The sequence below is a fragment of the Vitis vinifera genome, chromosome 18 (genome assembly GCF_030704535.1).
Source record: "Vitis vinifera cultivar Pinot Noir 40024 chromosome 18, ASM3070453v1".
In the NCBI taxonomy this organism is placed as follows: Eukaryota; Viridiplantae; Streptophyta; class Magnoliopsida; order Vitales; family Vitaceae; genus Vitis; species Vitis vinifera.
In genome coordinates this window covers 32,343,801-32,415,889 of record NC_081822.1, presented here as the reverse complement: position 1 = coordinate 32,415,889, position 72,089 = coordinate 32,343,801, and the positions used below count along the sequence as shown (strand labels likewise).

The window sequence follows — 72,089 nt, the reverse complement described above, 5'->3', positions numbered from 1 at the left end:
GAATCGACATCTTGTTGAGACAGCTCGTACTCTCCTCCTCCATAGTCACGTTCCTTTTCGCTTTTGGGGGGACGCTGTTCTTACCGCTTGTTATTTGATTAATCATATGCCCTCCTCTGTCTTACACGATCAGATTCCTCACTCCCTTCTTTTCCCTGACCAACCACTTTATTTCCTTCCTCCTCGTGTCTTTGGTTGTACTTGCTTTGTTCATATTCTCACTCCTGGACAGGACAAGCTTTCCGCTAAAGCCATGAAGTGCCTCTTCTTGGGATATTCCAGACTTCAGAAGGGTTATCGTTGTTATTCCCTTGAGACTCATCGGTACTTTATCTCCGCTGATGTCACCTTCTTTGAGGACTCACCATTCTTTTCCACCACTTCTGAGTCTCTTCCTGTTTCTGAAGTCTTACCCATTCCCATTGTCTCCCCACCTGATGCTATGCCCCCTCGACCACTTCAGGTTTATCATCGTCGCCCTCGTGTCGTTGCTCCTCTCCCTTTTCCTGAGGCACCTGCTGACTCACTTCCTATCCCTTCGGCTTCACCTGCCCCGGCTCTGCCTTCTCCTAATGACTTACCCATTGCTGTTCGGAAAGGTACTCGCTCTACTCGTAATCCTCATCCTATTTATAATTTTTTGAGTTATCATCGATTATCTTCACCCTATTCTGCCTTTATTTCTGCTATATCCTCTGTTTCTCTTCCAAAGAGCACCCAAGAAGCTCTTTCCCATCCAGGCTGGCGACAGGCAATGGTGGATGAAATGACTGCTCTGCACTCTAATGGCACTTGGGATCTTGTTGTTTTACCCTCTGGTAAATCTACAGTTGGTTGTCGTTGGGTCTATGCAGTTAAGGTTGGTCCTGATGGTCAGGTTGATCGCCTTAAGGCCCGCTTAGTTGCTAAAGGCTATACTCAAGTTTATGGTTCTGATTATGGTGACACATTCTCCCCTGTTGCCAAGATTGCTTCTGTCCGCTTGCTTCTCTCCATGGCTGCTATGTGTTCTTGGCCTCTTTATCAGTTGGATATTAAAAATGCCTTCCTTCATGGTGATCTTGCTGAGGAAGTTTATATGGAGCAACCTCCTGGTTTTGTTGCTCAGGGTGAGTCTGGTTTAGTGTGCAGGTTACGCCGTTCTCTATATGGCTTGAAACAATCTCCTCGAGCATGGTTTAGCCGTTTTAGTTCTGTTGTTCAAGAGTTTGGCATGCTTCGTAGTACAGCAGACCATTCAGTTTTTTATCATCATAACTCCTTGGGGCAGTGTATTTATCTGGTTGTTTATGTGGACGACATCGTCATTACAGGCAGTGATCAGGATGGTATTCAGAAACTAAAGCAACATCTTTTTACCCACTTTCAGACCAAAGACTTGGGGAAACTCAAGTATTTCTTGGGAATTGAGATAGCTCAATCCAGTTCTGGTGTGGTCCTTTCCCAAAGGAAGTATGCTTTAGACATCCTGGAAGAAACCGGTATGTTAGACTGTAAACCGGTAGACACACCTATGGATCCGAATGTCAAACTTGTACTAGGACAGGGGGAGCCTTTAGGAGACCCCGGGAGATATCGACGGCTCGTAGGTAAATTGAACTATCTCACCATTACTCGTCCAGACATTTCCTTTCCTGTGAGTGTTGTTAGTCAATTCCTACAGTCACCATGTGATAGCCATTGGGATGCCGTAATCCGTATCCTTCGATATATCAAAAGTACACCAGGCCAAGGTGTATTGTACGAGAACAGAGGTCATACTCAAGTTGTTGGTTACACAGATGCAGATTGGGCTGGCTCACCCACAGATAGACGTTCCACTTCAGGGTACTGTGTTTTTATTGGAGGTAATCTAATATCTTGGAAGAGTAAGAAACAAGATGTAGTGGTCAGATCTAGCGCTGAAGCCGAGTATCGAGCTATGGCTTTGGCAACATGTGAACTCATATGGTTGAGACATCTTCTTCAGGAGTTGAGATTTGGAAAGGATGAACAGATGAAACTCATCTGTGATAACCAGGCCGCATTACATATTGCATCCAATCCAGTCTTTCATGAAAGGACCAAGCATATTGAAGTTGACTGTCATTTCATTAGAGAGAAGATCGCATCAGGATGTGTTGCTACAAGTTTTGTCAATTCAAATGATCAACTAGCAGACATCTTCACTAAATCTCTCAGAGGTCCTAGGATTAAATATATTTGTAACAAGCTTGGTGCATATGACGTATATGCTCCAGCTTGAGGGGGAGTGTTGAATATAATGTATGTATAGTATACTATCTTTCCTTATTAATATAGGTCACATGTATGGTAGTTAGGACTCCTAGCCTTGTATATATATATCTCTCAATTGTAAGTAGAAATACAATGAATGAGAATAAGGTTTTTCTCCTCTCTCTCTCTCTCTCTCAACAATAACTTAATATACTTAGGTTTTGAAGATGTGGATCCTTCTTCCATCTTAGTGGTTCTAGTTGGAATAGATGAGCATCATGCATTAGAGGGTTAGGGTTTAAATTTTGAAATTTTGGGTGTTATAAAATGATTGAAGAATTAGAGAGAATAATATAACATTTAGCTTATGCTTTATGGTTACAAAAAATTTGGACTTGGATTGTATCTACAGATCCATCAAATCCCATTTTAATTTCCACAAATTCATCCATAAAGACTCCATTTATTCAAAACAAAAATTCATTTTTAAAACTTCTGAAAGTTGCTACCGAATAAAATAGGCAGCATTGTCTTTTAGAAAGTAAACTTTTCATTACTTAATTGATCTAAGAATGATTTAAATGTAGAACTTTGAGAATTCATTTTGTTTTAGGAGTAGTCGAAAATTTTTTTTTAAAATCATTAAAACACATGGGAATCGAGAACCACTAGAAAGCACCTAAAGACAAGTGTATGTGTGAGTACGCGCGCACTAGAATTAGGCGATCGAATGTATGAATTCTGACTTATTGTATGAACTAAACTTGCAGCCAGTTAAGTGGTTTATTGTGTCCTATTTTGATTTCAAATCCCAATATCGAAAGACTCCTAAATAACGGTTTAAATAAAACCAATATAAGATCAACTATTTAAATGTTATATGTATATCAAATCATAGAGAAAAAGTGTTCTAAACATAAGCTAATTGTAATCTAACACATGGAACAAATTTAAAGTTGTATAGATGATTAATTATGCCCAAATTAAACGCTAAAATAAATGCCTAAAGAGCCTTAAGTGAGTATCCAACTAAATCATACAATTTCCTATTTAAGTAACATGCATGTATGAGAATTATGAAATGTGAATTCCCAAGAATTAACTAAACAAAAATACATAAAATCAAATCCTCATAAATTAAAATAAAAATGATGCTTTCAAAGCCAATTATCATAGGATTATCAAACGGCTTTATTAGGTAAAAACTTAGGTTAAATCAAATCTAAATTCCATTCTAAACCATGAAACAAAAAAGATCATTCACACATAGACCTAAACAATGGATTCTAGCAACACTCATGTGTGGCCTAGTTTGTCCACACCCAATCCTAATCTAGAATAATTAAAACCAAACAAAGTTCATAAAACAAAAGGAGCAAAACCAAGATTAAAATTCAGCAAACTTACCCCAACCTTCCTCCATAGCTGATAAGGTATTTTCATTGAAATTTCAGCTCCCATCTTCCATTAAAGCCACCAAGTTCAGCCACATTTCCTTTGAATTTTAACCATACATTCAGCTCTATATTATGCTTCATAAATCACCATATATACAACCATGTTCAGCTTGTTTCTTCACTTGAGTTTCAGCACAATTCAGCCATGAAAATACCCACAAAACTTCACTTGAATTTCAACCTGGCTGCCACTTTCCTTCTTGCACTGAGCTGCTGGAAATCCACTTCATGGATGATTTAAGGATGGTTGCAAGCTTTTATCTATCCCCAAACCATAATCTGATGCATTCTCCACTCAGATTCCAATCTAGTTATTCTCTATGTCACCAATGATGGGAGAACTGATGTTGTGGTCAATTGATGATAGTGCTTTAATTTGGTCAATCCGGATTTGTTATCGATTTGTGCGTGGTGCTGGTGCGCTCTGTAACAGACATGAATCAGTGTGATGATGGCCTGCTAATGAATGAGGTGCTGGCGGTGATGAAACCGACTGATACACCCGATTATGCACCAAAGCGATTCCAAAACATCATAATATTATTCAAACGCTCAGTTCTCTAATTTGCCTGTACAAGATTATCATATAACCCTGCATCACAGTGTGTCATAAAGAGCAGTGTATGCTTTGAAATTTGTTGCCGACTTTGTTCATTGACTGATAGAATGAAACAACCCAGGGCTTCCAGATGATGTAACAGTCTGCTGCTCCATTACTTCGTGAATTGCTGTACAATCTGATTCATCCATCTTGTCAACTGATTCTTCTTTTACTTCACATACCAATCACCGTTTGGCTTATGAATTCTATCGCAGTTGTATTTCAAGCATTGCGAGACCAGTGTATAAAGCCGTTCCATGATGCTGTCTCTTCAGCCTTTGAATTCTACTACGCAGCTCTGTCCTTCATTCACTAGATTTTGCGGTTTTTGAACCCATCATTGTCACGTTTTCCTTCCTGGATGATAGTGCAGCGACGACGGGTAGAGCAGAAGTGGAATTGGACTTGGCCATGAAAGAGTACTAGGGTTTTGGAATCTTTGAGAGAGTTTTCAGAAGCCGTTGAGGTGGAAGCCTACAGCAGCGTCGATCTCCATGAATAGAAATGCAAACTTCAATGGCATTCTCTGATGCTAGTGATGAATTCTCCTGCAACGATGAACTTTCATTCTCCTGTGGTGATAAACTCTCAAATGTTGGTGATCTTTCCTCAAATCCATATGAAGCTTCCAAAGAAAAATCCTTGCTCCCATTTCTTGATTTTCCCTTAATCCTCTTAACCTCCCTAGCTAACAACCCTCACCAACCACCTTCACCTCTCTCTTTCTTTCCCTTCTCGTTGAAAGATTCCCCTTAGAGATGAAAGCTCCCCACCTCCAGAAAGGCCTCCCCCTCCTCTCTCTATCTGTGGTGAACTCTGCTCCTCCAAAAATGCCAAAAAAAGTCCTCTCTGTCGGTGATGAACTCTCTCTTTTATCAGCATGATTCTCTGGAACTCCAACTGTCACTCATCCTCAGGCGTGGTGTGCATGCTCCCTGAACAGAAAGATTCCTCTTCTGGATACTTCTCCAAAACAGGCCTAACCAAATGCACGGCGGTTGAAAAACATGACTGGCAGTAGCTTCCTTGCATGGCCTGTGGTGATGCTTCCCTAAAAGATGAAAACCGAAAACTTCTTGAAAAGTCTTCATGATTGAGAACTGAAGCCTTTTCTTCCATCCAATGCTCTCCACGTGATCTCCTCATGACCTCATAAAGAATCCATGCATCCATTAAAAAGGTGATCACATGTGAAAGAAAAAAACACAAAACTAAAGTTGGTGCACCAGCCATACAAAATTAAAAACAACTACGTAAATAAATAAATAAAATATGTCAACCAAAAATTAAAGTTCAAATTCATGAAACTAAGATCAAAATATTAGTCACATGCAATTAAACATCAACAATGTCAATTTCATGCTAATCAAGATCAAATCTTAGAACCATGCAATAGAAAAACAAACCTAAACCTAAATGCATTAGAAATCGAATAAAACTTAAACAAAAATCCTAAATAAAAAAGAAAAAAAAAAAAAAGGTCACTGAGCAAGCACACTAAAGATCCCTAAAAAGCCCTCTAAGGTATCTCCAAAGAAAATCCAAAGGTAGTGACCAAAAGAGTTGCAGTGGACCACCGAAAAGAGCTTAAAAATAACTCAAAAAAGGACCACAAGATCATAAACAAGTAATAGAAGATGAATGAGAGCAGACCTGGGCATCACGTGTCAAAAGGACAAAATGGAGAGTCTACAAATATGTCCTTATTCGGTAGAGATCACGTGTGTAATGAATGAATCACGGATACGTGAGTAATGAATGAACTGAAGTGAATTATACCGAAGAATAGAAAAAACCCCAAAATTTTGTCCTCGAACATGACATAACAAACTCAAAATCATTCGGAGTCACATACTGGAGCAATGAAACTCTGGATGAGGAGAAACGGGGAAATCTATACACTAATAAAAACTGACAAAGAATGACTCTGAAAGCCAAACTAAAAAAATAACTCTAAAAACTAAGTTGGTCTATAGGAAAACCTGATCCCTGAAAACTAACAAGAATGACTCGGAATGCCAAACTAAAAAGATAGCTCTAAACACAAAAAAGGTATACAAGAAAACCCAATCACTAAAAAAAACCGATAAAAAATGACTCTAATAGCCAAACCAAAGAGACAACTATAAAAACAAAGTGACTCAAAAAGCTAATCTAAGATAAATGACTCTGAAAGCTAACGAATCGGCCATGAAGGAGGAAGTGATACATAAACCCCTAATTAATCATATGATCTATACTCTGAATGATGACACTGAATGTCTCTGCTCTGAAAGCTGGTAAATCAACTATGAAGGAGTTGGATTGAATGCCCATAGATGTCCAACCCATGGTGGTGAAAATCTAAATCGAATACCCATAGATATCAAATCCATTGTGGTGAGAATATGATCGAATGCCTATACACGTCAACTCAATGGTGGTGAGAATCTGAATCACATGTCCATAAATGTCAAATCTATGATGGTGAAAATCTAATTGAATGCCCATAGATGTCAAAGCTATAGTGGTGAAAATCTGAATGGAAGGGGAATTCCTTAAACAACTCAACAATTGGGGAATTACTTAAACAACTCAACAAAAAGGGGATGCCCCTGAACAAACTAATGAATATTGTCCATAGATGTCAAATTTATGGTGGTGAAAATCTGAATCCATGGGGGGTGCCCTAAACAACTCAATGAAAGGGGGAATGCCCTAAATAACTCAATGAAAATGGAATGTCCCAAATAACTAAATGAAAGGGGAATGCCTTAAACAAAAAGGGGGATATGCCCCGGTATAGAAACTGATGCAAAGTCACCAAGAAAATGCTCCACTAGAATAGGTACCATATCTCAAAATACTCCACTGGGGACTCTAATTAGTGAAAATGTCCAACCTCGAAGAAACTGCTCTCCTGGAGACTGACCTCAACAAAAGAAAGGGGAATATGCCCCAGTATAACAACTGATGCATAGTCACAAGGATAACAAAACGATACAAACCTGTCATCTCTGTCTCCAAGGATGGAATAATCAAACAACTCAAGGTACATGCACATCAACCAATCGGGCTAGCTCAAGGAAACTCCACTAAGGATAAGAAATGATCATGCTAAACTACTCCACTAGAAGTATGAATGACAACCTATCTTGCTATGGTGACTTCCCATAAAAATCCTGATGATATCTAAAAATGTGAACCTAAGTCGATGGCCTAGGAAAGGCTCCACTAGGAAACTAAGGTAAATAGACTGTCAAAACGATGATCTACATCATGAATTGAAGTGAATAAGATAACCAAGTAAAGAATCTCGATCAAAAAACTACACCCTAGTATAAAAACTCTCAAGTAACAACAAGCAAACCAAGTAACTAGGATATCATTAAAGGATCCTATAAATCCTAAGAGAAGATATGCCCCAATATGTGATGGCGACTAATAAGAGACAGAATGTCAAGACACGAAATACTCTAGGATATGCTCAATGATAATGCAATGGAAAAATCTAACCTCAATCAATCATCAAATGCTCAAATAAGACCATGCATCACAAAAAATGTGCAAATAAAGACAACAAAGTGACGAACAAAACAAATGTTGAAAAGAACTATAAGTCTAAAATGCAAGCAGGTTAAGACACGACATATCCATTGTCAATATGAGGACACCATCTCAAATACATCATCAATCTAATAGGCCCTACCATCATGGAAGATACTGAACCTAATATCCAAAAGTATGCGAACACTCAACCAGAAAACTCAAAACTAGCCTACATCCTTTCCTCTGATCAAGAGAGTGGGATAAGGTCCTATAGAATGATAAAAAAATGTAGACTCGAGGTGAAATATAAGTAGAGCTCTAGCAAATGAGATGGATGTAGGTATAGTGGTGTCAAAAGTAGAACGTATGGGTGTGTAACACAAGTAAATCAGCATCGAACCAAGTGAGCCGAGAAGACTGATCCCAAAATATCATCATCTTTATAATCCATCAGAAGCAACATTCATAAACAAGAGGTCAAGTCTCAACGTAAAAAATCAGCGAGGTGCCTATGCCCCAGTATGAATACATCATCTCGAAATAGGGGAGCTTTGAATAGAAAAAACACCTCCAAAATCATTCACGGATGAGAGAAATATGACCCCACGGGGAGAAGATGCAACATGGTCAAACTCATGTAAGATAACCTCTTGAAAATATACATCTGGTATAATTGTCATCTTAAAATTCATCACTAATGAATGAGCTATGCCCCAATATAAGCTTATACCTCCGAAGGTCATGTCTCAATGTAACTCCAAGGTCAATAGTCGATGAGAGGGCTATGCCCTAGTGTAGGGCAATCTTAGAAATGACTAAAATCCACTATGAACCCTCACAAGTGCACGCCCTGATACAATCATCTCAAAAATCAATCAATACCAATGAGAAGTCTATGCTCCAGTGTAGTCAAATCAAAGAAAATCACCTAGTCATATCTCGCACTCCAATGTGAAAGCAAAATCGGATCATCTCTGAAATAATGACTGTGCCTAAAAAATCCATTATCAATCTAAGAGTATGCCTTTGTGTAGAGTACATAAGATGAAATATGTCAAACACATCTCATACTCCAATGTGAAAAGAATGCTTGATCTCTTCTGAAGAATGGCTATAACTCATAAATCCATCATCATCAGAGAGGAAAATACCCCAGTGTAAGCACATCAAACAAAATCTCCTATCCAAGTCTCATACTCCGATACGAAGGGAAGTCTGAAAACCTCTAAAGAATGTATATGACTCATAATCCGTCATCGACTGAGAGAAATAAGCCTTGTATAAGGCTCACCATATCAAACCATCCAACCACATCTCAGACTCAAATGTGAAAGAAATGTCCAACTATCTCCAAAGAATGGTTATGACTCAACGTAAACTATCACGTCAAAAATCCATCATCGTTTGAGAAGGTATGCCCCTGTGTAAACATACCGAATCAATCAACACCAATGAGGGGGTATGTCCAAACATAGTCATATCAAATGAAAGCATCCATCTCATACTCCCATATGAAGGGGGTTTCTAATCTTCTCTAAAGAATGAGCACCTCTCGATGTAAACCATTACCTCAAAAATCCATCACTGGCTGAAAACAGTATGCCCTAATGTAATACATCGGACAAAGTGGCTACATATACAACAAAACTCTCTAAGGTGGCTATGCCCTAGTGTGAGGTCATGCCATATCTCATGATCCATCATAATCCGACCAATCTCTAATCAATCTCAAGTATCGCTCATGTGTGAACTATCAAACACAATGTATGATCTCGTAGCCTCAAGGTGGACTTAAGACACGGGACGTAACGTAGGCTAGGGTGATAAGGTGAAGAAATGAAGGGAAACTAGGCTCAAATACCCAATGATCAAACCCATACCCTCGTGTATCAAAATGCAATATGTGCAGAAAATCTCATAAACCGTGAACCTAAGGACGTCCAACATGGATGTATAAGTGAGGAATAAAGATATTTAATGTGAATGTATCGATGATGAAATGGAAGAAAGAAATAGCATCAAGTTGCAAAGGAATAGCGATGATGTAATAGAAATATCAAATACAGGATGTGGATCGATATGAATGAAAAACGATGAAGACAAGGTGAATGAAATAGTGTGAAGAACAATGGGTCGAAAAGAAATCAAACGAGCACTGATCTACTCAAATCAAGACGAATGATTAAATCACCATTTGATGAAATGATAAAATAGACAATAATCCAGAGTCCCTAGGAAAAGGTCATTCGTCTCTCTCACGCACAAACTGTACAAGATAAACCCCAAGAGGTGAGGGATTAGAGAGCTCACATACGAATTCTCATCAATAAGTTAACTCAACAAAACAATCCTTAATGACTACCACATGCTTAATGGAGTAAGACAATACATACATATATACACCCGTGTTTTTTTTTTTTGCGCATAATCTGAATATCAATAGATGGGGGCTCCAATGACAATACACAATGACATGAATAACGTTTTTTTTTTTTTTGCGCATAAGTTGAATATTAATAAATGGGCTCCAATAAGAATACATAATGACATGGATAACCTTTTTTTTTTCTTTTTGTGCGCATCATTTGAATATCAATACATGAGCTCCAATAAGAATACATAATGACATGGATAACTCTCAAACAATGATGTACACTCTCACTAATAAGATAACCTTTTCAACTAAGGATCTCTGGACATTGGGATGTAAGTGGTGATATGACTATACTCCATGCAATGAAATGTGAAAGATCGAAACTCGAGGAATGAAAAGAAACGAAGTAAATCAAATGATAAGGAAGTCAACAAAATGGAACGAAGGATACAAATAGTGGGAATAATGAAACATGGATATCATGAGGATAACAAAATAGTCAATAAAGTATGTCAGTAAGTCCAAGGCACCTGAAACACCCGCACACAGCATATGTACATCAAAGGGCCCCTATCCCGGTGTAAAGGTGAGCAAGACTATAAGAAAGAAAAAGGCAAAGATGCTCATGAGAGGCTCAAAAGGCTAGCAACAGTCCAAATGTCAATAACGGTGATAAGGTATAAGCTGACCGAAATGATGGCAACCCATCTTGCAACCACGATTCCAAACATTGTGCTCTCAAACTATCACATGATCAACACTAAAGATCAATGTCCATCCAATGTAACTATGTCAACCCTCTAAATCATATAAAACAAATCTCACTTTAAATGCACCGTAGTAGTCTAAAAAATAACCCTCTCAACAGCAAGACTATAAGAAAGAAAACGACAAAGATGCTCATAAGAGGCTCAAAAGGCTAGCAACGGTCCAAATGTCAATAAAGGTGATAAGGTATAAGCTGACCGAAATGATGGCCACTCATCTTGCAACCACGATTCCAAACATTGTGCTCTCAAACTATCACATGATCAACACTAAAGATCAATGTCCATCCAATGTAATTGTGTCAACCCTCTAAATCATATAAAACAAATCTCACTTTAAATGCACCGTAGTAGTCTAAAAAATAACCCTCTCAACAATAGAATAGTGAATAATGTCATCCAGTAAACATCAGTTACTGATCATCCCCTCATAATGTCAACCCCTATAACCATGCCAATCCTCTGCTGTCATGTGTAAAAAGCTCAATCTGAATGCTCGGCAATGATCTCAAAGATGGTCCTCTCAATGGCAGAATAGACAATGATCTCATCAACCACAACCTCTCATCACAATCTAACTGTCATCATGGAAGATCAACCTCTATAGTCAAGCCAACCTCCTGAAATCATGCATAAGGGTCTAATCTGGATGCTCCATAATGATCTCAAAGATGATCCTCTCACCCAAATGGTAATCCGTGATCTCATAAAGTGATCTAAGTACTCTCGTCATAATCCACTGATCATCCCCTCATCGTGCAAAGCTCATCTCCAGTCTAGTCTCCTCAAACACTACCTGGTCGAGTCAGAAAATGGATAAAAGGAAAGGGTAATGGTGCTATACAAGGATATATTGGGATGGGAAGGTTAAGTGATAATGGCGTGAGGGGTGATGCTACATAAGGCTCAAAATAGGTGGGCACACAAGAATAGAAGATGTGAAAAATGGGTAGGTACTACTCTAATCATAAGATTGATGAGTCACAATCTTAAATTTTTTGGGTCTGACTTCTGGTCTAAGGTCAAAAAGCTCAATGTCATCCATGATAGGTCAGACCTCAAGATCACAATATGCAAGTGAAGAAATGACTCAGGTCTAAAAGTCTAACACAACACACGATGTGTGGTCCTGTGATGATAATCAAAATCTGGATATGTGACAGAGAACCCAAAGTCACAAAAGTGTCCACTGTGAGATGGCTACAAATGTGATTAAACAATTTCTATCAATAATCCAAAAAATGAGTGAGGTGTGAAGAATCCATGCATATCCATTAAAAAGGTGATCACATGTGAAAGAAAAAAACACAAAACTAAAGTTAGTGCACCAGCCATACAAAACTAAAAAGGACTATGTAAATAAAATAATTTTATGTCGACCAAAAATTAAAGTTCAAATTCATGAAACTAAGATCAAAATATTAGTCACATGCAATCAAACATCCAAAATGTCAATTTCATGCTAATTAAGATCAAATCCTAGAACCATGGAATAGAAAAACAAGCCTAAACCTAAATGCATTAGAAATCGAATAAAACTTAAATAAAAATTATAAACTAAAAAAAAAATGTCACTAAGCAAGCACACTAGGGATCTTTAAAAAGTCCCCCAAGATATCTCCAAAGAAAATCCAAAGGTAGTGATCGAAAGAGTTGTAGTGGACCACCGAAAAGAGCTTAAAAATAACTCAAAAAATGACCATAAGATCATAAACAAGTAACAGAAGATGAATGAGGGCAGACTTGGACATCACGTGCCAAGATGACAAAATAGAGGGTCTTCAAATATGTCCTTCTTCAATAGAAATCACGAGTATAATGAATGAATCACGGATATGTGAATAATGAATGAAATGAAGTGAACTATACCGAAGAATAGAAAAGACCCGAAAATTTTGTCCTGGGACATGACATAACAAACTCAAAATCAATCCGAGTCACATTCTAGAGCAGTGAAACTTTGGATGAGGAGAAATGGGGAAATCTGAACACTAAAAAAAACTAACAAAGAATGACTCTGAAAGACAAGCTAAAAAGATAGCTCTAAAAACTAAGTGGGTTTATAGGAAAACCTGATCCTATAAAACTAATAAAAATGACTATGGAGGCTAAACCGAAAAGATAGCTCTAGAAACAAAAAGGGTATACAAGAAAACCCAATCATTAAGAAAAAACTGATAAAGAATGACTATGATAGTCAAACCGAAGAGACAACTCTAAAAACTAAGTGACTCAGAAAGCTAATCTAAGAGAAATGGCTCTGAAAGCTAAGGAATCGGCTAGGAAAGAGGAAGTGATACACAAACCCCTGATCAATCGTATGATTTGTACTCTGAATGATGACACTAAATGCCTTTATTTTGAAAACTGGTAAATCAACCATGAAGGAGAATGCCCATATATGTCAAATCTATGGTGGTGAGAATTTGAATCGAATATCCATAGATGTCCAATCTATGAGGGAAAATCAGAATCGAATACCCATAGATATCAAATCCATGGTGGTGAGAATATGGTCAAATGCCCATAGATATCAAATCTATGGTAGCAAGAATTTGATGGAAAGCCCATAGACGTCAAATCTATGGTGGTAAGAATCTGAATCGAATGCCCATAGATGTCAAATCTATGGTGGTGAAAATCTAATCGAATGCCCATATATGTCAGATCTATAGTGGTGAAAATCTAATTGAATGCCCATAGATGTCAAATCTATGGTGGTGAAAATCTGAATAGAAGAGGGATGTCTTAAACAACTCAACGAATGGGGGATTCCCTAAAAAAATCAACAAAAAGGAGATGCCATAGATGTCAAATATATGGTGGAAATAATCTAAATCAAAGGGAGGTGCTTTAAACAACTCAATGAAAGGGGAATGCCTTAAACAAAAAGGGGGATATGCCTCAGTATAGCAACTGATGCAAGTCACTAGGAAAATGCTCCACTAGAATAGGTACTATCTCAAAATACTCCACTAGGAACTCTGATCAATGAAAATGTCCAACCTCAAAGAAAACGCTCTCTTGGTGACTGACCTCAACAAAAAAAAGGGGAATATGCCCCAGTAGAAAAACCGATGCATAGTCAAGTGGATAACCAAATGATACAAACCTGTCATCTCTGTCTACAAGGATGAAATGATCAAACAACTCAAGGTACATGGACATCAACCAATCGTGCAAGCTCAAGGAAACTCCACCAAGAATCAGAAATGATCATGCTAAACTACTCCATTGGAAGTATGGATGAAAACCAATCTCGCTGACGTGACTCCCATAAAAATCCTGATGATATCTAAAAATGCAAACCTAAGTCGATGGCCTAGGAAAGGCTCTATTGGGAAACTAAAGCAAATCGACTGTCAAAACAATGATCTACATCATGAACTAAAGTGACTACGATAACCTAGCAAAGAATCTCGATAAAAAAACTATACCCTAGTATAAAAACTCTCAAGTAACAACAACCAAACCAAGTAACTAGGATATCGATAGAGGATCCCATAAATCCTAAGAGGAGATATGCCCCAGTATGTGATGGCGACCGATAAGTGACAGAATGTCAAGACATGAGACACTTTAGGATATGCTCAATGATAATGCAATGGAAAAGTCTAACCTAAATCATCAAATGCTCAAATAGGATCATGCATCACAAAAATTGTGCTAATAAAGGCAAACCAAAATGATGAACAAAAGAAATGCCGAAAAAAACTATAAGTCTACAACGCAAGCAGGTCAAGACACAACATATCAACTATCAATATGAAGACACCATCTCAAATACATCATCAATCTAATAGGCCCTACCATCATGGAAGATATTGAACCTAATGTCCAAAAGTATGCGACCACTCAACCAGAAAACTCAAAACTGGCCTACATCCTTCCGATCAAGAGAGTAGGATAAGATCCTATAGAATGATAAAAAAAGGTAGACTCAAAGTGAAATATCAGTAGGATCTAGCAAAATGAGATGGATGTAGGTATAGTGGTGTCAAAAGAAGAACGTACGGGTGTGTAACAGAGGTAAATGGATATCCACATCGAACCAGGTGAGCTGAGGAGACTAATCCCAAAATATCATCATCTCTATAATCCATCGAAGGCAACATTCATAAACAAGAGGTCAAGTCTCAACGTAAAAAATCAGAGAAGTGGCTATGTATGAATACATCATATCAAAATGGGGAAGCTTCGAACAAAAAAAACACCTCCAAAATCAATCACGGATGAGAGAAATATGACCCCATAGGGAGGAAGATGCAAAATGGTCAAACTCATGTAAGATAACCTCTGGAAAGTGTACATATGGTATAACTGTCATCTCAAAATCCATCACTAATGAATGGGTTATGCCCCAGTATAAGCTTATACCGCCGAACTCTGACATGGTCATGTCTCAATGTAACTCCAAGGTCAATAGCCAATGAGAGGGCTATGCTCTAGTGTAGGGCAATCTCTGAAATGACTAAAATCCACCATGAACCCTCACATGTGTATGCCCTGATCAAATAATCTCAAAAATCAATCAATACCAAAGAGAAGTCCATGCTCCAGTGTAGCCACATCAAAGAAAATCACCGAGTCATATCTCGTACTCCAATGTGAAAGGAAAATCCAATCATCTCCAAAAGAATGACTATGCCTCAAAAATCCATCATCAATCTAAGAGGAGTATGCTTTTGTGTAAAGTACATCAGATGAAACATGTCAAACACATCACACACTCCAATGTGAAAAGAAAGCTCGATCTCCTTTTAAGAATGGCTATAACTCATAAATCCATCATCATCTGAGAGGAATATGCCCCAGTGTAAGCACATCAAACGAAATCTCCTATCCAAGTCTCATACTCCAATACAAAGGGAAGTCTGATCACCTCTAAAGACTATATATGACTCAAAATCTGTCATCAACTGAGAGAAGTACGCCCATGTATAAGCCTCACCATATCAAACCATCCAACCATATCTCATACTCAAATGTGAAAGAAATGTCCAACTACCTCCAAAGAATGGCTATGACTCAATGTAAATTATCACCTCAAAAATCCATCATCGTTTGAAGAGATAAAGCCCCTGTGTAAACATATCGAATCAATCAACACCAAGGAGGGGGTATGTCCCAACATAGTCATATCAAATGAAATCATCCATCTCATACTCCAATATGAAGGAGGTGTCTAATCATCCCTAACGAATAAGCATCTCTCGATGTACATTGTCATCTAAAAAATCCATAACTTGCTAAAAAGAATATGTCCTAGTGTAATACATCAAACAAAGTGGCTACATATCCAACAAAACTCTCAAAGGTGGTTGTGCCCCAATGTGAGGTCATGTAATATCTCATGATCCATCATAATCCAAGCAATCTCTCATCAATCTCAAGTATCACTCATGTGTGAACTATCAAACACAATGAAGGGGTATGTCCCAGAATAGTCATATCAAATGAAATCATCCATCTCATACTCACATATGAAGGGGGTGTCTAATCTCCTCTAAAGAATGAGCACCTCTCGATGTAAACTGTCACCTCAAAAATCTATCACTGGCTGAAAATAGTATGCCCCAATGTAATACATCGGACAAAGCGGCTACATATCCAACAAAACTCTCTAAGGTGGCTATGCCCCAATGTGAGGTCATGCCATATTTCATGATTCATCATAATATGAACAATCTCTAATCAATCTCAAGTATCGCTCATGTGTGAACTATCAAACACAATGTATGATCTCGTAGCCTCAAGGTGGACTTAAGACACGGGACGTAACGTAGGCTAGGGTGATAAGGTGAAGAAATGAAGGGAAACTAGGCTCAAATACCCAATGATCAAACCCATACCCTCGTGTATCAAAATGCAATATGTGCAGAAAATCTCATAAACCGTGAACCTAAAGACGTCCAACATGGATGTATAAGTGAGGAATAAAGATATCTAATGTGAATGTATCGATGATGAAATGGAAGAAAGAAATAGCATCAAGCTGCAAAGGAATAACGATGATGTAATAGAAATATCAAATACAGGATGTGGATCGATATGAATGAAAAACAATGAAGACAAGGTGAATGAAATAGAGTGTGAAGAACAATGGGTCGAAAAGAAATCAAACAAGCACTGATCTGCTCAAATCAAGACATGGAGAATGATCAAATCACCAATGGATGAAATGATAAAAGAGACAATAATCCAGAGTCCCTAGGAAAAGGTCATTCGTCTCTCTCACGCACAAAGTGTACAAGACAAACCCCAAAAGGTGAGGGATTAGAGAGCTCACATACGAACTCTCATCAATAAATGAACTCAACAAAACAATCCTTAATGACTACCACATGCTCAATGGAGTAAGACAATACATACATATATACACCCGTGCCTTTTTTTTTGGCGCATAATCTCAATACCAATATATGGGCTCCAATGAGAATACATAATGACATGGTAACATTTTATGTTTTTTTTTTTTTTTTTTTTTGCGCATAATCTGAATATCAATAGATGGGCTCCAATGATAATACACAATGATTTGAATAACGTTTTTTTTTTTTTTTTGCGCATAAGTTGAATATTAATACATGGGCTCCAATGAGAATACATAATGACATGGATAACCTTTTCTTTTTGTGCACATCATTTGAATATCAATACATGAACTCCAATAAGAATACATAATGACATGGATAACTCTCAAACAATGATGTACACTCTCACTAATAAGACAACCTTTTCAACCAAGGATCTCTGGACCAATGTCCATAGGATGGGATGTAAGTGGTGATATGACTACACTCCATGCAATGAAATGTGAAAGATCGGTACTCGAGGAATGAAAAGAAACGAAGTAAATCAAATGATAAGGAAGTCAACAAAATGGAACGAAGGATACAAATAGTGGGAATAATGAAACGTGGATATCATGAGGATAACAAAATAGTGAAGAAAGTATGTCAGTAAGTCCAAGGCTCCTGAAACTCCCGAACAAAGCATATGTACATCAAAGGGCCCCTATCCCGGTGTAAAGGTGAGCAAGGCTATAAGAAAGAAAAAGGCCAAGATGCTCATGAGAGGCTCAAAAGGCTAGCAACGGTCCAAATGTCAATAAAGGTGATAAGGTATAAGTTGACAGAAATGATGGCCACCCATCCTGTAACCATGATTCCAAACATTGTGCTCTCAAACTATCACATGATCAACACTAAAGATCAATGTCCATCCAATGTAACTGTGTCAACCGTCTAAATCACATAAAACAAATATCACTTTAAATGCACCATAGTAGTCTAAAAAATGACACTCTCAACAGTAGAATAGTCAATAATGTCTTCCTGTAAACATCAGTTACTGATCATCCCCTCACAATGTCGACCCCTATAACCATGCCAATCCTCTGCTGTCATGTGTAAAAGCTCAATCTGAATGCTCGGCAATGATCTCAAAGATGGTCCTCTCAATGGCAGAATAGACAATGATCTCATCAACCACAACCTCTCAACACAATCCAACTGTCATCATGGAAGATCAACCTCTATAGTCAAGCCAACCTCCTGAAATCACGCATAAGGGTCTAATCTGGATGCTCCATAATGATCTCAAAGATGATCCTCTCACCTAAATGGTAATCGGTGATCTCATAAAGTGATCTAAGTACTCTCGTCATAATCCACTGATCATCCCCTCATCGTGCAAAGCTCATCTCCAGTCTAGTCTCCCCAAACACTACCTGGTCGAGTCAGAAAATGGATAAAAGGAAAGGGTAATGGTGCTATACAAGGATATACAGGGATGGAAAGGTCAAGTGATAATGGTGTGAGGGGTGATGCGACATAAGGCTCAGAATAGGTGCGCACATAAGAATAGAAGATGTGAAAAATGGGTAGGTACTACTCTAATCATAAGATAGATGAGTCACAATCTTGAATTTTTTGGGTCCGACTTCTGGTCTAAGGTCAAAAAGCTCAATGTCCTCCATGATGGGTCAGACCTCAAGATCACAATATGCAAATGAAGAAATGGCTCAGGTCTAAAAGTCTAACACAACACACGATGTGTGGTCCTGTGATGATAATCAAAATCTGGATGTATGATAGAGAGCCTAGAGTCACAAAAGTGTCCACTGTGAGATGGCTACAAATGTGATTAAACAATTTCTATCAATAATCCAAAAAATGAGTGAGGTGTGAAGAACAACACTATCACAGGACCAATACTCTATCTCTAACAAGACATACCTGATTCACTTTCAACCTAAGCTTCATAAAGAAAATGGTATGGTGATCAAGGCGAAACCCTTAAAAAAGGTATGAATGAGAAAACAAGCCTTTTACCTTTTCTATAATGAAAATGATAAACATTAGGTTAAAAATAAAATCAAGTGAATCAATCAAAGGATAAAGTATCAAGCCCATGATAGGTGTAGCATGTAAAAAGGTTATCATGATCGATAAGCATATCCTGATGTATCAAACGCAGTGATGACAAACTAAAGAATGCTAACTCAAGAAGGAGAGAACTGAATAAGATACGACACAAGGCAAGCACGAAAAAAATACTATGATTTGAACAATAGGCAAAAAACCAATACAACACAACAAGGTGGTCCACTAAAACTCAAAAAACCACTAAACTTTGAACATTCTAGAAAGAAGCCAAATGGAGGGAGTATTGGATCCTAACTGTGATTAGAGTGAGCTATGAAGGCCCTCAGATGCACCCATGTGTAGGATGGAAATTGCTAATAAAAGGATCTAAGCACAACCTATAAGGACAAGGTGGGCTCTACAAAATAAGTGGGCGGGTTAAGGGAATCCCTAGCAAAAACGATCGTACCCTTCGACGATACGCAACCCTTTGCACACCACCAAAAAGACAAGGTGGTCATCATCTCCACATATGCACTTCATCACATCCAAAGGGGTTTCCTATGGTGAATGCTCTCCTACTGGTTAGCGCATCTCACAACTCTCAATCACTCAAAGACGATCTAAATTGCACAGTGAAAGATCTGGGTGCATCTGAAAAACCTATCATCTAAACCAAGAAAATAAAACATAGACAAACAATCATGCATCAAACACAAGAAAGATAGTCATGCAACAATCAGTCAGGCAATACATGTATAAATCATCCATCCATATAGTTGAATTAAACAAAGATACGGTAATCTAATAAAACATATAGCTAGATCAGTCATCATATGCAATAATAGTCATGCGATAAGAGTATAACCAAATCATATCAAGACAAACATAATAGACAAATAAAGCAATCATAAGTAAGCATCAGAATCTAATTTGCATCATAGATACTTGTAATATAAAAAAATCTTTAATGTGCCATTATATACTCAATTATACAAAGGCACAAAGAAGGGGTATCCACTAATCGACCAATCAAACCCCACATTTACCTCAACCTAAGTTCAAGGTTGTCCTTAGCGGAGTCGCCACTTTGTGATCCCACATTTTCACATGCGTTCCCACTCAATGGCGAGACTCGCTTCTTATTTATGAAAAACTAATTTTTAAATAATGAAGTCGTCACTTATTGTTGTTTTAGTTTTTAAAGGGCAAACAAAATAAGAAGAAAAAAATCCTAAATGTTACTCCTGAAAGAAAAGATAGGTCTATGAAAACCAATGATGAAAATATCGGTATTTCGATTTTTCGGATATATTGAATATATTGAAGATATATTGACGGATATTTTGAAAAAAATAAATTTGGTAGACCTAAAATTGATTAAAACATATGAAAATATTGAGAAAAAAATCTAAAAATGTTATAATAAACAATAATAGATATTTTAAAGTTGCTCTATAAAAAAAAATGATATATGCATATGATATTATTAATCATATTTAATAATATTATCGTATGCATTGATAAAAAAATATGAATTTTATAAATATATATTTATTATTGAATTACATTAAATATTATTCGAAAATAATATTGTGATATTTGATTATAATATATTTAATTTTAAAATTATAATCCATTTAATAAATTTAAATTGTATTAAATAATATAAAATAAATGATGATATATGTATACATTTTTTAATATTTTTATTTAAATAATATATAAATGATATAGAAAAAACTTTTAAGAAAATTATAACGACAGTTTTTATATTTTTAGTAATTAATTAAATGAAATTTAAAAATAAAATAATTTGAAATAATTTTTTTATTAAAATATTTTTTTAATTATTTGTTTTATGATAGTTTTATGATAGTTTCACTATATATTTATCTGGTGCACATATTTTAACAAATGGCAAGTTAGCCCAATGGTCGACCAGGGTTATATGGGATTTTGGTTTGGGCTAAGTTCCAGCCCCAACCCCTGAACTGCAATTTGATACTTTGGTGGGTGTGACCATTTGACCGTGCAATAACCAAGCCAGGGTTTTATATTTTTATTAAAATATTCTTTTAATATTTTTTTTTATGATAGTTTTACTATATATTTATCTGGTGCACATATTTTAACAAATGGCAAGTTAACCCAATGGTCGACCAGGGTTATTTGGGGTTTTGGTTTGGGCTCAAGTTCCAACCCCAGCCCCTGAACCGCAATTTGATATTTTGGTGGGTGTGACCATTTGACCGCGCAATAACCAAGCCACTGCGCATTGACTGAACCAAAATATCGGCAAAAACGCCGATAAATCGATAAAAATTCGATATTTCACCTATTTTTCGGCATAAATCGCCGATTTTTTCTTATATTTCTTCCCACTTTTTGTATCACCGCTCACTGAAACATGAAATTTCACCTTCAGCGTTTTTTTTTCGAAATTTTCATCCATGGTGAAAACTAAGTTGGGTCCGGGGATCAAGTTACTTATTGGGAAAGTACGACGAACAACCGTAGTACCCCTCTAAGCCCTAAAGGCTAAGTCTCTACTAAGTAAGTTGAAGTAATTATGGCACTTAATGGGTAAATCAATGGATACTATGGATCAAAGTATATGTTAAAACATGCACCTCTCAATAAGCAATAATCACATAAAGTGAAGAACGTACCTTTATAGCTTGTTAAGCGCTTCCATAAAATAAGAACATTTGTTCACGGGCAACAGTGTCATAACATATCCTAAAATCGTCATCACTGAAAGATTGATTCATATCTTCTAATTGGGTTATTATTTTTTCCTCAAACAAAACCCCAAAATCAAATTCAAGAAGTTTACAACACCATGGAATAATTACAAAAAATTTAAAGAGCTTCTAAATGGTCAAATTCAAATTTACAAGTTCAAGGGTATAATGAACTATCAACAGTGTTAGTAGAAAACCATATTTTGGAAAACTTTGATTGGAATTATAAATTTTAATTCATGTGTATTCAAAACAAAAATACATTTTTAAAACTTTTGAAAGTTGCATACTTCGTTAAAATAGAGGGAAAGGCCCAGTCTCTTCCCAATCCTAGTCCACTAACTGTTGCAAAAGTGGGCCATAACTTAAAAGGCTCGTCGTGGTTGGGCCAAAAAACAAGAGGAAAGAAGCCATCTGATAAGAAGGGTTTGTTACAAATTGAAGAAGCTTTGGCAGAAGGAAAGGGGAAAGTTGCATCAATAGTTCCTGAGGTTCAAAGAAGCTATGGACTACCCTTTTTCCTCCAAATTTTGATTGCCAACAAGGACTTCGAAGTCGTAGCATGCCTCTATTGCACGGGAAGTCATAGTCAGAGAGTTTCCAAAGAAAGAGGCTTTCGAGGCAGGATCTCAATTGGAACGAGGATTCAGTGCTAGTCCTCTCATTTTTTGTCAATCATCAAGGATTCGTAAAAGGTGTTTGGGAGAAGGGGCTTCGTCGTCAAGAGGCGAAGTGGCTTTGCGCAAACCCTATTTCGATGAAGACAAAGAAGGATTTTTGGGCTAAGTGGGGTCCGATCATCATGGTTCATCAGTCACGATCTTGCCTTCTAAGCCAGAAATCAGAGGTAAAGGGCTCAGCTTTATGGGGAATAGTGGATTGTTGGTAGCAGAAAACATGGAGGTAACTTTGTCTTCACCTTCTCAGTCACCCTTGTCTTCTCTTCCCCCTTTGTGTGGTTTGGCACTTTCAGTTATGAGTCCTTCTGTTCCCGACCTTCCTAGTTCAGTCATTCAGTCTCAATTTCCTATGGAAAATCGAGTAATATCTTTTTTTTTTTTCCAAAAAAGACGATGATGGTACTTTAGGTCATATATCTATTGGCAATCCTAACCTTAATGTGGAGGAGTCCCAGTCTCCTTATCCAAACCAGTTGCTCGAGAGTTTTAATCCCATCATGTATAAACCCAATTTGCCTAATGAGGTTTCCAACCTGATTACAGTTAGCCAGGGTGATGTTGTGGTCTCCCCATCGGGCAAGTTCCAAAAAGGAGGCTTGTCCCCCTGGAAAATGACTAAAGTGCATTAGGTTTTAAGCTCTCTAGATATTAAGGTATATTCCAGGAGGAAGAGCAGATGCTCCACAGGTATATGAGACCTGTTGGAACTGGATTAGAGGATTAAGGCTGTGAGGTTTTTCCATGAAAATAATTAGTTGGAATAGGATTGGGATCAAGGAAAAAGCGAAGGGTGGTTAAAAATTTTATGAGGTTAGAGATTCCGGATATTGTGATGATTCAGGAAACAAAAAATGTGGAGTGTGACAGAAGGTTTGTGGGTAGTGTTTGGACGGTCAGAAATAAAGAATGGGCTGCTCTTCTGGCGTACGGGGCTTCAGGTGGGATTTTGATTATTTGGGACTCTAAAAACTGCGCAGTGAGGAGGTGGTAATAGGCTTATTTTCGGTCTCAGTCAAGTTTGTATTGGACGGATGCGGACCTCTATGGTTGTCCGCAATTTATGGCCCAAACAGTCCCTTACTTAAAAAGGATTTTTGGGTGGAGCTTTTAGACATTTTTGGCCTATTTTTTTCGTTATGGTGTGTGGATGGTGATTTTAATGTCATAAGAAGAAGTTCAGAAAAATTGGGAGGTTCTAGTTTAACATCAAGCATGAAGGACTTTGATGGTTTTATAAGAGAATGTAAATTGTTTAATCCACCTTTACGGAACGCACCATTCACTTGGTCAAACATACAAGAGTCTTTCGTGTATAAGAGATTGGATCGATTTCTTTACTCAAATGAGTGGGAACATTTATTTCCTCAAAGCCTTCAAGAAGTTCTTCCTAGATGGACATCGGATCATTGGCCGATAGTTTTGGATACCAACCCGTTCAAGTGGGGCCCAATACCTTTTAGGTTTGAGAATATGTGGTTGCAACATCCTAGTTTCAAGGAGTGGCTTTAGAAGTTGGTGGAGAGATTTTCAAGGAAATGGGTGGGAAGGTCACAAGTTCATGAAGAAATTACAATTTGTTAAGACCAAATTGAAATAGTGGAATAAGGTTTCTTTTGGAGAGCTAAACGAAAGGAAAAAAAAGTATCCTGAATGAACTAACTAACTTTGATACCATTGAGCAAGTAGGGAGACACTTTTGAACTTTTAGTTCAAAGAGTTTTAAGAAAAGGGGAGCTAGAGGAATTAATTTTGAGGGAAGAAATTCATTGGAGACAAAAAGTTAGGGTGAAATGGGTTAGGGAAGGGGATTGTAAGTCAAAGTTATTTCATAAAGTGGCTAATGGCAGGCGAAATAAGAAATTTATCAAGGTGTTGGAGAATGAAAGAGGCTTAGTGTTGAATAATTCCGAGAGCATCACAGAGGAGATTTTATTGTACTTTGAAAAACTCTACTCGAGTCCTACTGGAGAGTCTTGGAGAGTTGAAGGCTTAGATTGGTCTCCTATATCTGAAAAAAGTGCGTTTAGGTTGGAATCCCTTTTTACTGAAGAAGAGATTTCTAAGGCCATTTTTCAATTGGATAAGGATAAGGCGTCAGAGCTTGATGACTTTACCATTGCAGTGTTTCAAGATTGTTGGGATGTGATCAAGGAGGATTTAGTGAGAGTGTTTGCAAAGTTTCACAGAAGCGGGATTATCAATCAAAGCACTAATGCCTCCTACTTAGTTCTATTGCTAAAAAAAAACATGTAAAAGAAAATTTCAGACTTTAGACCTATTAGCTTGATCACTAGTCTCTACAAGATAATAGCTAAAGTGTTATCAGGGTGTCTAAGAGGGGTACTACACGAAACTATCCATTCTACTCAAGGCGCTTTTGTTCAAGGGAGACAAATATTGGATGCAGTTCTCATAGCCAATGAGATAGTGAATGAGAAAAAACGATCAGGGGAGGAAGGAGTCGTCTTTAAAATTGACTTTGAAAAGGCTTACGACCATGTGAGTTTGGATTTTTTGGATCATGTGTTGGAGAAAAAGGAGTTTAGTCCTAGATGGAGGAAATGGATGAGAGGCGGTTTGTCCACGGTATCTTTTGCAGTCTTAGTGAATGGAAATGCTAAAGGGTGGGTCAAGGCATTTATAGGCTTAAGACAAGGCCACCCTTTATCCACTTTTTTGTTTACTTTAGTCATAAATGTACTGAGCATGATGTTATTGAGAACCGAGGAAAGAAATTCATTAGAGGGTTTCAGCATGGGTAGGAACAAAACAAGGATGTTCCATTTGCAATTTGTAGATGATACTATTTTCTTTTCTAACACTCGTGAGGAAGATTTGCAGACTCTCAAGAGTTTATTGCTAGTGTTTGGGCATATTTTTGGGCTTAAGGTTAACCTTAACAAGAGTAATATTAATGGCATTAATCTTGAACAGAATCATCTTTCTAGGTTGGCCGAGTTGCTTGATTGCAAGGCTTCTAGTTGGCCCATACTCTACCTAGGTCTTCATTTGGGAAGAAATCCCAAGGCTTGTGGCTTTTGGGATCCAGTGATTGAGAGGATCTCGAGAAGATTAGATGGATGGAAAAAGGCTTATTTATCTTTTAGAGGTAAAGGCTTCTAGTTGGCCCATACTCTACCTAGGTCTTCATTTGGGAAGAAATCCCAAGGCTTGTGGCTTTTGGGATCCAGTGATTGAGAGGATCTCGAGAAGATTAGATGGATGGAAAAAGGCTTATTTATCTTTTAGAGGTAGGATAACTCTTATCCAATCTTGCCTCACCCATATGCCTTGCTACTTCATTTCCTTGTTTAAGATACCCGCTTCAGTAGCTGCAAAAATTGAGAGATTGCAAAGAGATTTTTTATGATCAGGGGTTGGGGAAGGTAAAAGAGATCATCTTGTTAGTTGGGATGTAGTGTGTAATCCGAAGGCAAAAAGGGGATTGGGATTTGGGAAGATTTCTATAAGGAATCTCGCTCTCTTAGGGAAATAGTTGTGGAGGTACCCTAGGGAGGGTTCAGCTCTGTGGCATCAGGTTATTTTAAGCATTTATGGATCACACTCCAATGGTTGGGATGTCAACACTATATAGTCAGATGGTCACATCGTTGTCCTTGGAAGGCTATTGCACAAGTCTTTCAAGAGTTTTCCAAGTTTACTTGGTTTGTGGTAGGAGATAGGAAATAATTCGGTTCTGGGAAGATTTTTTGTGGGGAGACCAACCTTTGGGATCCCAATATCCGAGACTATTTAAAGTAGTCACGGATAAAAATATTCTTATTTTTTCAATTTTCGGTTCTACTCATCCCTTCTCTTAGAATTTTAATTTCCATCGTAACCTTTCCAATTTTGAGATAGAAGATTTAAGCATTTATGGATCAAACTCCAATGGTTGGGATGTCAACGCTATAGTCAGATGGCCACATCGTTGTCCTTGAAAGGCAATAGCACACGTCTTTCAGGAGTTTTATAAGTTTACTCGGTTTGTGGTAGGAGATGGGAAATAATTCGGTTCTAGGAAGACTTTTGGTAGGGAGACCAACCTTTGGGATCCTAATATCCAAGACTATTTAGAGAAGTCACGGATAAAAATATTCATATTTCTGCAATTCTCGGTTCTACTCGTCTCTTCTCTTGGAACTTTAATTTCCGCCATAACGTTTTTGATTATGAGATAGAAGATTTAGAAGGCCTCATGCGGTCACTTGATTGTTTGCATTTATCACCTTCGGTTTCAGATGCGGGATCCTGGTCTTTATCTTCATCAAGGCTTTTTACAATCAAATCTTTCTTTCTTGCCTTATCCCAATATTCTGGTTTTCCTCCAGTTTTCCCTACTAAGTTCGTTTGGAATTCTCAAGTCCCTTTCAAAGTCAAGTCCTTTGTCTGGTTAGTAGCACACAATAAGGTAAATACTAATGACTTGCTACAAATGAGAAGACCCTACAAAGCTCTTAGTCCCGATATTTATAAGTTGTGCATGAAGCATGGAGAATCAGCAGATCATCTTTTCCTACATTGCTCTTTGACGATGGGGTTGTGACACAGATTATTTCAGTTAGCCAAGACGGATTGGTCCCCAGAGGAGCATTTCTGACATGTTGTCCATCAATTATAATGGTTTTAGTTTATCTAAGAGAGGGATAGTTTTGTGACAAGCTGCATGCATTGCTTTAATTTGGGTTGTATGGCAGAAAAGAAATGCGAGGATTTTTTAGGATAAAAAGCAAGGAATTCAGAGAATCTTTGGGATTCTATTCATTTCCTTGCTTTTCTTTGGGCTTTTTGTTCCAAGGTTTTTAAGGGGACTCTCCTTAATGTGTTACAAATTGATTGGCTAGCAATGTGTAATTCCAATGGGTTGGTCTAATCTAGAGAGTTTGTATGTTTTTACTTAGTATTTTCTAGTATCCCTTTGTCGTTTCCTATCAAAAAAATAAAATAGGTAGCATTGTCTTTTAGAAAGTAAACTTTTCATTACCTAATCGATCTAAGATTAATTTAAATATAGAACTTTGAGAACTCATTTTGTTTTAGGAGCAATTGAAATCATTTTTTTACAATCATTAAAAACATGGGAATCAAGAACCACTAGAAAGCAGCTAAAGACAAGTGTGTGTGTGTATATGTGTGTTCGTGTTAGAATTAGGCGATCCGATGTATGAATTATGACTTGTTGTATAAACTAAACTTGCAGCCATTTAAGTGGTTTATTGTGTTCTATTTTGATTTCAAATCCCAATATTGAAAGACTCTTAAATGAAGGTTTAAATAAATCCAATATAAGATCAACTATTTAAATGTTATATGTATATCAAATCATAGATAAAAAGTGCTCTAAACATAAGCTAATTGTAATCTAACACATGGAACAAATTTACAGAGATTAATTATGCCTGAATTAAACGCTAAAATAAATGTCTAAAGAGCACTAAGTGAGTATCCAATTAAATCATACAATTTCCTATTTAAGTAACATGCATGTATGTGAATTATGAAATGTGGATTCCAAGAATTAACTAAACAAAAATACATAAAATCAAATCCTCATTAATCAAAATAAAAATGATGATTCCAAAGCCAGTTATCATAGGATTATCAAACGACTTTATTGGCTAAAAAGTCAGGTTAAATCAAATCAAAATTTCATTCTAAACCATGAAATAACAAAGATCATTCACACATTGACCTAAACAATGGACTCTAGCAACACTCATGTGTGGCCCGGTTTGTCCACACCCAATCCTAATCTAGAATAATTAAAACCAAAGAGAGCCAATAAAAAAAAAAGGAGCAAAACCAAGATTAAAATTCAGCAAACTTATCTCAACCTTCTTCAAAAGTCTTCATGATTGAGAACTAAAGCCTTTTCTTCCCTCCAATGCTCACCACGTGATCTCCTCATGACCTCATAAAGAATCCTTGCATCCATTAAAAAGGTGGTCACATATGAAAGAAAAAAAGACAAAACTAAAGTTAGTGCACCAGCAATACAAAATTAAAAAGGACTATTTAAAAAAATAAACAAATAAATAAAATAATTTTATGTCAACCAAAAATTAAAGTTCAAATTTATGAAAGTAAGATCAAAATATTAGTTACATGCAATCAAACATCAAAAATGTCAATTTCATGCAAATTAAGAACAAATCCTAGAACCCTGCAATAGAAAAACAAACCTAAACCTAAATACAGTAGAAATCAAATAAAACTTAAACAAAAATCCTAAACTAAAAAAAAAAAAAAAAAATAGGTCACTGAGCAAGCGCACTAGGGATCCCTAAAAAGTCCCCCAAGGTATCTCCAATAAAAATCGAAAGGTAGTGACTGAAAGAGTCGCAGTAGACCATCGAAAAGAGCTTAAAAATAGCTCAAAAAAGGACCATAAGATCATAAACAAGTAACAGAAGATGAATGAGGGCAAACTTGGGCATCACGTGCCAAGAGGACAAAATGGAGGGTCTAGACCAACTAATCCAAAGCTACTTATGTTGTGTTTATTAATAAATATAATCACCAATAAATAAAGATTTCTCTTTGTTTGCAGTATCTCTTTTTGGTCCAAAATTCAAACATCATTTTACACAGAAAAAAGTGTAATGTTTGTGCAAGTAGCAAAGTGAGAACTACAACTCTACAGTGCATTCTATCATCCAATTTACATGTAAGCTCTCAATAGAAAATAAATTATATTAAAAATATTTTGGCATAAGCATGACACTACTTAATCTTGCTTATGATCATGGTTCTCTCTCATTTTTTATTTTTTTATTTTTTATAGTGGTAAAATAAACCATTCCACAGACCATATGAACTGAACACTAACCAAGTAACTTAGCACCATGGCACGACAGGTCATAATATATCTTAATTTCAAGGTTTTAAGTATACTATTCTAAGAACTTTGTGAATCTTTACAAAGCACCAAGACAGCGCAAACACCAAGCAATGTTACAAGGCATAAAAAATGAGTTCCATGGCAAACAATGGTTTTGCATTACTGTCATTCACAAGTTATTTCTAAGGAGTGTAGATAAGAAAAAAGTAGAGCATGTAGCAAAAACTAGTCTTTATACGAGCATAAATTGCTAACAATTAACAAGATCTTAAATTGTCCCATGGGTACTAGAATGTACTATAACAAAGGTTAACTGACAAAATTCTTTTTTTCATTTATTAGCAATTTATAGAGCAATGAATATAACCAGAAAGTTCAAAGATTACCAATTAATAAATATGAACAGATTAATTCATGGCAATCACCATCATTCTTCTCAATTCATAAAGTAAAATATGGTAAACTTCAATCACAAACCAAAACAAGCCAACATATCTCGACTTAGTTTGAACAGAAATTCTAGAGCTCAAATAAAAATTACAACAATCCAATTTTAGATCATAAAAGTTGTAAAACCATCTTTATCAACAAATAAGTGTTAAAGACCAACATTTTCCAAACATGAGGCCCCTACACTCTAATGAAATAGTTTTCCTTAGAGAAAGAAAAACATTCAAACACATACAAGAAACAAAAAATTTTCATTTGCAAAAAACCCTCCTGGAAAACAAATAAAACTTACAGCAATCCAATTTTATATATTCAAACATTGCAAAGTAATATGAGCATCACAGCCTAAGACCAACTTTTTACAGACAGGAGTTCTTGATTCCACTTGGAGTAATATTTTTCTAGGAAAATCATTTTCCAAGAAATTTTCCAAACACCCACCCTAAAAAACAAACAATTTGTCATTGAAACAAATAAAACTTGCAGCAATACAACTTCAGATAGTAAAACATGGCAAAGAGATAGATCATAGGAGCATCACAACCAACAAAGAATCATCAAGGCCAACATACTCCAAACCAGTCTGGAAAAATTATTTCCTTATGAAAAAAGAAGAAAGAAATTATCCAAACCCAATAACAAAACAAATAATAATTATTATCCCAGAAAACATTTTCCAGGTAAACAAAGAAATATTTTTCAACTTTTTCCAGACAGAAGTTCTTGATTCCACGTGGAGTAATATTTTTCTAGGAAAATCATTTTCCAAGAAATTTTCCAAACACCCACCCTAAAAAACAAACAATTTGTCATTGAAACAAATAAAACTTGCAGCAACACAACTTCAGATAGTAAAACATGGCAAAGAGATAGATCATAGGAGCATCACAACCAACAAAGAATCATCAAGGCCAACATACTCCAAACCAGTCTGGAAAAATTATTTCCTTATGAAAAAAGAAGAAAGAAATTATCCAAACCCAATAACAAAACAAATAATTATTATTATCCCAGAAAACATTTTCCACGGAAACAAAGAATCATCAAGACCAACATTTTTCAAGCACATTTATAAAATTTATTTCCTTATGAAAAAAGAATAAAGAAATTCTCCAAACCCCATAACAAAACAAAAAATAATTATTATCCCAGAAAACATTTTCCACGAAAACAAACAACAAACAAAGAATCATCAAGACCAACATTTTTCAAACACATTTAGAAAATTTACTTTCTTAAAAAAAAAATTATCCAACATCTTAATGAAACCAATTATTTTTTTATACCAGAAAAATGCTTCCACAAAAACAAATAACGGACAAAGAATCATCAAGATCAATGTTTTCCAAACACGCCTAGAAAAATTATTTCCCTTAAAAAAACAGCAATTCTCCAACCCTCATAATAATAGAATAAATAATTTTATTATCCCAGACAACATTTTTCAGGAAGATCCAACAAAGAATCATCAAGACCAACATTTCCCAAACACGTCTAGCAAAATTATTTCGTAAAAGAAAAAAGAAAGAAAAGAAATTCCAGAAAAACAAAGAGAGGCAAACGGAAGAGAAAGAAGAATCGGTTCTGAAACTCACCTGATTTATATCAAAGGGGAGGAGCGGAAGCTTGGAAGAGCTAGCATGTGGTACTACGAGACGGCATCGTTTAGCCTGTCGATTTCTGAAAGAGTATTGCTGGAATTGAGGAAATTTAGGGTTTGGAATTTGGGATTGGGTTAGAGGCAGAGAGGCAGTGAAGAACGTGGATGAGAAATTAAGATTGAGGCCGCTCATATGAATTTGTGCTTAGGGTTTTATCCCAAAGAAAATACAGATCGAAAAGTCGAGGGAAAGCAGTGGAGACTGGAGACAGCTGCACAAGTCCAACGGTCGACTACATTCCTAAAAATAGTCCCGTTGTGTTTTAAATCGTAAAAATAAATAAATATTAATTTCAAAAAGTGAGATTAAAATTATTTTTTTCAAGAATTATTTATTCTTTTTTCTAAAATAAATCATTTTATATATTTAACTCTTAATATTTTTGTGTTTGATGTTGGTATTACAAAAATTATAAGGGCATATTATATCCTCTAACAAGAAAGAGTTTGATTTTGGAAAAAGTATATTTGAAAACTTAAGGGCTTTGTAATTATTTTTTTATAAAAAAATAGTTTTTAAAAACAATTTTCTAATATTTTTAAAATAAAAATATTTTTAGAAACTTAAAATGATTTTAATGTATTTTTAATATTTTAAAATATGTTTTAAAAATAATTTTTATGTCTTGTTTCTTATTTTTAATCGTTTTACATGTTTTTATAATTTTTTTTTAAATAATTCTTAGAAAACAAGAGAAAATGATATAAAACAATTAAAAGATAAAACATATTGTTTTCTATTCTTGAGAACAAAAAATAGAAAACGGTTTTTAATTGTCAAACATATTTTACTGATTTTTTTGTTCTGAAAAACATAAAACTATTTTAAAAAATAATTATCAAACAAGCTCTAAATCTCATGTACTTCTCAAAATAATTAGAGAGGTTACTGATTAAGGGTATGTTTGACAATGTTTTTTAAAAATTGTTTTCAAAATAGAGAACAAAAAACAGTTTTTTAGAATTTTATAAAAACTAGAGCGTTTGAAAAGAGGTTTTCAAAAATAGTTTTTTAAAACAAAAACTTTGTTTGAATGAAATAATTTGTATTGTTTTTAAAGACAATGTATTACTTATAGTTTATGATAATATAAAATCAAATTCAAGTTAAGTCTTATTAAAAAATAAAAACTAAATCTATAATAATATATGAGTTAAAGATAAATAAAAAATTTTACTATGAAATAAATTTTTTATTGTAGTGAAACAAAAATTTTTATAAGATAAAAATAATTTTAATAATCTTATTTAATATAACTCAAATAAGTACTTTAATAATTTTTTCTAACTTTGATCATGATTTCTTATGTTTTTTTTGAGAACTTCTTTTGAGTTAAAAAAAATATAAAAAAGTTTTTTAATGTTTTATAAAATTAAGGATATTTGGTAATTTATTTTTATAAAAGGATTTTAAAAATAAAAAACAAAAAGCCTTGTTCGGATAAATTGTTTTTTTTTATAAAAAAAAAATGTTTTGATTTTGTAAAAACATTTTAAATTCAATTTATATAATATTAATTAATTAAATTTAATTGAAGTCTTATTGAAAAGGAAAATAATTTTGTAATTACAAATAACTTAAAAAAATATATAGTTTTCAGTAAAACATAAATAGTAATATTATAATAAAATCATAAATTATATTTTTACTATAAAATATACTATTTTATTATAGGTTAAAAAAAGATATTTTATTATATTTATAAATTTATAATATTAATGAGTTTATTATTTAAGTTTTAAATTATTTTTAAAAATTAATAGACTTGTTGACAACTCTAATGCATTAAGTCTTATTTAATTTTGAGTTAATTTGCCTAACGAAAAAAATTAAAAAATAATAATTCTACGTGGAAGAGAAATGATAGTGTATGTGTCTTTCTATTGTTTTTAAAAATTGGTGAAAACAACTTTTACTTCTTTTCTATTTCACTTTGTTTTTAAAAACTGGAAATAGAGAAAAATAATAAATAGGAGTTTTTAAAATTGTTTTTTGCTTTTAAAAATAGAAAATTGTTTTTAAAAACTATACCAAACAAACTCTAAGATTTTCTAACAATTATAGGCATAAACATTTCTCATGCAATAATTTTTTGCGTTATCATCGATTATTTTCATCAAGTTTGAAAAGTAAAGCATTGAGTTTTGAATGTGAGGACGTATACTATGTTTAACAAAAAAAAAATAAATAAATAATCATGTTTTTGTCATTTAATTGAAAAAATTATAGTTTTGAGAGGGATTTCATGCTAAAGGAGGTACAAAAAAATTCATGATATTCCCAAGGACTTTAGGACAAAAATGGGGAGAAAATTATAAGGCCAACGCAAAAGCATAGGAAAAAAAAATCAATGTTAATGCATATTAGAAAATCAGTTTTTAAGTGATTTTTTTTTTTTTAAAAAAAACTAGTAAATAATTATCCTTTTATTGTTAATTTTTTTATACTTACCCTTTTAATTTTTTTTATTTTAAAAAATTAAAAAAAATAAAGTTAGAGTGTGTTTCATAGTGAAGTATTTTTAGTGAAAGTATTTTCTAAGAAAATATTTTTAAGAGAATTATATTTTAAGTATTTTCACAAAAAATACTATAAGTGATTTTTCAAAATTTTAAAAATATTTTCTAAACTATATTAAACATATAATTTCTACACAAACACCACCACATTGCACACTACAATTCAACACTTAGGTGGTGTTTATTTTTTTACTTAATTCTAAATAGAACCTTAATGCTTAATAGTGTTAAATATTAGGTTGTTTGTTTTTGTAGTATTTTGTTTCTATTAAGTATTAAAAAGTAAAAAAAATAAATATATTATTTTTTCTATTTAGAAAAAGCTACATATTTTGACTTTTTCTATTTAATAAAAAGTTTATAATAAATCATGAAAAAGTACAAAAACAAACAACGTAAATTCTAAAACTAAATTGCTTTCAGTAAAAAGCCAAAAAAACAAACACCACCTTAAACTGTACCTTCTAATAGTCTTTCTTCGACTCTCGTGAACTCGCTCCAACTCATTTAACTCGTAAGATTCAGATATTGATTCAACAATAAGTGATTTGTTTTGGGATATTTCTTCTGAACACTCGAATTGGTATGGAAAGATTGCCTGAACCTTAAAGTGATCTGCCCCAATTTTCACACCTGTTTTTGCTTTCCAAAAAAGACAGAACTTAGAAGAACTTATCAGAATCATAGAGCAAGCTCAAATTTTAGGGGAAAATCCTTTAAAATTTTGGGAAATAAATAATTATCTAGCTGAACTAGAAATTATCAATCCAGAAATTCAGATCAAAATTGCCAAAGGAGACTATAGTCCACAGGACAAAGAAGAATTCCAGACTCAGATCAAGGAACTCTTAGAACTTAAAGTCATTAGACCTAGCAACTCTAGTATTTCTTAGGGCTTTTAAATTATGCAAGAATGTATATCAAAGACAAACTCACAAGTCCTTTATACAATAAACTTAAGCCCAGTGGCCAAAGGTTTTTAATCATGCAAACATTGGTTTAATCCAAAAGATTAAATCAATATGTAATAATCTTCCTACCATTAAAATAATAATAATAATAATAATAACAATGAAATAAAAATTTCTCCTCTAATTCTCGCTAAACGAGATTACTGTGAAATTACAAAACGCTTTAATGAGAAAGTTGAACTGTTTTTTGAAAACATTTGTAAACAGACTCGTCTATCTCTCGAATTTGTATAGCTGAAGGCATCGAAGAAAAGTATACACAAGCGCACCTTTAGAAGCCTTGGGTTTCAAGGGAGGCCGAACAGAAGTCACTGGAGAGACCCAACAGGGCAACGCCCACGGAGATCTTCAAGTAAAATTCTCGATTGGTTTTTTTTCTTCTTTTCCTTTTTTCTGTAAATTAAAAACAAACATAGGTTTTAGGAATTCATGTTTTTTTAATCAACTTTTTTTTTTTTTTTTCTGGATCCTTGGAGATTTATGTCAACATGTTGTGTAATGGTTTGGAACAACAGCGATCGATAGGTTTCTCGGAAATTAATTTTGTTTCAGCGAAATTATTTTCTTGTTAGAAGTTTTAACTTCTATTCTGAAAGGACAATGAGCGCTCAGTTCATTTCGATTTTGCTCTTCTTTTTTTCATTTTTTTTTATCAAAATTTCAGATTTTCGTTTCACATGGGCTTGCTTTTAAGTTTTTCCCCCCTGATTTTCACTGAAATTGCGGTTTGGTGAGCGCAGGATCAAATTTTTTTTTTCCTAACAATCAAAGAATTATGACATATAAGGAAAGTATGCCAATCTTTCTATTCTTCTAGTAGTTAACAATCTTCTTAGGAAATGCAAAAAGGTGTCTTCTCATGAAACTCAATTATAATAACGAGTTTCTATAAGTGATAATTATAAAATTATAAATAAATGAAAATTAAAATTTAGAAAGTTCTTCCATTCAAGTGTTCTCCAATCAGGGCATACACTAGAAGAGTCATAAGTGAGTAGCAGTTAGAATGGGTTAGTTGATTAGTTGGGTAGAAAACACAAGGTTTATAATTGACTTTGTTTTTTCTTTTTCCAGAAATTCTTCTTTTTGCTATGAATTTCTCTGATGTGGAGTGCATTATGCAATCTAGTATTGTGTTAATTATACAACATCGCAATCCAATTATAACTTCAATATACTCAGATTGAGCATTTGGATTGGCTTTGGATAATGTTCAATTATTTGTTTAATGTTCTCTTGGCTCTTTTGGTAAAATGGATGTCGTTGTGACCTCTGCGTTAGTGAATTAGAGTGTTAGAACATGGCAAATTGGTAGTGTTATTTTGATTTACAGACTTTGCATGATCTGTAATTGCTCCCCAAGCATTGTGAACTCAATTGTTTAAGTTATATTTGTGGATTTGAACAATTAGATCCTGCTCTAATTCCATTCTTTGGGTCTTTTGTAAACAACTAATGGAAGAATCCCTTGGTTCTGTTCAACAATTCTTCAAACTGTTCCTCTTAGATGCTATCAGAGCTTGTTTGTTAAAGTATAGTCAATAAAAACCTTTATATACTTGGGTCCAAATGAGCAATGGGTTCTGCTGTTGATTGGTTCCAAACCTTGGCCTTGCCCTGAAGAACTAGAATGGTGCATGTATGATGTAATGCAGTAGGGGATTATTACGGTTTTGTTGTATTGGTTGGATTGTGTGAGATTTGTCTGTTTAGTGGTACAGGATCCTGTAATGGGTATCAGTAGAACAGAAGTAAACTTGAGGAGGTTGCTTGCAGCTGCACCCCAACAACAAAATCAGGCAAAGCTTATACATGTATGTTTCTTCGCATGTCCAGAGATCTCTCAAATCAAACTATTCATTTGGTAATGATTTATGTGCATTTTTTTTTCTTTTAGAGTGTGGAATGTGATCTGAATATTTTAGTTGCTTTATTCTCTTTTTCTCTTGAAAAGTGTTCTACACCTTTGTGTTTGGAGGTTAATTTACTTTTTCCATCCATCAAATTAATTTAAAGTTTGAACTGAATAGTTTAATTGATAAATTCATTATCCTTTGTTTATTAGCAATGCTTGTTTGGTTGCATGTCATGTTTGATTGTATTTAAGTAGGACTGGTTCAGGAGGTGTTTGGTTTCTTTTTGATGTTTAGATATATTCATTTACCATTTCTAATTGATAATTATTGGAACTTTGCAGTATGTTGCTACTTTACGAGAACAATTAGAACAACTAAGTGAAGAGAGAACTCTAGAAGGCTTACCAAGGTTTTTCTCCTTACCCTTTTTCCTTTTCCTTTCTTTTTTGCCCTTTTCCTTCTACTTTTTGTTATTTTGAGAAGTCAACGAATGCCAACATACTCCTGCTTCTAGTTTGTGTTTATCTGTGCTCGGCATGGACACATACACACATACATTTATATGTGCATGTTCTTTGGAAAGGGCTTACCAAGGTGCTTGTTGTCAGTGTGACCATTCTTCTAAGGTGTTTATTGGGGTGGAGAATTATGGATATTTGTGCAGAGGTAGCTTTGGTTGCATCTTACATCTTTGCACGAGCACAGAGGACAATGATGTTTTGTTATTTTTGGTTTAGTCTAGTTGTATAATAAACTCTATTGTGTAACTTTAGGACATATTGAGTATTTGATGATATGGATCAACAATGATCATTTGATATATATTGCTCTATATGCATTAACTGCTTTTCCAAGACACTTTTTAATGACCTTTTAAGGAGCTCACAAACCAGCTTTAACTTGTGATTTAAAATTTTATTATGGCTCATTTCTACACTTCCTGCTAATGTGTTTCTTTATTGTGGGATGTGTTTTCCGTTTAAGAATAACGTAGGTCATTCTATTTCCTTTCGATGATTATTACACCTTCTGTCTTTTTTTTTTCTTTGGGTACATGCATCAAACGTGGAACCTCCTCTTCCTCAACCTAGCCCTTACCACTTGAGCTAGGTTTTTGGGGCTATGACTATGCCTTTTCATGTTATATTAATCCTGCTAATATGTTTTGGTACTGTGAGACAAGTTTCTCAATTGAACCATAATTTATTTCTTCTTTTTGGAATGTTTATGTAGGGTTTCAAAACAGAAGGTGAATGAGTATGCGGAGGAGATTGAAGCCATGGCGTCCAAAATAATTGCTCCATCGGTTTGTATTTTGATTTTCTTTTTAAAATTTGGCACTTTACATGCTAAATAAGTTATGTTTGTTTGTTTTGAATTATAGTTTGTTGACAATCTGATTGAAAATACAAGGGAATTAATTCCCTAATTTGTGAGATTGTATTGTTGTATACTTGTTTTATTTTCCTAAGGGTAGGGGATTTTTAGGATGTTAGAGTGCATGATATATATTTTTTGCTCAAATCCTACAAGAATTTGGACCCATAATGTATGCATTCCAACACCTTCCCTCATGTGCAGCCCCATATTCGCATATGGAGAGATAGGCACACATAGGCCCACAAGATAAACAAACAACAAACAACCTCCTTTGAAATAAAGTGGGGAAATAAACATGCGATGATGTTTAAATGCATGACCTCTCGCTCTAATACAATGTTTAAACCAGGCTTTAAGACAATGTTAGACAACTATTTTCTTAAAAGCTTTTTGTTGGATTTAGGTTCGCAATGTATATCATGATTTTTAACACCTTCCCTCATGTGTGGCTCCATAGATACAGATCTGTAGGCAAACAACCACAATTAACCTATTTGGACTTCCACAATAAATTAGGGAAATAAATATACGGCAAGACTTGAACAAATGACTTCCCGCCAAACGAGGCTTTGATACCATATTAAATTATCAATTTTCCTAAAAGCTTAAGCTTATAAGATTTGGGCCCATAATGGATACAATGCACTCTAACGTAGAATTAGTCTATTGCCTGATTTTGTGTAATTTAGATCCCTAATTTGTAGGATTGTAAACTATACATACTATGTCATTTGGTCAGAAATGCATGAATAAAAAACCATTCTTTTCCATATGTTATGAAAGTCTGTTTAAGGTCTCTATGTTTTCTTCTAATTTTTTTCCTTATGGTCTTCATTATTGTTGATTTTTAGTGGCCTTCATTGCTGCTTTTCTTTGCTTCAGGCAGCCTTTACTGTGGTCATATTTTGTTCTTCTCTTCTCAGTGGTCTTCTTTACCATTGATCATTTCCAGACTGTTGTTATAATTCAATAGTTTTTTACATCAGCTATTACACTTTGGTTAATTCACCATTTGGGGAAGAGACATTGGAGAATGTATCGGGTTGTTAAGAGCCTACTCAATCCCATGCTTAAAAATGTGAATTTTCCATCAATTTAAATGCATGAATCTTAGTGAGGAGGAGCTTTTTGTTGTTTAAAAATGAAGTTTTAAGATGTTCTTCCTAAACAAAGCATACAAACTTCATATGGTGGTTGTATTTCTAACCAATTCTCTTTCTTGGAAATTTTGCAGTCTGATGTGCAAGTATCCCAAGAGCCTCTTTCTGGTACTTATGGCCAGGAAGGCCATTCTAAAGAAGGAGAGGATTCCATCCCCCATTCCCCAGGATTGCGAAGGAGATTTGTGTAAGTGAAATTATGATTGTTTGGCTTAGCAGGACAATAACCAGCTATTCTTTTTCTTTGTTGTTTCCCTTATCTTGTTTTATTTTTTTGAATCATTTGGTTCACCAAACAGGCCTGCTTCAAATGTTGAAGATAGAACTCATGATACTGTAAAGGCAGATACATTGGGGCCAGTCAAATTGGATGTTGCAGCACAGGCACATATTGAAAAGCACAGGTACCTTTTAACATTGAAGAGCATTTGTTCTTAATACTTATGTAACTGCTGCATGGAACTAAACCGATGGCAAGAGTGCAAGAATGCTGACTTTAAAATCCCCTAGGATCTGAATTGTCTATGTTTGCATACTATAGTGTGTATAAATCACCTATGTTGATTTTAGAAATACCTCTGAAAGATGAACTCCCTCCCTCTATTGAGAATAACTCCTGATTGTAACTGAGCTCAAGCTCATGTGCATAGTAAATCAATTCCTTGAAAGTTATGTTGAAGAAACATAAAGCCAAACTTTGAGAAGTGAATGACTGACATTTGAATGTAAATCAAGCACAATTATTTTTAGTGAATCAAGAATAGTGAAATAACAAGGAAATCAACTATGTTACTGAAATGTGGTTATTTAGGAGAGTGATAATGTGCCTGTTACTCAAAGAAAGAATAAAGTTGGTGTTTATCTGCTTCCTTTATTTCTCTTTTTTGTGAAAAAAATAAAAATCATGAAGTGAGTTGTGCAGTTTGGGTTGTTTAACAACTTGGACTATCGGTTTTGACCACTTTTCTGGGTTACCCTTGATTCTGCTCAGAAATGGGCCCAGGGTACTAAGTTATTGGTACAATTGGTATGTGAATCCTTATTTGATAACCGTATTCAAACCTTTTCTGCAATTACTTGACTTGAGATTTGGGGACGGACTTCAGAGCTAAAACTTTGGGAAATTTGAATATTAGTTTTATTTGTTCCTCCAAGTTGTGTGCCTGCAAATTGGTACTTTTCTTCTCTGACAGGAAGCTTCAAGAAGACCTGACAGATGAAATGGTCGGATTGGCAAAGCAACTCAAGCAAGGTAGTCTCTTGATGAGCCAGTCCATAGAGAACTCTGAAAAGGTAAGTTGTTTTATTTGCAATCTTGCATTACTTCAGACATTGGTGTCGAATATGTTGATGCATATGAAGCATAGTGTCAAATGTATGTTATTTGGTCAAAATGAAAACAAAGCTTTTTGAGTAAACCTGAAATGTTTTTTCATTTTTCATTTCTTGTTTTTTAGGTGGAACCGTACAGTTTGGTAGTCCATTCTTTGTTCTTTAACAATCCTGCTTGCAATAAAGCTGAATAGTCAAAGAAAATGACAGATCCAATGATTCTGGTTTCATTTTCATTTTGTTTGATTTTTCAAAAATATTTTGTAATTAGTTAATTGCATTGTTTTTACTGTTTTATTTAAAAAAATTTAAATTGTAGTTTATATGAGCTTTATTCCTCTCCTAAAACCTGCTATCGTTTACTGTTTACTACCTCTTGGGTTGATTTGATTATATTCTAAAATCCTTGCTTTCTTGAAGAAGATATATTTTATTTAAACTAACTTTCGTGAGATTTGAATATTTTGTAAAGAAGCATATCCAGGGAGCCGGGTGGTGTCAGAAACATAAATCGTAGTTGTCAAGACATGAAACTCAACCTGTCAAATGATCTTTCTGTGTTCCATGGCACATACAATGGAAAACTAATAGTTTAGAATGTCCAATGCCAAGGGGTAGCCCATTGATGTCATAATAGTCATTTCCATTTTATCATCCATCCTCAATCATTTTCTCCAAATTTCCGCCCCACAAACTTGACATAGAGCCCATATTTTCAAGCCAAACTTCCAAATAACTTACCTATGAAAGCCTGATTCATCTCTACCAATGGCCAGAGCAATCACCTTTTCTCGCTAGGAAGATAAAAACGCATTATGTTCAAGGTTTGCATTATTACGAGATGAACAATTGATGAGCATGGTAATCTATTTTACTTAAAACACTAAGAGGGTGTTTGTTTTTTTGGCGTTTTGCTGAAAATAATTTGTTTTTAAAATTTAGGTTGTTTGTTTTTCTATTTTTTCATCACTTATTATAAACTTTTTACTGAATAGAAAAAGCCAAAATATATAGGTGGTGTTTGTTTTTTTAGCTTTTTACTAAAAGCAATTTAGCTTTAGAATTTAGGTTGTTTGTTTTTCTACTTTTTCATGACTTATTATAAACTTTTTACTAAATAGAAAAAGCCAAAATATGTAGCTTTTTTTAAATAGAAAAAATAACATATTGATTTTTTTTACTTTTTAATACTTAATAGAAATAAAATATTACAAAAACAAACAATCTAATATTTAACACTATTAAGCATTAAGGATTTATTTAGAATTAAGTAAAAAAACAAACACCACACTAAAATTTCATAGCCATTGCCTCTACACCACCTTGTCATGAAACCAACTCCACATAGCACTACCACAAATGCTACCTATAAAACCACCGGTACTTACCACTATCTCATTCATTGTCTTTCCTTTTCATCAGCTGTCACTACCAGCATGTTCTGCACGAGTAGAATATGCTTTCTTATCTTTTCGTATTGTCTAATGACCAGTTAGTCTTATAGCTTAATCAATGCTTTGAGTGCAGATACTTGATTCTACAGAGAAAGCAGTTGAGCATAGCTTGGCAAGCACTGGCCGTGTCAATACACGGGCTATGGAGATAAACTCGAATGGTTTTAAGACCACGTGCTTCACATGGATTCTGATCTTTGTCATGATGTGTATCTTCATTATGGTTGTGCTTCTAATTCGCGTCACTTAAGGTATGCCTTCAAAGAAGAAACCCATTTGTTTAATCTTGAATTTTTGTAAGTTTTACCATGAGAAAATATAATGATATCCCAAAGGTGTTGTTTTCATCTCTTTTTAACAAAACTTGTTTGGTCGAAGAGAAAATGGAGAAACCAACCTATTTTGCATGTCTCCCTACTTCGTCTGCAGGGAAGGGGGATAAACTCAACATTGTTTTTCTGCTTATGGAAGATGAAAATTCCTTTAATCACGGCCATGTGCCTTCTGCTGCCCTGTGCAAGGGAAATGTACTTGAAGAGATTGGTTACTGATGGATTTGCTTTTAATCTTCTCTGTCATTAATCACTAATGTGAAAGCAATGAATATCCTTTTTTAGCCCGATTAAAACAAAATGGGATCACTTTTAATGGACTCATTGAGAATGATTCTAGTCTAGTCCAAGGGTGACTAAAAGTAGAAGCTGCTCTATCAGGATCTTCATCCACAGAAAAAAGATTGCATTCAGTTTGCTAATGATCAAATCATATTAGTTCTCTGCCCTAAAAAAACAATCCCTTGTAATTAGATATGATGCAAAATGGATGGTTGTTCTATTATTGATAAGAGATTTCTCTATTGAAAAACACGAATCAGAGTCCCAAGAAGGGGGAGAGAGAAATAGCCTGTGACCTCGAGGAGGATTTATTCAATCACATGGTTTGGGCTCATAGAATATGGTGGGGATTGATTTTGTTGTTATTCCTCAATAGATGTCACTCCTTTTGAAAGGTTTGTTAGTTGTAGCCAATTTTTGCATAATTTTCAATTTTGGTTGGTGAGAGGGCCAAAAAGAGAAAAGGTGTAGACTTGACCCAAAAGAATACATCAAATCGAATTATGAACTAGTGAATCGTTAAGGTTGTCTGGTTCCTAGAAAGTTTTCATGAATTTACTAGTGTTTTAATTTTGTCTTTAATTTTTTTTAAGCAATATCAACTTTAAATTATGCATAGATATTAAATAAGTCATGTTATTAAGGTGTTTTTTTCAAAACTTGTCCCATGTTCAAATTCTAATTTTAGCATGTTAAAATTTAAGAGGATTGACTTATTTTTCCCATTTAAAATTTTTTAGAGTATATGTTAATAGTATCTTGTTATAGAAAAATTTTAAGTACCAAATTATAACTAGATCGTAAATATAAAGGTACAAATAATGAAACCAAAGTACAAAAGAATGAGATGACATTGAAAAACAATGAAATTAAAGTTGATATCAAATCATAAGATAGAAGTACATATATGGTATGACTTGATTAATTACATTGTTTGATATGTATAGATTCATTTCTAGAATGAAACCCTTGTTATATTATTGATAATCATGATGTAGATACCATTAAATTTAATCCATTCTATTCAACTCATTTCTAGTAACATTTATTGACAAGGAAAAATTGGGTTGAAAACAAAGCTTGAAGAGTTGATATGAAATCAAAATCTTATCGTTATTTGGTTAAATAAAAAATAACAAAATTGTAACATATTTTTTAATATTATCATTTCTTTTTTTTAAAAAATAATTTTAAATATATAAATTTTATAATTTTGAATGTATTTCATATTCCTCTTCGTATGACAGGCAATTAAAAAAAAAATCCCTCTATTTTTCAGTATGGACATGGAGTTAGGGCTCAGCTTGGATCTCTTTTATCAACACAGCATCAAAATAGTGGGCAGGGTCATTTCTTGCTTCCCTTCTTCATTCACCTCCTCAATCTGCCACAACATTAAAACTACAAATTTTGTACACAAGTTACATATTAACATATGAATGCCAAATTTCCAATCAACCTGATGATGAAACCAGAGCCAAGCATAAATTTAGTATAGCTATTTTAATCATTTAAGTTGGATAAGGTTTGTTTTTCACACTATATTTCTTTTTAACACTCATGTAATACCATGAAAACCATAGGACGGGAAAAAGGGGTTCTAACAATGGATTTAGGGTTCTTATAACAATGAACAAAACAATTCATTTTCCAATTCCACCTCTGGAAATCTACTAACAGATGACAGGTTTGCATATATAGAATGTGTCTCTGTTGTGCTTGTTGAGAGGAGCACTGAGCGCAAATCTCTAACATCCAAATGCCAGAAGATCTTCATGGTCCTCAGCCACTGCATTTTTCCGACTTCTTTAACATAACCCCCAGCAGCTATGAATATCTGCCACGGAAAGCCCTTCCTCATGGGCACAAGGCTATGGAGACATTCAAATGCTTCTCCAGCTTTTATTATTCTTGGCTGATCCAGCTGTTTTAAAGGATTCAACATGGAGTCTCCTGCCTCTGCATATTGGGTAAACAATATCAGTGAATTGAAGAAACTGACTGGCAAATTAAGTGGTACTTGGTTTATGGAAAAGTATGAAGATCCATGAAAGAAAATTTACTTACAAACGATCCCAGCAGCAAGTTTAAAACCATTGACAACTAGAGGGATTTTGTGTTGTTAGCTGCCTTGGAGGCGAGAACTGGGCAACATCAAGGCCATTACTTCAGATTCGTGGGGTCAATGCCTTGTGTATAGAAGACATAGGAGCTGGCTCATTTTGCTGGAAATCTGTAATAATAGGATGGATAGAATTGGATGAGCTAGAACCAAACAGAAAATAGACCACACATCACCTTCAAAATTAGTGTAGTGTGTAAAGAACATAACTCCATTTGCAACTCTTCTCACATGCCAAATCTGAAAAATAAAGATAATGCCCTTAGCCTGAACAGCATCCATAATGGGCTTTCAGGCTTCAACTCGCTCTTTTGTTCATGTACACGCGGATATCTACATGTATGGGAAAAACACAGATAAATCTTATAACTGTCGATACAAATGAAAGTATATATACTTGACATATATTCTTCATTTTAGATTGGGAAACAAAAAGAAGTTGAGAAAGCACTAATGCTGTACTGTAATTACCCTCGAGCAGTGTAGGAAGCTCCAGTTGCTTCAGTTATGAGACAACTCCCTTTAGAGTTTCTCTGAGAGTGATATAAGATGGTATTGGGCCAAGGAACATTGTTCCAAGATCCCTGTCTAGTTAATGGCACCAGTACAACCCTGAAAATGCAGTGGAAGCAAAGTTAGTTGTATTAGCAAGCACTTCAAGCCAATGGAAATAGTAAACTCATTAACAAAAGAATCTAAAAATTTTCATTTCTCATAATCTGGTTTACAAAAATTTCTATTCAACTTAGCCAAATACAAATTCCATATTCTATTCCAGAAACTACTCTAAAATCCTTGCCTTTCCTTTCTTGTCTTTTCTGCTTTTTCGTTATTTCATAACCAAAGCTAAAAACCCAAAAATTCTAACATGCAACAAGAAACAGATAATATGAAGGAAAATTCAAGAAAATGAAGAAAGGAAGTGGAGAAACATACCTATAAGAGAGATGAAACTTGCCCATCTTGTATGGTGTGAGGAGAGGGATGGATGTCTTAACACAAATTCCATCTTGTCCTTGCACTTTCCCTATCATTATTTTCTGGTTTCTCTCTTGTTCCTCAAAAAGTCGAATGAATGGATGGATACATCAAGTGTGAAATGTTCAAATGCTAAATCTGAAATGCGACATAATTATCTAAAAGCCATAATATAGGTAAAGACTAGTTATGAAGCTTTGTCAATTTGAATCTACTGTCAGTATAAGGTTGATATATATGTAACCAGAATCACATGTAATCACCAAAAGTTGTTACATGAACATTTCCCATCCTTAAAATGATGGTATCTGTTGGCATCTCGGACAACAATTTCCCTTTTCACAATAATGCTAATGAACTTTAAAACAGTATGACAATCTCCACAAACCCGAAGATTTTTCACTATATGTAGAACCATCCCAGGAATACCCTTGAGCAGCCCATAAGCCACAGCTAACCTCTCACTATGCCAAAAAAGCTGCCTTTCCTTCTCTTGCTGCTCCAAGTCATGTAAAACAGAACTTGTATCAGGAATATAACCTCTTTTCTTCATCTCTGCATCCAATTCTTCGAGCAAACCAAAAATTTCCTCCTTCGCAGGATGAGAGGTCTCCCCAGCCAAGAACACTTGACTCTCCTTTCCCAAGACAATGCAACTATAACCAGGTTCTTTTTTAACTTCCATAGCTGCCATCAATCTTCTCACCTTTGATACACTTTCCCACATAGCAGCACTGGCATAAATATTAGATAGCAGTATGTAGGTTGAAGGATCTTCAGGTTTTAAGCTTAGTAGATGATCAGCAACCCTAATTCCTATAAGGGTATTCCTGTGGTGATTACAAGCACTTAGCAAAGCAGCCCAGGTAGCTTCATCAGGCTTGAATGGCATTGCCTTAATGAGATTCTCAGCCTCTTCAAGATGCCCTGAGCGACTAAGAAGATCCAATAAGCATGTGTAATGCTGAAGGGAAGGATTGATTCCATAATCTTTAATCATGGAGTTGAAAAAGTATCGACCTTTGCTAACTAATCCTACATGGCTACAGGCATAAATTAATCCAACAAATGTCACTTCATTAGGCTTTAGTCCAGTTGAAAGCATCCGATTATACAAGGACAATGCTTCCTCAGCTAGCCCATGTTGAGCGGTCCCAACTATTATTGAAGTCCAAGAAACTATATCTCTTTGAACCATTCGACCAAAAATCTTTTTGGCAGCTAAAACATCACTACATTTAGCATACATATCCACAAGTGCATTACTAACAAACAAGCTAGATTCATAACCAAGAAGTATAACTAGGCAATGAATCTGCTTCCCAAGTCCCAGTACTGCTAAATTAGCAGAAGCTCCAATGATGCTTGAAAGAATAAATGGGTCTACTATATCAATCCCTTTGCTTCGCATTTCCATAAATAAATAAAACGAATCAACCCAGTTCCCACTTTGTACCAGCCCAGATATCAATGCTGTCCAAGAAAGTAAATTCTTCACTGGCATTTTCTGGAATAGCTGAATAGCATCCAATTTTCGGCCACTTTGAGCATATCCTGAAATCATAGCAGTCCAAGAAATTGAATTCTTTGAAGAAATTGAATCAAAAACCACACGACCAATATCAGGCAAGCCGCATTTTGCATACATATCAACAAGGGATGATTTTACAACATCATCATCAGAAACTGGTGACACAATAAAGGTTGCATGCACTTGCTTTCCTTGCTTCATTGCACCCAAGATCGCACAGGCCTTAACAAGGCAAGCAAAGACATAATGATCAGGCTGCAAACCGTCTTGTTTGAACATGGCAGGAAACATGGAAAGTGTCAAGTGGGGGAGGTTAGCTTGGTTGTTGGCTGTAAGAATTGAGGCCCATGAAATTGGGTCTCTATGGGGCAGCTGGTTGAACAAGTTAAGGGCATCTTGAATGAGGCCACATTTGCCATACATGTTTATGAGATTGTTGGAAAGGGACTTGCATTGATCTATGCCAGTTTTGATGATATGGCAATGGAGTTTCTTGCCAATAGGTGGGGATTGATGTCTGGCACAGGCCTGCAGTTGGTAGACAAGGTGAGAGTAGCACATTCATCACCCTTGCTGACTCAGAGAGAAACTTTGTATATCTTTTCCAAGAGACGAGGGACTCGAGATTCTGTCTAACTCACAGATTTGGCTCAGCAGCTACAAAAATCCTGTGCATCGAATGAAAAAGTAGTCAAGAACCATGTGCAAACCAATTGCTATTAGCCTAGTATTATGTAACTTTGAATCAAAATGAAGGTGCAGCAAACTAAACATGATTTTGTGGCATTATCTCATTTGATTCCCTAGGCCAAATTGACATGTATAACTAAAATAGAATTTATTTCTAACATTTGTCTACTGCTACAAACAAATGAGATTGTTTCTCTTCGCAACCAAACAGGAAAAAGAGCATTAGATTGGTTGGTGAGAATATCAAACAAAACAAATCATGCCAAAGTTCTAATCTTCATGGACATAATTTCCATGAGTTCAGTGCACTAAGTTGTTCCAATAGTACAACTACATCCCTTGTTATTTGTCTCCAAATTTTCTCAGCAGCCAAGCACCAAAAAACCCATATATATCAAGTCAAAGTTTTTATCTTTACAAGTTTTCCCTAATTGGGCACAACATCCCATTTTGCCCAATAAAATTATTTTCACATCTATTTCTTGAAACTTTTCACAAACAGAAACATAATAAAAACCTAGATCTGAAAAGAATTCAGTAGAGTCATTGCTGATCAAAGAAGCACTTCACTTCACCTCACTTTAGTTTTTCCAAGATCTAATCATATTGAGCGACAACATTGTAGTTAAAATACATAAAAAAACCCTAGCCAATCAGGAAAGAGAGAAGAGTAGACTTATCAACTTAATAGCAATTTCACTTATTTTGCACTTTAGAATTTTTCCTTGGTACTGAAAATTTTACGTTTTAACATTTTAATTCCTTTTATCATGTTTCTCTGCGTCTAAACTTAATATATTTTTATACAAGAAAACATCCTAAATAGCAAGAGCAGTCAATCCAGAAAAAACTTCAGTCTGAACTACAAAACCCAAAAATTGCATTAGTTCCACGGCTGTTCAAAGGGAAACCCTAGAATTAAAAACTGCCAGCAATAGCATTCCCAAGTTATAAAGCCCGAGCACTCTGTTTGGTTACCGAGAAAACAAAGAAAACCCACACACACAAAAAAAAAAACGCATTTTGATTCCTCTGCCATCTCTCTCACTTTCCTCGGTGCCAAAAATCCCAAAATCCAAAAAGTAAAAAAGAAAAAAAAAAAAAAGCAAAGTGTTCAGATCAACCAAGCCATAGAGTTCATATTCAGCACTCTCCAGCCCTAGATGGTAAAAAATTGACAACTCAAAATTTTCTTTCATTTTCTCAGCATCCAAACTATTGTATCTAACCCAGGCGCCCCAGTACCTTCAAGTGGAGATCATCGCAAGACGCAGCCTTCGGAGAAGAAATGATGGAAACGCTTGGAAATATGATAATGGGCTGGATAATGGGTTGGGGTTGAGCCAGCCCAAATATTGAACCATTGGACGGTAAGTGGGCTGAAAGCCATTTCAATTTCAATCCAAGCTATGAAGGTTTTAGGTTTCTCAAGGTTAATAAATAATAATATTTTTTTAAATAAAAAAAAAACCATAAATTAAAAATTCAAGTTTATGAAATTGAAACTTCAAACCGTTATTTAAAAATAATTAACACTTTTTCGATCAAATATACTACCTTTAACCATTCAGTATATCGAAAGCATAAGAAAATTGATGCCCGTCTCAACCCCATTCTCCTCAGAGATCTCATTAATGGGGTTTGAGCAACTCTCGTCCAGTGCACTGCCTTCTCTGGGGTTTTCTTGCCTTAATTTTCTCAGCAACCAAACAGAGATTTGCATTCACATCTCTCTCTCCCTAACTTCTGGGTCTGTGTTTTTTTTTGTTTTTGTTGGGTGAAATTCAGGTGGATGAATGCATGGCTCAATTATATAAGAGCTTCAGTACACAGTTGCATGTGGAACAAAGGTCGTATCTGGGGAGAGTCTAAGCCAGTCTAAGCCCTCGGAGTACCAGAGGCTATCTCAGAACTAGTCTCAGATGCAAGCAAGAGTCTCTCAGGCATCTCTCACCACTTCTCTCAGATTCTTCCCTTTTCCCTCCACTGTTTGGTTCCTGAGAAAATGAATCTTATATTAAATTTATATCAGTTCATTTACCTACATTTTTCCAGACATTAGGTGACGTGGCACCCCATCTAGGCGACGTGGCAACCAATGAGGTCACGTGGCATACCCCATTTAGAAACAATTGGAAATTACCGTTTCGAAAGAAAAAATTTCCAAAAAAGGCGCCATAGTTTATAGCCGTCGGCGCAATCTCTCCCGGTCCAACAGCCCACATTCATTAAATTCAAACTTATACAAACCCTATGTGACCGTTGAGGAATCCTCTGTCTTCTCTCCTTTTCCTTTTCATCAATTCCACCCTTTCTCTCTTCTTCTAACTGTTCGATCTGCAAAACGTCGTCGCTTTTCCAATCGCATTGCTCTCAGATCACAGGGCTTTGTTCAATTTCTGAATAAGGTTTCTGCTTTTATGTTTTTGTTTTTGTTTTTCTTTCTTTGATTTAAGAAGCATAAACCCTAGAAACGGTAATTGTTTTGGTCTTCTTGGATTTTTAATTTCGAGAAGATTTTTGGGTGTCTGCAGTCTTATTCTTGAGTAGTTTGTTCTTTCATTTGGTTGTTTTGAGCACTGTTTGGATGCCGAGAATGTGGAGGAGAAATCCGAGGAACTTATTTTGTTGGGTTCAAGAAATTGAGAAAAGGTCCATTTTAGTCAGTCAGGTGGTTGTGTTAGGTGCAGTTGAGTGGTGGCTTTTGTTTTCTTGGGTCTTAACTCTGAAAGTGATTGGAATTTGAAATTCTAGTCTGTTGTTTTTGGGGTTCTGTGATGTGTGTGTTGATCAAGGGTTTTGGATGTTGCTCCAGGAAAAAGTTGAACTGAATCGGGGCAAGATGGATGAGAATGATGTTTCCATGGAAATCCAAGAAATTTCTTTGGATCATAACCAGACTTCCAGTTTCTCAGAAAATTGATGAGTTGAGCACCGAGACTCAGGTACGGTTTTGGTAATTATAGCCTAACCATAATCTTTAGATGCTGAGAAAGCTCAGATTAGGGTGACCTAAGAGAAAATTTTGAATCTTATATTTTACATAATTTAGGTTTGTCAAAAAAATATGAACAACATATTTTAAGTAAGCAGAGTAATGCAAAATTGAAGATTCAGAATTTTACTTCTCTTTTCCTGCTTTTTCTTAGCAACCAATCAGAGCCTGGACATTTTGTGTCATAAGAAAGTTCATCTTCATTAATTTGTCATCGACTTTGAATCTTCATGTCACAGACTGTGAAGGGGCACACAATTTTATGTAATGAAGTGAAGAGCATTAATGCAGATTCCTCTCCCAGGCCTGAAGTTTACGATGCTCTTCTGTTTCTCGGTATGTCTTCTTCACTAGCTACTACTAATATTCTATATCCTTCTTCTAGGGGGGCTTTGATTGGTTTGTGATTTGCTTTATTTGATTTTAGGTATTGAGTATGAAAATTTGTAGAAGAAACATTTGGAAGAGAGTTAGCTTCTGAAGAAGAAGTACCTTGAAGAGTGCTCGGAACAGAAGCGGCTGTACAATGAAGTTATTTAACTCAAAGGCAACATCAGGGTCTTCTGCAGATGTAGACCCTTAAATCAAGCTGAAATGGCTAATGGATCTACTTCTATAGTTGATTTTGAGTCATCTCGAGAAAATGAGCTTCAAATCATTTGCTTTGATTCTTCAAAGAAGCAATTTAAGTTCGACCATGTGTTCAGGCCTGGGAGTGACCAAGGTAACCTGAACAAACTGATACTTGATTTTGTTACTCTGGATTAATTAGTTAATTGGTCTTTCATTGTTTACAAGTTTTTAATTCCAGGTTTGTTAAATATGCAGAGGCTGTTTTTGCACAAACTTCACCAATTGTGACTTCCGTGCTGGATGGGTACAATGTCTGTATATTTGCCTATGGACAAACTGGAACTGGAAAGACCTTTACAATGGAAGGAACTCCAGAAAATAGGGGAGTCAACTACAGGACTCTGGAGGAGTTGTTCCGAATTTCAAGGGAGAGAAGCAACATAATAAATTATGAATTGTTTGTTAGCATGTTGGAGGTTTACAATAAGAAGATAAGGGACCTTTTGGTAGAAAAATCGAACCAGCCTCCTAAGAAGTAAGGTCCTCTGAACTGAATTCTTTACTATAGCTGTACCATTTCAAGTATGGTATTCTGTCAAACATGCAACTTATACATATATTCTAATTCTGATAATAGTGGGATAACGGAATGGTTTATTTTACCATTAGAAAAAAATGAGAGAGAACCATGATCATAAGCAAGATTAAGTAGTGTCATGCTTATGGAAAATTTTTTTAACAGACTTTATTTTCTATTGAGAGCTTACATGTAAATTGGATGATAGAATGCACTATAGTTGTGTAGTTCTCACTTTGCCATTTGCACAAACATTAATCTTTTTTCTGTGTAAAATGATGCTTGAATTTTGGACCAAAAAGAGATACTGCAAACAAAGAGAAATACTTTATTTATTGGTGATTATATTTATTAATAAACACAACATAAGTAGCTCTGTATTAGTTGGTGTAGACCCTTCATTTTGTCATTTTGGTACATGATGCCCAACTTTGCCCTCATTCATCTTTTGTTCCTTGTTTATGATCTTATGATAATTTTCTGAGCTATTTTAAAGCTCTTTTTGGTGGCCTACTGTGACTCTTTCAGTCACTACTTTTGTATTTTTGTTGGAGATACCTTGGGGGACTTTTTAAGGATCTCTAGCGTGCTTGCTTAGTTACCCTTTTTTTTTTTTTAGTTTAGGAATTTTGTTTAAGTTTTATTTGATTTCTAATGCATTTACGTTTAGGTTTTTTTTTTTTTTTTCTATTGCATGGTTCTAGGATTTGATCTTGATTTGCATGAAATCGACATTTTTGATGTTTGATTGCATGTAACTAATATTTTGATCTTAGTTATTTTGAACTTTAATTTTTGGCTGACATAAAATTATTTTATTTATTTGTTTATTTATTTATTTTTAAATAGTCCTTTTTAATTTTGTATTGCGGGTGCATTAACTTTAGTTTTGTCTTTTTTTCTTTCACATGTGATCACCTTTTTAATGGATGCAAGGATTCTTTATGAGGTCATGAGGAGATCACGTGGAAAGCATTGGAGGGAAGAAAAGGCTTTAGTTCTCAATCATGAAGACTTTTCAAGAAGATTGAGATAAGTTTGCTGAATTTTAATCTTGGTTTTGCTCCCTTTCTTTTATTAACTCTCTTTGGTTTTAATTATTCTAGATTAGGATTGGGTGTGGACAAACCAGGCCACACATGAGTGTTGCTAGAATCCATTGTTTAGGTCAATGTGTGAATGATCTTTGTTGTTTCATGGTTTAGAATGGAATTTTGATTTGATTTAACCTAAGTTTTTACCTAAAAAGCCGTTTGATAATCCTATGATAATTGGCTTTGAAATCATCATTTTTATTTTGATTTATGAGGATTTTATGTATTTTTGTTTAGTTAATTCTTGGGAATCCACATTTCATAATTCACATACATGCATGTTACTTAAATAGGAAATTGTATGATTTAATTGGATACTCACTTAGGGCTCTTTAGGCATTTATTTTAGCGTTTAATTCAGGCATAATTAATCATCTATACAGCTGTAAATTTGTTCCATGTGTTAGATTATAATTAGCTTATGTTTAGAACTCTTTTTCTCTATGATTTGATATACATATAACATTTAAATTGTTGATCTTATATTGGTTTTATTTAAACCTTTATTTAGAAGTCTTTCGATTTTGGGATTTGGAATCAAAATAGGACACAATAAACCACTTAAATGGCTGCAGGTTTAGTTCGTACAATAAGTAATAATTCATACATCGGATCGCCTAATTCTGGCACACAAAGACACAGACACACATAGGCACACACACTTGTCTTTAGGTGCTTTCTAGTGGTTCTCGATTCCCATGTGTTTTAATGATTTTCGATTCTCCTAAAACAAAATGAGTTCTCAAAGTTCTATATTTAAATTAATCTTAGATCAATTAGGTAATGAAAAGTTTACTTTCTAAAAGACAATGCTACATATTTTATTCGGTATGCAACTTTCAAAAGTTTTAACAATGAGTTATGGTTTTGAATAAACACAAATTAAATTCATAACTCCAATCAATGGAGTTTATATGGATGAATTCGTGGAAATTAAAATGGGATTTGATGGATCCCTACATACAGAGTTTTCCAAAATATGGTTAATAACTAACATTGTTGATAGTTCATTATACCCTTGAACTTGTAAATTTGAATATGACCATTTAGAAACTCTTTAAAATTTTTCTAATTATTCCATGGTGTTGTAAACTTCTTGAATTTGATTTTAGGATTTTGTTTGAGGCAAAAATAATAACCCAATTAGAAGATATAAATCAATCTTTTAGTGATGAGGATTTTAGTATATGTTATGACATTGTTGCCTGTGAACTAATCTTCTTGTTTTATGGAAGCGCTAAACAAACTATAAAGGTACGTTCTTCACTTTTTATGATTATTGCTTATTGAGAGTGCATGTTTTAACATATACTTTGATCCTTGGTTTCCATTGATTTACCCATTAATTGTCATAATTACTTCAACTTACTTAGTAGAGACTTAGCTTTTAGGGCTTAGAGGGGTGCTATGGTTGTTCGCCGTACTTTCCTAATAAGTAACTTGATCCTCGGGCCCAACCTGGTTTTCACCATGGTTGAAAATTTCAGAAAAAATCGAGGAAATTTCATCAAAATTTCGTGTTTCAGCGAGGAGTGATACAAAAAATGGGAAGTAATAATCGGAAAAAATTGACGATTTTCACTGAAAAATCGTTGAAATATTGGATTTTTACTGATTTATCGATGTTTTTACCGATATTTCGGTTCAATTAGCGCGCAGTGGCTTGGTCAACGTGCGGTCAAACGGTCAAACCCTCCAAAATATCAAATTGCTGTGCAGGCGCTAGGGCTCGAACTTGAGCCCAAACCAAAACCAAACAGCCCTGGTCGACCACTAGTATAACTTGCCATTTGTTAAAATATGAGCACCAGATAAATTTATAGTATAACTATCATAAAACAAAATATTAAAAGAATATTTTAATAAACAAATTAATTCTAATTATTTTATCTTTAGATTTCATTTAATTAATTACTAAAAATATAAAAACTATCGTTATAATTTTTCTTAAAAGTTTTTTATATTATATATTAATTAAATATAAATATTACAAAAAATTATACATATATCATCATTTATTTTATATTATTTAAAACATTTTAAATTAAATGGATTATAATTTTAAAATTAAATATATTTTAATCAAATATCATAATATTATTTTCGAACAATATTTAATGTAATTAAATAATAAATATATATTTATAAAATTCATATTTTTTATCGATGTATACGATATTATTATTAAATATGATTAATTATATCATATACATATTTTTTTTTTTTTTATAAAACAACTTTAAAGTGTTTATTATTGTTTATTATATCATTTTTAAAGTTTTTCTCAATATTTTCATAAGTTTTAATCAACTTTAGGTCTTCCGAATTTTTTTTCCAAAATATCTGTCGATATATCCGTAAAATCAAAATGCCTATATTTTCATCATTGGTTGTCACAGACCTGTCTTTTCTTTTAGGAGTCACATTTATGATTTTTTTTTTTCTTACTTTGTTTGCCCTTTAAAAACTAAAACAAAAATAAGTGGCAACTTCATTATTTAAAAAATTAGTTTTTCACAAACAAAAAGTGAGTCTCGCCATCGAGTGTGGGAAAGCATGTGAAAATGCGGGATCACAAAGTGACAACTCTGTTGGGGATCATAGAAGGTCAAACTTGAACTTAAGTTGAGGTAAATGTGGGGTTTGATTGGTCGATTAGTGGATACCCCTTCTTTGTGCCTTTGTATGATTGAGTGTACAATGGCACATTGAAGATTTTTTGATACTATAAGTATCTATGATGCAAATTAGATTATGATGTTTACTTATGGTTGCTTCATTTGTCTATTTTGTTTGTCTTGACATGATTTGGGTATACTCTTATCGCATGATTATTATACCATAGCATGATGACTGATCTAGGCATATTTTTTATTAGATTATCGTATCTTTGCTTAATTCAAATATATAGATGGATGATTTATACCTATATTGCTTGGCTGATTGTTGCATGACTATCTTTCTCCTGTTTGATGCATGATTGTTTGTTTATGTTTTATTTTCTTGCTTTATATGATAGGTTTTTCGGATGCACCCAAACCTTTCACTATGCACATTAGATTGTCTTTGAGTGATTGAGAGTTGAGAGATGCGCTAACCAGTAGGGGAGCCTTCACCATAGGAAACTCCTTGGGATGTGACGAAGTGCATGTGTGGAGGTGATGACCACCTTGCATGGAAGCACCCTGTCTCTTCGATGGCGTGCAGAGGGTTGCATACTGTCGGAGGGTACGATCACTTTTGCTAGGGATTCCCTTAACCCACCCACTTATTTTTTAAAGCCCACCTTGTCCTTATAGGTTGTGCTTAGATCCTTTTATTAGGAATTTCCATCCTACACATGGGTACATCTGAGGGCCTTCAGAGGTCACTCTAATCACAGTTAGGATCCAATACTCCCTCCATTTGGTTTCTTTCTAGAATGTTCAGAGTTTAGTTGTTTTCTAAGTTTTAGTGGACCACTTTATCGTGCTGTATTGGTTTTTTGCCTATTGTTCGGATTAGAGCACTTTTTTCGTGCTTCCCTTGTGTCGTATCTTATTCAATTCTCTCCTTCTTGAGTTAGCTTTCTTTAGTTTGTTGTCACTGCGCTTGATACTTTAGGATATGCTTGTTGATCATGATCACTTTTTTACATCCTACACATATCATGGGCCTGATACTTTATCCTTTGATTGATTCACTTTGATTCTATTTTTACCCTGATGTTTATCATTTTCATTATAGAAATGTAAAAGGCTTGTTTTCACATTCATAACTTTTTTGAGGGTTTCGCCTTGATCACCTTATCATTTTCTTTATGGAGCTCGGGTTGAAAGTGAATCAGGTATGTCTTGTTATAGGTAGAGTATTGGTCTCGTGATAGTGTTGTTCTTCACACCTCACTCATTTTTTGGATTATTGATAGAAATTCCTTAATCACATTTGTAGCCATCTCATAGTGGACACCCTTATGACTGTAGAGTTTTTATCATACATCCAAATTTTGATTATCATCATAGGGCCACACTACGTGTGTTGTGTTAGACTTTTAGACTTAAGCCATCTCTTCACTTGCATATTGTGATCTTGAGGTCTGACCCATCATGGAGGACATTGAGCTTTTTGACCTTGGACTAAGAGCCCGACCCAAAAAATTCAAGACTGTGACTCATCTATCTTATGATCAGAGTAGTACCTACCCATTTCCACATCTTCTATTCTTGTGTACCCACCTATTCTGACCCTTATGTAGCATCACCCCTCACCCCATTATCACTTGACCTTTCCATCCTACATTTCCTTGCATAGCACCATTATCTGTCCCTTTTATCCATTTTCTGACTCGACCAGGTAGAGTTTGAGCAGTTCAGACTGGAGATGAGCTTTGCACAATGAGGGGATGACCAGTGGATTATGACAAGAGTACTTAGATCGCTTTATGAGATCATTGATTACTATTTGGGTGAGAGGATCATCTTTGAGATCATTATGGAGCATCCGGATTAGACCCTTATGCATGATTTCAGGAGGTTGGCATGACTATAAAGGCTGATATTCCATGATGACCGTTGGATTATGATGAGAGGTTGTGGTTGATGAGATCATTGTCTATTCTGTCATTGAGAAGACCATCTTTGAGATCATTGCGGAGTATTCAGATTGAGCTTTTACACATGAATTCGGTGGATTGGCATGGTTATAGGGGTCGACATTCTGAGGGGATGATGAGTGACTCATGTTTACCGGATGACATTATTGACTATTCTACTGTTGAGAGGGTTATTTTTTAGACTACTACGATGCATTCAGAGTGAGATTTTTTTTATATGATTTAGAGGGTTGACATAGTTACATTGGATGGACATTGATCTTTAGTGTTGATCATGTGATAGTTTGAGAGCACAATGTTTGGAATCGTGGTCGTAGGATGGGTGGCCATCATTTCGGTCAGCTTATACCTTATCACCTTTATTGACATTTAAACCGTTGCTAGCCTTTTGAGCCTCGCATGAGCATCTTGGCCTTTTTCTTTCTTATAGCCTTGCTCACCTTTACACCGGGATAGGGGCCCTTTGATGTACATATGCTTTGTTCAGGAGTTTCAGGAACCTTGGACTTACTGACATGTTTTCTTCACTATTTTGTTATCCCCATGATATCCATGTTTCATTATTCCCACTATTTGTATCCTTTGTTCCATCTTGTTGCCTTATCATTTGATTTACTTCGTTTTTTTTCATTCCTCGAGTACCGATCTTTCACATTTCATTGCATGGAGTACAATCATATCACCGCTTACATCCCATCCTATGGACATTGGTCCAGAGATCCTTAGTTGAGAAGGTTATTTTGTCAGTGAGAGTTTACATCATTGTTTGAGAGTTATCCATGTCATTATGTATTCTCATTGGAGCCCATGTATTGATATTAAGATTATGCGCAAAAAAAAAAAAAAAAAAAAAAAGTTATCCATGTGATTATGTATTCTCAATGGAGCCCGTGTATTGTTTCAGATTATGCACAAAAAAAGAAAAAAAAAAAAAGAAAAAAGAAAAAAAAAGGTTACCATGTCGTTATGTATTCTCATTGGAGCCCATGTATTGATATAGAGATTATGCGCTAAAAAAAAAAAAAAGTGCGGGGTTGTATATATGTTTGTATTGTGTTACTCCATTGAGCATGTGGTAGTCATTGAGGATTGTTTTATTGAGTTCATTTATTGATGAGAGTTCGTATGTGAGCTCTCTAATCCCTTACCTCTTGGGGTTTGTCTTGTACACTTTGTGCGTGAGAGAGACGAATGACCTTTTCCTAAGGACTCTGGATTATTGTCTCTTTTATCATTTCATCCATTGGTGATTTTGATCATTCTCCATGTCTTGATTTGAGCAAATCAGTGCTTGTTTGATTTCTTTCCCACCCATTATTCTTCACACTCTATTTCATTCACCTTGTCTTCATCGTTTTTCATTCATATCCATCCTCATCTTGTATTTGATACTTCTATTACATCATCGCTATTCCTTTGCAGCTTGATGTTACTTCTTTATTTCATTTCATTATCAATAGATTCACATTAAATATCTTTATTCCTCATTGATACATCCATGTTGAACGTCCTTAGGTTCATGGTTTGTGAGATTTTCTGCACATATTGCATTTTGATACACGAGGGTATGGGTTTGGCCATTGGGTATTTGAGCCTAGTTTCCCTTCATTTCTTCACCTTATCACCCTAGCCTACGTTACGTCCTGTGTCTTAAGTCCACCTTGAGGCTACGAGATCATACATTGTGTTTGATAGTTCACACATGAGCGACCCTTGAGATTGATTAGAGATTGTCGGATTATGATGGGTCATGAGATATGGCATAACCTCACACTGGGGCATAGCCACTTTAGAGAGTTTTGTTAGATATGTAGCCACTTTGTCCGATGTATTACACTGGGGCATGCTATTTTCAGCTAGTGATGGATTTTTGAGATGATAGTTTACATTGAGAGGTGCTCATTCGTTAGAGGAGATTAGACACCCCCTTCATATTGGAGTATGAGATGGATGATTTCATTTGATATGACTGTTGGGACATACCCCTTCATTGTGTTTGATAGTTCACACATGAGCGATACTTGAGATTGATTAGAGATTCCTCGGATTATGATGGATCATGAGATATGATATGACCTCACATTGGGGCATAGCCATCTTAGAGAGTTTTGTTGGATATGTAGCCACTTTGTCCGATGTATTACACTAGGGCATACCATTTTCAGCCAGTGATGGATTTTTGAGATGACAGTTTACATCGAGAGGTGCTCATTCTTTAGAGGAGATTAGACATCCCCTTCATATTGGAGTATGAGATGGATGATTTCATTTGAAATGACTATGTTAGGACATACCCCCTCATTGATGTTGATTGATTCGATATGTTTACACAGGGGCATACCTTCTCAAATGATGATGGATTTTTGAGGTGATAGTTTACATTGAGTCATAGCCATTCTTTGGAGGTAGTTGACATTTCTTTCACATTTGAGGATGAGATATGGTTGGATGGTTTGATATGGTGAGCCTTATACAGGGGCGTGTTTCACTCAGTGGATGGCGGATTGTGAGTCATGTACATTCTTTAGAGGTGATCAGACTTCCCTTTGTATTGGAGTATGAGACTTGGATAGGAGATTTCATTTGATGTGCTTACACTGGGGCATATTCCTCTCAGATGATGATGATGGATTTATGAGTTATAGCCATTCTTCAGAGGAAATCGAGCATTCTTTTCACATTGGACTATGAGATGTGTTTGGCATATTTCATCTGATGTACTCTACACAAAGGCATACTCCTCTTAGATTGATGATGAATTTTTTAGGCATAGTCATTCTTTTAAAGATGATATGATTTTCCTTTCACATTGGAGTACGAGCTGGGTGATTTTCTTTGATGTGACTACATTGGAGCATAGACTTCTCATTGGTATTGATTGATTTTTGAGATGATTTGATTAGGGCGTACACTTGTGAGGGTTCATAGTGGATTTTAGTCATTTTAGAGATTGCCCTACACTAGGGCATAGCCCTCTCATTGGCTATTGACCTTGGGCTTACATTGAGACATGACCATGTCAGAGTTCGGAGGTATAAGCTTATACTGGGGATAACCCATTCATTAGTGATGGATTTTGAGATGACAGTTATACCAGATGTACACTTTCCAGAGGTTATCTTACATGAGTTTGATCATTTTGCATCTTCGCCCTGTGAGGTCATATTTCTCTCATCTGTGATTGATTTTGGAGGTGTTTTTTCTATTCGAAGCTCCCCCATTTTGATATGATGTATTCATATTGGGGCATAGCCACTTCTCTGATTTTTGACGTTGAGACTTGACCTCTTGTTTATGAATGTTGCTTTCGATGGATTATAGAGATGATGATATTTTGGGATCAGTCTCCTCAGCTCACCTGGTTCGACGTGGATATCCATGTACTTATGTTACACACTTGTACATTCTACCTTTGACACCATTATACCTACATCCATCTCATTTTGCTAGAGCTCTATTGATATTTCACTTTGAGTCTACCTTTTTTTATCATGCTATAGGATCTTATCTCACTCTCCTGATCAGAGAAGAGGATGTAGGCCAGTTTTGAGTTTTTTGGTTGAGTGTTCGCATACCTTTGGACATTAGGTTTAGTATCTTCCATGATGGTAGGGCCTATTAGATTGATGATGTATGTGAGATGGTGTCTTCATATTGATAGTTGATATGTTGTGTCTTGACATGCTTGCGTTGTAGACTTATACGTTTTTTTTTACATTTGTTTTGTCCATCATTTTGGTTTGTCTTTATTAGCACAGTTTTTGTGATGCATGGTCCTATTTGAGCATTTGATGATTGAGGTTAGACTTTTCCATTGCATTATCATTGAACACATCCTAAAGTGTTTCGTGTCTTGACATTTTGTCTCTTATCGGTTGCCATCAGATACTTGGGCATATCTCCTCTTAGGATTTATAGGATCCTACACCAATATCCTAGTTACTCGGTTTGCTTGTTGTTACTTGAGAGTTTTTATACTAGGGTGTACCTTTTTTATCGAGATTTATCACTTGGTTATTCTAGTCACTTCAATTCATGATGTAGATCATCGTTTTGACAGTCCATTTACCCTAGTTTCCTAGTGGAGGCTTTCCTAGGCCATCGACTCAGGTTTGCATTTTTAGATATCATCGAGATTTTTCTATGGGAGTCACCTTAGCGAGATAGGTTTTCATCCATACTTCCAGTGGAGTAGTTTAGCATGATCATTTCTGATCCTTAGTGGAGTTTCCTTGAGCTAGCACGATTGGTTGATGTACATGTACCTTGAGTCGTTTGATCATTCCATCTTTGGAGACAGAGATGACAGGTTTGTATCATTTGGTTATCCTTGTGACTATGCATCGGTTGTTATACTGGGGCATATTCCCTTTTCCTTTGTTGAGGTCAGTCCCCTCCCCAGGAGAGAGTTTTCTTTGAGGTTGGACATTTTCACTGATTAGAGTCCCCAGTGGAGTATTTTGAGATAGTACCGATTCTAGTGGAGCATTTTTTTAGTGATTTCGCATCAGTTGCTATACTGGGGCATATCCCCTTTTTTGTTTAGGGCATTCCCCTTTCATTGAGTTGTTTAAGGCATCTCCCTTCAATTCAGAGTTTGACCACCATAGATTTGACATCTATGGGCATTATTCATTAGTTTGTTTAGGGGCATCTCCTTTTTGTGTAGTTGTTTAGGGAATCCCCCATTCGTTGAGTTGTTTAGGGCATCTCTCTTCCATTTAGATTTTCATCACCATAGATTTGACATCTATGGGCATTCGATCAGATTTTCACCACCATAGATCTGACATCTATGGGCATTCGATTAGATTTTCACCACCATAGATTTGACATCAATGGGCATTCGATTCAGATTCTCATCGCCATAGATTTGATGTCTGTGGGCATTCGATTAGATTCTTACCACCATGGATTTGATATCTATGGGCATTCGATCATATTCTCACCACCATAGATTTGATAACTGTGGGTATTCGATTAAGATTTTCACCACCATAGATTGGACATCTATGGGCATTCGATGTATCTTCTCACCATCTTAGATTTGATATCTATGGGCATTATCCTTCATGGTTGATTTACTAGTTTTCAGAGCAGAGGCATTCAATGTCATCATTCAGGGTACAGATCATACGATTGATCAGGGGTTTGTGTATCACTTCCTCCTTCTTGGCCGATTCCCTAGCTTTCAGAGCCATTTCTCTTAGATTAGCTTTCTGAGTCACTTAGTTTTTAGAGTTGTTTTTTCGGTTTGGTATCGGAGTCATTCTTTATCAGTTTTTTCTTAGTGATTGTGTTTTCTCGTATACCCTTTTTGTGTTTAGAGCTGTCTTTTCGGTTTAGCTTTCAGTGTCATTTTCGTTAGTTTTTAGGGATCGGGTTTTCCTATAGACCCACTTAGTTTTTAGAGCTATCTTTTCAGTTTGGCTTTCAGAGTCATTCTTTGTCAGTTTTTTTTAGTGTTCAGATTTCCCCGTTTCTCCTCATCCAAAGTTTCACTGCTCTAGTATGTGACTCCGATTGATTTTGAGTTTGTTATGTCATGTCCAAGGACAAAATTTCGGGGTCTTTTCTATTCTTTGGTATAGTTCACTTCATTTCATTTATTACTTACGTATCTGTGATTCATTCATTAAACTCGTGATCTTTATCGAAGAAGGACATATTTGTAGACCCTCCATTTTGTCCTCTTGGCACGTGATGCCCAAGTCTGCCTTCATTCATCTTCTGTTACTTGTTTATGATCTTATGGTCCTTTTCCGAGTTATTTTTAAGCTCTTTTTGGTGGTCCACTGCAACTCTTTCGATCACTACCTTTGGATTTTCTTTGGAGATACCTTGGGGGACTTTTTAGGGATCCCTAATGTGCTTGCTCAGTGACCTTTTTTTTTTTTTTTTAGTTTAGGATTTTTGTTCAAGTTTTATTTGATTTCTAATGCATTTAGGTTTAGGTTTGTTTTTCTATTGCATGGTTCTAGGATTTGATCTTGATTTGCATGAAATTGACATTTTTGATGTTTGATTGCATGTGACTAATATTTTGATCTTAGTTTCATGAATTTGAACTTTAATTTTTGGTTGACATAAAATTATTTTATTTTTTTACATAATCCTTTTTTATTTTGAATCGTTGGTGCACTAACTTTAGTTTTGTCTTTTTTTCTTTCACATGTGATCACCTTTTTAATGGCTGCATGGATTCTTTATGAGGTGATGAGGAGATTACGTGGAGAGCATTGGAGGGAAGAAAAGGCTTCAGTTCTCAATCATGAAGACTTTTCAAGAAGTTTTCGGTTTTCATCTTTTGGGGAAGCATAGTCATAGGCCATGCAAGGAAGCTACTGCCAGTCACGTTTCTCAACTGCCATGCATTCGGTGAGGCCCATTTTGGAGAAGTCTCCAGAAGAAGAATCTTTATGTTGAGGGAGCATGCACACCACGCCTGAGGATGAGTGACAGTTGGAGTTCCAGAGACTTCTCATGCTGATAAACGAGAGTTCATCACCGACAGAGAGGACTTTTTTGGCATTCTCAGAGGAGCAGAGTTCACCACAGATAGAGAGAGGAGGGAGATATTTCTGGAGGTGGGGAGCTTTCATCTTTAGGGGAATCTTTCAGCGGGAAGGGAAAGAAACAGAGAGGTGAAGGTGGTTGGTGAGGGTTTAGCTAGGGAGGTTAAGAGGGTTAAGGGAAAATCAAGAAATTGGAGCAAGGATTTTTCTTTGGAAGCTTCGTATGGATTTGAGGAAAGATCACCAAAATCTGAGAGTTTATCACCGTAGGAGAATGAAAGTTCATTGCTGCAGGAGAATTTATCACCACCATCAGAGATCGCCATTGAAGTTTGCATTTCTATTCATGGAGATCGATGCTGCTGCAGGCTTCCACCTCAACAGCTTGGGAAAACTCTCTCGAAGATTCTGAAACCCTAGAACTCTTTCATGGCCAACTCCGATTCCACTCCTGCTCTACCCTTTGTCGCTCCACTATCATCCAGGAAGGAAAACATGACAATGTTGGGTTCAAAAATCGTGAAATCTAGTGAATCAAGGACAGAGCTGCTTAGTAGAATTCAAAGACCGAAGAGACAGCATTGTGGAACGGCTTTATACAGTGGTGTCTCGCGATGCCTGAAATATGACTGCGATAGAATTCATAAGCCAAACGGTGATCGGTATGTAAAGGAAAAGAATAGTCAGTTGACAAGGAGGATGAATCAGATTGTACAGCGATTCACGAAGTAATGGAGCAGCAGACTCTTACATCATCTGGAAGCCCTGGGTGGTTTTGTTCTATCAGTCAATGAACAAAATTGGCAACAAATTTCAAAGCATACACTGCTCTTTATGACATACTGTGAGGCAGGGTTATATGATAATCTTATAGAGGCGAATTAGAGAACAGATCGTTTGAATAATATTATGATGTTTTTGGAATCGCTTTGGTGCATAATTGGGCGTATCAGTGGGTTTCATCACCACCAGCACCTCATCCATTAGCAGGCCATCATCACACCGACTCATGTCTGTTACAGAACGCACCAGCAGAGTGCACCAGCACCGCGCACAAACCAACAGCAGATCCGGATCGACCAAATTAAAGCACTATCATCAATTGACCACAGCATCAGTTCTCCCATCATTGGTCACATAGAGAATAACCAGATTGGAGTCCGAGTGGAGAATGCATCTGATTACGGTTTGGAGATAGTTAGAAGCTTGCAACCATCCTTAAATCATCCTTGAAGTGGAGTTGCAGCAGCTCAGTGCAAGAAGGAAAGTGGCAGCTGTGTTGAAATTCAAGTGAAGTTTTGTGGGTATTTTCATGGCTGAATTGCGCTGAAACTCTAGTGAAGAAACAAGCTGAAAGTGATTGTACATATGGTGATTTATGGAGCATAATATAGAGCTGAATGTATGGTTAAAATTCAAAGGAAATGTGGCTGAACTTGGTGGCTTTAATGGAAGATGAGAGCTGAAATTTTAATGAAAATACCTTATCAGCTTTGGAGGAAGGTTGAGGTAAGCTTGCTGAATTTTAATCTTGGTTTTGCTCCTTTTGTTTTATGAACTTTGTTTGGTTTTAATTATTCTAGATTAGGATTGGGTGTGGACAAACCGGGCCACACATGAGTGTTGCTAGAATCCATTGTTTAGGTCAATGTGTGAATGATCTTTGTTGTTTCATGGTTTAGAATGGAATTTTGATTTGATTTAACCTCAGTTTTTACCTAACAAAGCCATTTGATAATCCTATGATAATTGGCTTTGAAATCATCATTTTTAGTTTGATTTATGAGGATTTGATTTTATGTATTGTTGTTTAGTTAATTCTTGGGAATCCACATTTCATAATTCACATACATGCATGTTACTTAAATAGGAAATTGTATGATTTCATTGGGTACTCACTTAGGGCCCTTTAGGCATTTATTTTAGCGTTTAATTCAGTCATAATTTAATCATTTATACAGCTTTAAATTTGTTCCATGTGTTATATTAACACTTTTTATCTATGATTTGATATACATATAACATTAAATAGTTGATCTTATATTGGATTTATTTAAACCTTTATTTAGGAGTCTATCGATATTGGGATTTGAAATCAAAATAGGACACAATACACCACTTAAATGTCAGCAAACTTAGTTCATGCAATAAGTCATAATTCATACATCGGATCACCTAATTCTAGCGCGCGCACACACACACACACAAAGACACAGACACACATAGGCATACACATACACTTGTATTTAGGTGCTTTGTAGTGGTTCTCGATTCCTATGTGTTTTAATGATTTAAAAAAAACGTTTTCGATTGCTCCTAAAACAAAATGAGTTCTCAAAGTTCTATATTTAAATTAATCTTAGATCAATTAGGTAATGAAAAGTTTGCTTTCTAAAAGACAATGCTACCTATTTTATTTAGTATGCAACTTTCAAAAGTTTTAAAAATGAGTTTTGGTTTTGAATAAACACAAATTAAAATTCATAACTCCAATCAATGGGGTCTTTATGGATGAATTCGTGAAAATTAAAATGGGATTTGATGGATCCCTACATACAAAGTTTTCCAAAATATGGTTTTCTACTAACATTGTTGATAATTCATTATACCCTCGAACTTTTAAATTTGAGTCTAACCATTTAGAAACTCTTTAAAATTTTTCTAATTATTCCATGGTGCTGTAACCTTCTTGAATATTATTTTAAGATTTTGTTTGAGGCAAAAATAATAACCCAATTAGAAGATATAAATCAATCTTTTAGTGATGGGGATTTTAGTATATGTTATGACATTGTTGCCTATGAACTAATCTTCTTGTTTTATGGAAGCGCTTAACAAACTATAAAGGTACGTTATTCACTTTCTGTGATTATTGGTTATTGAGAGTGCATGTTTTAACATATACATTGATCCATGGTATCCATTGATTTACCCATTACTTGTCATAATTACTTCAACTTACTTAGTACAGACTTAGCTTTTAGGGCTTAGAGGGGTGCTACGGTTGTTTGCCGTACTTTCCAGTAAGTAACCTGATCCTCGGGCCCAACTTGGTTTTCACCAAGGATTAAAATTTAAAAAAAAATCGAGTAAACTTCATCGAAATTTTGTGTTTCGGTGAGGAGTGATACAAAAAATGGAAAGAAATATCGAAAAAATTGTTGAAATATCGGATTTTTACTCATTTAGGGATGGCTTTTCCGATATTTAGGTTCAGTCTGCGCGCAGTGGCCTGGTCAACGTGGGGTCAAACCCTCCAAAATATCAAATTACTGTGCAGGCGCTGGGGCTCGAAATTGAGCCCAAACCAAAACTAAACAGTCCTGGTCGACTACTAGGCTAACTTGCCATTTGTTAAAATATGAGCACCATATAAATATATAGTATAACTATGATAAAACAAAATATTAAAAGAATATTTCAATAAACAAATTAATTTTAATTATTTTATTTTTAAATTTCATTTAATTAATTACTAAAAATATAAAAACTATCGTTATAATTTTTCTTAAAAGTTTTTTGTATTATATATTAATTAAATATAAATATTAAAAAAATGTATACATATATCATCGTTTATTTTATATTATTTAATACAATTTAAATTAAATGGATTATAATTTTAAAATTAAATATCTTACAATCAAATATCACAATATTATTTTCGAACTATATTTAATGTAATTCAATAATAAATATATATTTATAAAATTCATATTTTTTATCGATGCATACGATATTATTATTAAATATGATCAATTATATCATATACATATATAATTTTGTTATAAAACAACTTTAAAGTGTCTATTATTGTTTATTATATCATTTTTAGAGTTTTTCCCAAAATTTTCATAAGTTTTTATCAACTTTAGGTCTACTGAAATTTTTTTTCAAAATATCCGTCGATATATATGATATATCCGTAAAATCGAAATACCAAAATTTTCTCATTGGTTTTCACATACCTGTCTTTTTTTTAAAGAGTCACATTTAGGATTTTTCTTTCTTACTTTGTTTGCCCGTTAAAAACTAAAACAAAAATAAGTGACAACTTTATTATTTAAAAAATTAGTTTTTCGCAAACAAAAAGTGAGTCTCGCTATCGAGTGGCAACGCATGTGAAAATGCGGGATCACAAAGTGGCGACTCTGCTGCAAATCATAGAAGGTCAAGTTTGAACTTAGGTTGAGGTAAATGTGGGGTTTGATTGGTCAATTAGTGGATACCCCTTCTTTGTGCCTTTGTATGATTGAGTGTATAATGGCACATCGAAGATTTTTTGATACTATAAAGGTACGTTATTCACTTTTTGTGATTATTGCTTATTGAGAATGCATGTTTTAACATATACTTTGATCCATGGTATCCACCGATTTACCCATTAATTGCCATAATTACTTTAACTTACTTAGTAGAGACTTAGTTTTTAGGGCTTAGAGGTGTTATGGTTGTTCGCTGTACTTTTCCAATAAGTAACTTGATCCTCGGGCCCAACTTGATTTTCACCATGACTGAAAATTTCAGAAAAAATCGAGGAAATTTCATCGAAATTTCGTGTTTTGGCAAGGGCGATACAAAAATTGGGAAGAAATATTGGAAAAAAATTGACGATTTTTGTTGAAAAATCGTTGAAATATCTGATTTTTACTGATTTATTGATGTTTTTGCTAATATTTCAGTTCAATTAGTGTGTAGTGGCCTGGTCAACGTGCGGTCAAACAATCAAACCCTCCAAAATATTAAATTGCTATGCAGGCGTTAGGGCTCAAAGTTGAGCCCAAACCAAAACCAAACAACCCTGGTCGACCACTAGTCTAACTTGCCATTTGTTAAAATATGAGCACAAGATAAATATATAGTATAACTATCATAAAACAAAATATTAAAAGAATATTTTAATAAACAAATTAATTCTAATTATTTTATTTTTAAATTTCATTTAATTAATTACTAAAAATATAGAAACTATCATTATAATTTTTCTTAAAAGTTTTTTCTATTATATATTAATTAAATATAAATATTAAAAACATTTATACATATATCATCATTTATTTTATATTATTTCATACAATTTAAATTAAATGGATTATAATTTTAAAATTAAATATCTTATAATCAAATATCACAATATTATTTTCGAACAATATTTAATGTAATTCAATAATAAATATATATTTATAAAATTCATATTTTTTATCGATGCATACGATATTATTATTAAATATGATTAATTATATAATATACATATATCAATTTTTTTATAAAACAACTTTAAAGTGTCTATTATTGTTTATTATATCATTTTCAGAGTTTTTATCAATATTTTCTCAAAATTTTCATAAGTTTTTATCTACTTTATGCCTATCAAATTTTTTTTTCCAAAATATCCGTCGATATATCCGATATATCCATAAAATTAAAATATCGATATTTTCATCATTGGTTTTCACATACCTACCTTTTCTTTCAGGAGTCACATTTAGGATTTTTCTTTCTTACTTTGTTGGCCCTTTAAAAACTAAAATAAAAATAAGTGGCAACTTCGTTATTTAAAAAATTAGTTTTTCACAAACAAAAAGTGAGTCTCGCTATCAAGTGGCAATGCATATGAAAATGCGGGATCACAAAGTGGCGACTCTGCTAGGGATTATAGAAGGTCAAGCTTGAACTTCGGTTGAGGTAAATGTGGGGTTTGATCAGTGGATTAGTGGATACCCCATCTTTGTGCCTTTGTATGATTGAGTGTATAATGGCACATTGAAGATTTTTTGATACTATAAGTATCTATGATGCAAATTAGATTATCATGTTTACTTATGGTTGCTTCATTTGTCTATTGTGTTTGTCTTGACATGATTTGGTTATACTCTTATCGCATGATTATTATACCATAGCATGATGACTGATCTAGGCATATTTTTTATTATATTATCGTATCTTTGCTTAATTCAAATATATAGATGGATGATTTATACCTATATTGCCTGACTGATTGTTGCTTGACTGTCTTTCTCCTGTTTGATGCATGATTGTTTGTTTATCTTTTATTTTCTTGCTTTAGATGATAGGTTTCTCGGATGCACCCAAACCTTTCACTATGCACATTAGATTGTCTTTGAGAGATTGAGTGATTCAGTGATTGAGAGTTGTGAGATGTGCTAACCAGTAGGAGAGCCTTCGCTATAGGAAACCCCTTGGGATGTGACGAAGTGCATGTGTGGAGGTGATGACCACCTTGCATGGAAACACCCTGTCTCTTCGGTGGGGTGCAGAGGGTTGCATACCGTCGGAGGGTTCGATCCCTTCTGCTAGGGATTCCATTAACCCACCCACTTATTTTTTAGTGCCCACCTTGTCCTTATAGGTTGTGCTTAGATTTTTTTATTAGGAATTTCCATCCTACACATGGGTGCATATGAGGGCCTTCAGAGGTCACTTTAATCACAGTTAGGATCCAATACTCCCTCCATTTGGTTTCTTTCTAGAATGTTCAGAGTTTAGTGGTTTTTTGAGTTTTAGTGGACCACTTTATTGTGTTGTATTGGTTTTTTGCCTATTGTTCGGATCAGAGTACTTTTTTCGTGCTTCCCTTGTGTCGTATCTTATTCAGTTCTCTCTTTCTTGAGTTAGCATTCTTTAGTTTGCTGTCATCGCGCTTGATACTTTAGGATATGGTTATCGATCATGATTACCTTTTTACATCCCAAACCTATCATGAGCCTGATACTTTATCCTTTGATTCATTCACTTGATTCTATTTTTACCATGATGTTTATCATTTTCATTATAGGAAGGTAAAAGGCTTGTTTTCACATTCATACATTTTTTTAGGGTTTCGCCTTGATCACTTTATCATTTTCTTTACGGAGCTTGGGTTGAAAGTGAATCAAGTATGTCTTGTTATAGATAGAGTATTGGTCCCGTGATAGTGTTGTTCTTCACACCTCACTAATTTTTTGGATTATTGATAGAAATTCTTTAATCACATTTGTAGCCATCTCATAGCGGACGCCTTTATGACTTTAGAGTCTCTATCATACATCCAGATTTTGATTATCATCACAGGACCATACTACGTGTGTTGTGTTAGACTTTTAGACTTAAGTCATGTCTTCACTTGCATATTGTGATCTTGAGGTCTGACCCATCATGGAGGACATTGAGCTTTTTGACCTTGGTCCAGGAGCTTGACCGAAAAAATTCAAGATTGTGACTCATCTATCTTATGATCAGAGTAGTACCTACCCATTTCCACATCTTCTATTCTTGTGTGCCAACCTATTCATAGCCTTATGTAGCATCACCCCTCACCCCATTATTACTCGACCTTTCCATCCCTACATATCCTTGCATAACACCATTATCTGATTCTTTTATCCATTTTCTGACTCGACCAGGTAGAGTTTGAGGAGACTAGATTTGGGTGAGAGGATCATCTT

At 35.0% G+C, this 72,089-nt stretch overlaps 2 protein-coding genes and 1 long non-coding RNA gene across 11 annotated transcripts; 2 read left to right on the top strand and 1 right to left on the bottom strand.

Annotated features, from left to right (window-relative positions):
• Positions 1–35,336: 35,336 nt before the first annotated feature.
• Positions 35,337–42,997, top strand: LOC100260177 (uncharacterized). 3 transcript variants are annotated; one of them, XM_002278579.5, is made up of 9 exons: positions 35,337–35,534; positions 36,896–36,996; positions 37,380–37,447; positions 38,272–38,344; positions 39,653–39,765; positions 39,878–39,982; positions 40,772–40,871; positions 42,438–42,615; positions 42,794–42,997. In XM_002278579.5, coding segments are annotated over exons 1-8 (738 nt in total). In that variant the 5' UTR covers positions 35,337–35,533; the 3' UTR covers position 42,615; positions 42,794–42,997. The 3 variants fall into 3 exon arrangements, with proteins under 3 accessions (XP_002278615.1, XP_010665325.1, XP_019071770.1); XM_010667023.3 differs by having other exon boundaries at positions 35,421–35,534; positions 36,904–36,996; XM_019216225.2 differs by lacking the exon at positions 35,337–35,534 and having other exon boundaries at positions 36,938–37,046.
• A 1,447-nt stretch (positions 42,998–44,444) lies between these two features.
• LOC100249938 (pentatricopeptide repeat-containing protein At4g14050, mitochondrial) lies at positions 44,445–50,298 on the bottom strand. Of its 7 annotated transcripts, none has more exons than XM_002278611.5 (6): positions 49,857–50,275; positions 49,545–49,678; positions 46,037–48,277; positions 45,572–45,712; positions 45,046–45,433; positions 44,445–44,937 (listed from the first exon to the last, which is right to left on the bottom strand). In XM_002278611.5, the coding sequence occupies exon 3, from the start codon at positions 48,168–48,170 to the stop codon at positions 46,338–46,340; it is 1,833 nt and encodes a 610-aa protein (XP_002278647.1). In that variant the 5' UTR covers positions 48,171–48,277; positions 49,545–49,678; positions 49,857–50,275; the 3' UTR covers positions 44,445–44,937; positions 45,046–45,433; positions 45,572–45,712; positions 46,037–46,337. The 7 variants fall into 7 exon arrangements, with proteins under 7 accessions (XP_002278647.1, XP_019072329.1, XP_059590408.1 ...); XM_019216784.2 differs by lacking the exon at positions 49,857–50,275 and having other exon boundaries at positions 45,046–45,211; positions 45,311–45,433; positions 49,545–49,799; XM_059734425.1 differs by having other exon boundaries at positions 49,545–50,298.
• A 163-nt stretch (positions 50,299–50,461) lies between these two features.
• Positions 50,462–55,372, top strand: LOC104882740 (uncharacterized). The gene is made up of 6 exons (XR_009465148.1): positions 50,462–50,707; positions 51,115–51,244; positions 51,534–51,630; positions 51,722–52,018; positions 52,123–52,402; positions 53,381–55,372. It is a non-coding gene; the product is annotated as an uncharacterized LOC104882740 (long non-coding RNA).
• The last annotated feature ends 16,717 nt before the right edge of the window (positions 55,373–72,089 follow it).

Bases quoted from the DNA above. Each gene is read 5' to 3' on its own strand.
- LOC100249938 (XM_059734425.1), bottom strand. From the start codon at position 48,170: ATGTGCTACTCTCACCTTGTCTACCAACTGCAGGCCTGTGCCAGACAT.
- LOC100260177 (XM_002278579.5), top strand. The intron at 38,345-39,652 runs GTTTGTATTTTG...GAAATTTTGCAG, and splicing joins CCAAAATAATTGCTCCATCG to TCTGATGTGCAAGTATCCCA. The intron at 39,983-40,771 runs GTACCTTTTAAC...CTTCTCTGACAG, and splicing joins GCACATATTGAAAAGCACAG to GAAGCTTCAAGAAGACCTGA.